The sequence below is a fragment of the Zootoca vivipara genome, chromosome 13 (genome assembly GCF_963506605.1).
Source record: "Zootoca vivipara chromosome 13, rZooViv1.1, whole genome shotgun sequence".
Lineage (NCBI taxonomy): Eukaryota > Metazoa > Chordata > Lepidosauria > Squamata > Lacertidae > Zootoca > Zootoca vivipara.
This window is the reverse complement of record NC_083288.1, coordinates 44,979,330-45,051,418: the sequence shown is the minus strand read 5'-3', so window position 1 is coordinate 45,051,418 and position 72,089 is coordinate 44,979,330. Positions and strand designations below refer to the sequence as shown.

The 72,089-nt window shown below is 42.0% G+C and overlaps 2 protein-coding genes across 2 annotated transcripts; both read left to right on the top strand.

Moving 5' to 3' along the window:
- Positions 1–33,978: 33,978 nt before the first annotated feature.
- LOC118095597 (vomeronasal type-2 receptor 26-like) lies at positions 33,979–46,993 on the top strand. The gene is made up of 9 exons (XM_060281340.1): positions 33,979–34,214; positions 34,903–35,194; positions 36,484–36,819; positions 38,344–38,571; positions 39,767–39,833; positions 40,407–40,539; positions 43,770–43,884; positions 45,325–45,451; positions 46,092–46,993. Exons 1-9 carry the CDS (start codon positions 33,979–33,981, stop codon positions 46,991–46,993), a joined length of 2,436 nt encoding a protein of 811 aa, XP_060137323.1.
- Positions 46,994–49,854: 2,861 nt separating this feature from the next.
- LOC118095596 (vomeronasal type-2 receptor 26-like) lies at positions 49,855–61,043 on the top strand. Its single transcript, XM_060281339.1, has 6 exons — positions 49,855–49,934; positions 50,370–50,661; positions 52,646–52,933; positions 55,098–55,325; positions 59,546–59,600; positions 60,142–61,043. Exons 1-6 carry the CDS (start codon positions 49,855–49,857, stop codon positions 61,041–61,043), a joined length of 1,845 nt encoding a protein of 614 aa, XP_060137322.1.
- Positions 61,044–72,089: the final 11,046 nt, after the last annotated feature.

Sequence of the window (72,089 nt, the reverse complement as noted above, 5' to 3'; positions counted from 1 at the left end):
TTTACATGAAGCAGAAGCACAGGTCAAAGCGATGGAGTGACTTTTGGAAACTTTGGGATAACCGCTTCTCACAGGGCATGATGAGAACAATCAACAGCTGTAGGAATGAAGGATACAATAGCATATATGGACGGGAAAACATCATGAGGGAAACCTGTCACGCAGGAAAGAATAAGGAATACATTAAAGCTCCTCACTTGAAAATTTATATAAATTACCTAATATACCAACACAAATAGAAATCACAAGACTGTAGCTGTTATATAAGGGATTATTTTATTTGCATGGAATGTAATGGAAATTATTAACATAGTGGAAAGCAGAAATAATGTAGAAGAATGAAGGCATCAAATCTAGCATGCAAGGGGGCCAGTTTAATTAAATTATATTATTTGACATTTGAAAAATTGGCATTCATAATTGCATTAATTGGATATAATTGGTATTATAATGAGGCTGCTATTGGAACAATACTGGTAAATCAAGAAAAAAAAATATTTAGAAAATAATAATAGTTATATTTTGGCAGTTCCCCTACTACTGATGTGCCATAGAATCCAAAAACACTGCACAAGTGATTCTCTCCCTATCATTACGAAAATTACAATAATTAATCCGCCTCACAGAACCTCCAGATGTCAGAGTGGGAAAAAAGAATCAACAAGCAAGCCTGAAATGATTATAAGCTCCTCAGTGCTCCATAGAAAACTAGGCTGGGCTCTGTTACTTATCAGTTATCAGTTTCCCTCTTTCATATCAAATCACTGTATCTTGTTAGGCATTCTGTTGTGACAGTGTTCAAGTTAACAATAAGGTGGATACGTGTTCCTTAAAGTTCCAAATTGACAGAGTCAGCTGCCACCCACTTAGATCAGGTAGAGGAGGGTAATAATAGTCTAGAGGGAAGCAGGGGAGTCGATGCAGAAAAGGGAATTTGCCATCAGGATGTTGCTCCTGCTGCTTCTGCTGCTCCCCAATCTGGTGTCCCAAGTACAAAGTGTTAAATGCACAACTAATAATCCTGTCCATGTTCCACACGAGTGGCATGAGCCAGGTGACCTGGTCATTGGTGCAATGGCATCTCATATCTATTACATAGTCGCCGAATTATTTTTCAAGAAACACCCTTCCCAGGACTTCATTGATACTCCACTGTAAGTAACCGGTAATTAATATTTTTTTTAATTATTTCTTATATGCTGTATCTGACTAAAAATATCATTCATTGATGTGAAGGGGGGATAGCTTTAGAACTTTATTTTTTAAATGTGTGGAGAGATTTTATACAGCATATAAGTGCCTACAGGCTATCTGCATACTGTCAATGAACAATAAGCTTTATTTTAGTCTAATTGTGTAAAGAGAGATAGAAAAGGAAGTAGGAGAATGAGAAAGCAGATGGCATAAAAAATAGGAAAAGCATATAGCCAAGTAGTATGATACGCAGCTTTGTTGATGATACCCTAATTTTCAAGCTGGTGAAAACAAACATGTGTTGCTGAAGATATAGAAGAAATGTGCAACATGAGCTTTTTTAATAGACAGTATCATTCTATTGCCCAAATAATTAAATAACTAAAAATAACTTTTATTGATTTGAAGGGGGGATAGCTTTAGAAATTTATTTTTTAAATGTGTGGAGAGCTATTATTCGAAATCTCTGTGCATATAGGCTATGTCCATACTGTCAATAATAATAAAGCTCATTGTTCGAGTCTAATTTTGTAAAGAGAGTTAGAAAAGAGAGTAGGCGAAATAGAAAAGTGACGGCAGAAAAAAATAGGAAAAGCTTATAGCCAAGTATTCTGGTACTCAACTTTGTTGAAGATACCCAAATTTTCAAGCTGGTGAAAACAAACATGGGTTGCTGAAGATATAGAAGAAATGTGCAACAGCTTTTTTAATGAGACAGTATCATTCTATTGCCCAAATAATTAAATAAACTTTGCTGGCTTCATCCTCTCTTTATCAGAAGGCAGGTGAATCTCTCATATCTAGATTCTGTGCACTGTTTAATTTCCCCATCAAACAAAATCTCATTTCATTTCCAGGGTGGTGACAAAGTTCTACCAGCACATCCTTGCTTTGGTGTTTGCTATTGATGAGATCAATGAGAATCCCAGGATGTTGCCCAATGTCTCTCTGGGGTTCCACATCTATGACAGCTATTATGATTCCAAGATGACCTACCGAAACACTCTGGACCTGATCTTTAAATCACATCACTTTGTTCCCAACTACAGATGTGGCATCCAGAAAAATGTAACAGGAGTCATTGGGGGACTTAGCTCTGATACTTCCTGGTGCATGGCAAACGTCTTAGGTCTTTTCAAGATTCCACAGGTAGAATATGGGTATTGAAAAACAGAGATTTCATACTTTCCTTGCAGTAGGAATCTACTGATTCATATATATGGAGTGAAAAAATAGACAAAAGGGGCATAATATGCATCTCCAACAATGTGTGTAATAGATATAACAGAAGATTTCTGTAAAGCTGCCAAGTTTGTAAAGGAGGCATCTAGACTCGTTCATATACATTAGTCCTGACTGCACTGCACTGGCTTGCTGTGAGCTTCTCAATATGTGATTTTGACATTGGCTTCATAGCCAAAAATAACTGAGAACACATTAACTAAAAATGTTCCTCCCCTTAAAAATCAAGATAGTCCTTTCCCAAAGTATTATGTTAATCAACATTGTTCATTTTCAGAGGCTAATTGAAAACACTCTTTTCTTGAAAGAACAATAGCATTTGTCACCTGTCATTTCAGATAGTTATATACATAATGGTGTCACTATTGTGCTGCATTGTTGGATTTTATTTTAGCTGTTTTAATTAGTGCTGGCACAGTATTTTATATTTCACTGATATTTTATATGATTTGGTTTATCGTGCTCAGAGAAGAATAGCATATACTATTTAGTGCAAATCTTCAGGATTTCCCAGGAAATCTTCCCAAGAGAGTTCTTAGTAGATAGAGAATCAACCTCCCCCTACAATGAGCAGAGCAAAAGTACATGATCAACAATTTCTATCACTCCACTTCCATCTTGGAGTTTTGTTTAATCATCCACTTAGTATATTAACATTAGCCATGATAAATCCTCTCCTATTCCTGGATACAATCTGTCAGAGGGTCGTCGTGGCTACTCTAGAGTAACTCCGCTTGAGTCTAGTTTGTCTTTAAAGACTTTTATTGTGCATAGTATTTACAGTGCATGACCTCTCAGTCCGAACCAGAATCCGGAAATTGCGTACGTCTCTTGGGGCACCCCAAAACGCTTCCCCCTTGACCTGCGTCACGGTCCTCTCCTTAACTCTTGCGCTGAAAGGAGCAATACCCTCTCAGCCTCCTCCTGGTCAAAGCGGTGTAATTGCTCTCCAGCATCCTGGAGCCCTTGCCTACATCTCTCCTCCCCTGAGCTTTCCCATCGTTCCGCACGCTTGCTGCTCTCTCCCTCCGAGTCTCTCCCTTCCCCCCTGGCTGCTTCAGACCCACTGCTGTTCCCTGTACTTGGCGAGGTGGACGTTAGGATGATGGGGGCTGGCTCCCTGTGGGGAATCACGCTTACACAATCCATATGTACAAGAATGAAGCTGTGATGATTCCACAATAATAACAATAAATATCTACAGAAACATTCAGGAAGGTTTTCTGTGTTTTCCTATATAACTTGGGGTTGGTGCTGTCCCTAAACTTGGCAAACTTGGGATATAGATTCAATATATATCCAATATTTAAGTGTGTGTCTGCGCGCATGTGTGTTTATATTTAAATAAACAGAAATATCATGAGTTCTTGTTTCCACTTGGAAACATTTGGCTTTTGCATTTTCCAGATTTCATACGGTTTATTTGAACCCGCCATAAATGATGGAACCAAGTTCCCTGCCTTTTACCGCATGGTCCCCAATGAAGACCTTCAGTATCGGGGAATTATCCAGTTACTTCTGCATTTCGGATGGAAATGGGTTGGGCTCATCACTCCATCTAACGAAGCTGGGGAACGTTTCTTTAAGACAATTGAAAAACTGTTTTTCCAGAATGGAATCTGTTCGGCATTCACAGAAAGATTGAAATTCAATATGAATTATAACAGTAACTATCTAGAGATGCTGGAGGAATCAAGGATTTTGTTACCAACTTTCACAAGCAGCAGTGCCAATGCAGTTCTTGTATATGGGGAAAGTAGGTTTATTATATGGTTGTCAGTTGCTTTAAGCATAATGGAGTTAAGTCAGCTACTATTTCATCGAATGAAGTCACATGAAGCAAAAGTATGGATTACAGCTACCCAAATTGATTTCATATTATATAGCCTTCAAAAACAAATTAATGTTAATATACGAATGTTCCAAGGTGCTATATCCTTTGCAATTTACTCCAAAGAGATTCACAACTTTACAGACTTTCTTCAGAGTATACATCCTCATTGGACAGAGACAGATGGTTTTATCAAAGATTTTTGGGAAGATGCATTCAGTTGTTCACTTTCAAATTCCACTCTCTCAACAAACAAGTGCACTGGAGAGGAGATGCTGGAGAGCATTCCTGCACCATATTTTGAAATGAGCATGACTGGCCATAGCTACAGTATCTATAATGCTGTTTATGCTTTGGCACATGCCTTAAAGAGCAAACACTTGGGAAGAACCATCCGCAAAGGAAGAGAGGCTATGGGAAAACACACTCCTCAGTATGTAGATCCATGGCAGGTATTCTTCCCTCTTACAAAGCATTCACTGCATTGATACATTATGTGAGTTGGCATTTAATCATCAGTAAAGAAATAAAGGAATAAAACTTAAGAAATTAAAAATAAACCTTAAGAAGTGTTATCGTATCAAAGATGGGAATTAGATTATTTCCTATAATGATACTAAACAGACTTCAGATGACACAGAGTTTCATAAGCAAAAGTATACCAACAACTACAGGTAACTGCAGCTTTACCAACCACCTTCTCCACACTGCAAACCCCTCCGTTTTCTCCCCATATCCCGCCCCAATTCTCTCTGCTTCTCTTACCAGTCCAGTTACCCAGCGGTGTAAGATTGGAGGCCGCAGTCCATGGCCCCAGGCCCTTAATTCTGAGCGAGCACAACCAGGACCCCAACTCCAGGCACTGCCATTAGCATGGAATCTCTTACCCAAGAGAAAACAGCCCATCAGGGAGCTGCCACTACCTGGGCACATCCCGGAAGGCCCCGTCCCCAAATCCTCATCTTTCCCTGTCTGCTCACCACTAGGGGTTTCTGGGTCCTGAGGCCTCACTGGTAGGTCCCCACAAGAGGCTAGCAACTGTGTGATCACTGTCTCTAGACCCTGCTTTTTTCCTCTTCTGCATCTATGTCTGGATTGCAGTCTGTCACAGCCTCTTCCTTCTCCCTTAACCCTGTTGCCTCTTCTGTTTCTGACATCTCCACCTCCCAGTCTGCTCCCTCTTCTCCCACTGAACACTCCTTGTCCTCCCACCACCAATCCCCTGGCTCTGAGCCTCCTTTCCTTTGGGTGTCCCCTTTGGGGTTCCCCAGCGGCTGGTTCCTACCACTCCTCTGCATCCAACATCCAACCATGCTCAAATCCACTCTATAAACCATGGAAAGGTCCAGTCAGATGTTCTCATGTTGCATTCCTATGCTTTAGGAACGTAAGCTCCCATCTCTTCTCTCATGACTTCTCAAATTCCTTCCCTTTCTTGGATATTGACAAAGGCTGTTCTCAAGCAAGCAGGTCTATGGTCTCATCTCTCCATAATATCATTATGCAAGTCTGTTGATTGTTGAATTGGCACTGATTCATGATTTCCTACTCCTCCTGTATGTGCAACTAAAATATGGATGCTCTCCATTGTGAACTGAAGTGTTTAACTTTGATTCTCTTTCCACTTAGCACCACTCATTCCTGCAGAGAATCTCATTCAACAACAGTGCTGGGGATGAAATTACATTAAATGAATATGGAGAATTAGCAGCTGGCTTTGATATTACCAACCTGGTCACTTTCCCAAATAGATCATACATCAGAGTCAAAGTGGGAAGGCTGGATCCTCAGGCCCCTCCAGGAAAAGAGATCACCATTAATGAAGACGGAATCAGATGGCACAGGCGCTTCACTGAGGTATGGGAAATACCGGTAAAATACACAGTCCCTGAAATGCCATAATTTGATTTCCTAGAGGAGGAGGAGGAGTTTGGATTTGATTTCCCGCTTTATCACTACCCGAAGGAGTCTCAAAGCGGCTAACATTCTCCTTTCCCTTCCTCCCCCACAACAAACACTCTGTGAGGTTAATGGGGCTGAGAGACTTCAAGGAAGTGTGACTCGCCCAAGTTCACCCAGCAGCTGCATGTGGAGGAGCAGAGACGCAAACCCAGATCAATAGATTATGAGTCTACTGCTCTTAACCACAACACCACACTGGCGCTCCTAGTACTAGTTTCTTGTACTGACCCTGCAGGTAGGAGCAGAACCACGATAATGGCTTACCTTTAATTCCTTGAGCCACAACAAAAAAACACCACTTGATTTCCTTGAAGCAAATGCCGTTAGGTGGTGACTCCATCAAAAGTCAAAGCCAGGGGTGAAATTACACCGAATTCTAAGACAGCTGTAAGGTCCAGGTATGAATATTGAAATCTTCATGTGTTTGTATGATGCTTAGAACAGCAGCTTTTTACCACACTGTATGTGCCATTTGTGTACTACATATGGATCATTTCACGCTATTAGTCCTCCTATTTACTGTTAAATTACCTGATATTGGATATTTGATAAATTCCCCAAAAGAAGATCTTAATATTAAACTCTTCCTATCTCTTTGTATAGGTGCCACCACTTTCTATATGTAATTCCAACTGCCTTCCTGGTTACGGGAAGAAAAAGAAGGAGGGGAAGAAGTTTTGCTGCTATGATTGTGATCCATGTCCAGAAGGAATGATTTCAAATGAGAAAGGTTGGAGATGACATCTTAAGATAATGCAAAAGCTCTGGGCTCCTGTCAATATTGTTGACATTAACCTGCTGCAGGAGAGAAGGCTTTAATAATAATAATAATAATAATAATAATAATAATAATAATAATAACTATTGAGAGAAGGCTTAAATCAGGCATCCCCAAACTTTGGCCCTCCAGATGTTTTGGACTACAATTCCCATCATTCCTGACCACTGGTCGTGTTAGCTGGGGATCATGGGAGTTTTAGGCCAAAACATCTGGAGAGCCACAATTTGGGGATGCCTGGCTTAAATTAACAGATGCGTTGTTCTCATTATTTATAGATAACATCAATATATTTTTATCTTTAAAACATCTTGAAGATTTCTTTTTTAAGTGGAAGGTAATATATTTTACCTCCAAATTCTACAAAATTAGGGTGGGCTAGAAGTGGTGCTTTCTACTCTAAGAATTATTTTGTTTGACTACAGGTAGGTAGCCGTGTTGGTCTGGGTCGAAGTAAAATAAAAAAATTCCTTCAGTAGCACCTTAAAGACCAACTAAGTTTTTATTTTGGTATGAGCTTTCGTGTGCATGCACACTTCTTCAGATACAGTGAAATAGAAGTCCCCAGGCACTTATGTAGAGAAGGGGTGGGGAGGGGTGGGGATGGGGAGGGGAGATCACTCAGAAGGGTGGTGGAAGTGGGTGATTGACTGACTGATAGCTGTTGATGACCGAAAATGACTGCAAATGGTTTTGCATGAAAAAACAAGGGTTGAGATGGCTGAAGATCACTTATCATGTATAATGAGATAAGAATCCGATATCATTGTTCAAACCAGGTCCCTCCATGGTTTTGAGCTTGGTGATAAGTTGTAATTCAGCAACTTCTCTTTCCAGTCTATTTCTGAAATTCTTTTGTAGTAAGACAGCTACTTTGAGATCTTGTATAGAATGTCCTGGGAGATTGAAGTGTTCTCCTACTGGTTTTTCTGTCTTCTGGTTCCTGATGTCAGATTTATGTCCATTTATCCTTTGGCGTAGGGTTTGGCCTGTTTGTCCAATATAGAGAGCTGAAGGGCACTGTTGGCATTTGATGGCATACACAATGTTAGAAGATGAGCAATTAAATAGACTAGAGGGTGAAAATCTCATTAAACATGCCATTCTGGGCTCCTAAAATTTCAGCTGTAATTTAATCCTTAATCTGCTGAACAGTTAATTTGGTTCTAAGACACGGGTGTCAAACACAAGGCCCGGGGGCCAAATCCGGCCCGCCAGACCTCGTCATGTGGCCTGCCGAGCGCCCCAGCCAGCGGGACCCAGCAGTGGGACCTTGCTGCTGAAGCGCCGCGCCAACAAAGCGCCGGCAAACAGCTGGGGCCGGGGAAATGCTTTTTGCCCCTGGGTCCCTTCGCGCTCTTTTCTGGCGCTGATCAAGGCGGCGACCCCCCCTTCCCTTTCTTCCTTCCTCTCTCTCGTTCTTATTCTTTCTTTCCCTCTCCTTCCTTCCTTCTTTATCTCTGTCTTCTCTCCCTCTTTCTTTTTCTTTCCTTCTTTATTCATTTCACGCTATTAGTCCTCCTATTTACTGTTAAATCACCCGATATTGGATATTTGATAAATTCCCCCAAAGAAGATCTTAATATTAAACTCTTCCTATCTCTTTGGATAGGTGCCACCACTTTCTATATGTAATGCCAACTGCCTTCCAGGTTACGGGAAGAAAAAGAAGGAGGGGAAGAAGTTTTGCTGCTATGATTGTGATCAATGTCCAGAAGGAATGATTTCAAATGAGAAAGGTTGGAGATGACATCTTAAGATAATGCAAAAGCTCTGGGCTCCTGGCAATATTGTTGACATTAAACTGCTGCAGGAGAGAAGGCTTTAACAACAACAACAACAACAACAACAACAACAACAACAACAACAACAACAATGACTTGAGAGAAGGCTTAAATTAACAGATGTGCTGTTCTCATTGTTTATAGATAGCATCAATATATTTTTATCTTTAAAACATCTTGAAGATTTCTTTTTTAAGTGGAAGCTAATATATTTCACCTCCAAATTCTACAAAATTAGGGTGGGCTAGAAGTGGTGCTTTCTATTCTAAGAATTATTTTGTTTGACAAGAGGGCAAAAGTCTCATTAAACGTGCCATTCTGGGCTCCTAAGATTTCAGCTGTAATTTATTTCTTAATCTGCTGTACAGTTAATTTGGTTCTAAGAAAAAGCAGAGGGACTGTAAGAGCAGATGCCCTCCAAGTACAAAATTCCAGATTTGATTCATGAGGTTTATTTTTGATGCCTCTGGGTTAAAATCATTTGGGTTTGAAGTTCTTAAACCTTTTTAGATAGAAAAAAACTATGCTAGATGGTTACAGGTAGGTAGCCGTGTTGGTCTGAGTCGAAACAAAATAAAAAATTCCTTCAGTAGCACCTTAAAGACCAACTAAGTTTTTACTTTGGTATCAGCTTTCGTGTGCATGCACACTTCATCAGATAGGATTATTAATGCTAGATGGATTATTGATGAGGAAATTCTTAAGAATACTTTTGGTTGCTTCAAATTGCAATGCATTTTTTATTTGTTTTCAGACATAGAAACATGTCTCAGTTGCCCAGCAGATCAGTATCCAAACAATGATCAGGATCTATGCATTCCTAAGATCCCAAACTTCCTAGCCTTGGATGAAACGCTGGCCATTGTTTCAACTTTCTCTGCACTTCTATTCTCTCTGATCACAGTTCTGGTGCTAGGCATATTCATTAAGCATCGCAAAACAGCCATAGTCAAAGCCAACAACCGAAGCCTCACCTATGGTCTCCTTATCTCCCTCCTCTTGTGCTTCCTCTCTTCTTTGTTGTTCATCGGAAAACCTAATAAGGTGACTTGCCTTCTCCGACAAACTGCTTTTAGCATCGTCTTCTCTGTGGCCCTCTCCAGCATCTTAGCCAAAACCATATTGGTGGTTTTGGCATTCATGGCTACCAAACCAGGAACCAATATGAGGAAATGGGTCGGCAAAGAACTGGCTTATTCCATTGTCTTTTCCTGCTCCATTGTTCAAGTAGGGATCTGTGCCCTCTGGCTGGCAACCTCTCCCCCATTCCCAGATGTGGACATGCACTCAATGACGGAAGAAATCATATTTCTATGTAATGAAGGGTCAGACCCCATGTTCTATTATGTTTTGGGCTACATGGGCTTCCTTGCCATTATCAGCTTCATGGTGGCCTTCCTAGCCAGGAAGTTGCCTGACACTTTCAACGAAGCCAAGTTCATCACCTTCAGCATGCTGGTCTTCTGCAGTGTTTGGCTCTCCTTCATTCCAACCTACCTGAGCACCAGAGGAAAATACATGGTGGCTGTGGAGATCTTCTCCATCTTTGCTTCTGGTGCTGGGTTACTGGCTTGCATTTTCACACCGAAATGCTACATTATTGTGGTGAGGCCTGACCTGAACAACAAAGAGCAGCTAACAAAAAGAAAGGTATAAATGACAGTGGAATTTGTGATTCTATTGGGTTTGAGAATACATGGACTTGCTGGCTGGAATCACTTTCCGGGTCCCTGCTCTGAATCTTTGTATACTTTGCTCCTTACCTTTTTTTATGTCCTGAAGGCAAGGGGGTACAAATTTTTCTTCAGGGTCTACTCCCAAAGCCCTTTTCACGAATGAGTACAGGTGTAAAGCAATGGTGGTTTAAGTTCAAACTTTCCTTCTCCTAGATGGGCTCCCTTCCTAGCTTTTCGAGGCCCATATGTCCCTCATTTCCCTCTGCAGCACCTGCAGTAGCCACCTTTTTGAGCATTGGACCTGTTATTGCTCTCACCCACTCAATCAGTCTGAACCTGGTTTTGCATGCAGAGAAAGTTCCGCTTCCGCCTGCAGGAATGGCTGACCCTTGTTCCATCCCTCCGACCTTCATGAGGAATTTGGCAGTTGCTAGGGGAGTAAATGGCAACCCCCCTACCTCTCCGGGGGTTACAGAGAGGGCCCATGGGCCCGCGATGCCCCCAAACCCACCCTGACTGTTCAAGGGGTGGGGCTTGGGCTGAGAGCACTCATGAGGAGTCGGAACTCCCGGACGCTAACCTGCATGGCGGGATCTCCATGATTAAAGAAGATAATTAGGCTTAAATTCATGGACATGCTTCAGAAGGAGGGGCAGAAGCTCTGTTTACTGCCAAGGAATTTACGCTGCTGAGGGTGAGAAGTCGAAGTTGTATTTTATCTGAAAGGAAGATTGATGGGCACGGAACGAGAAGGGAAGCGAGCTTTTTTATTTTCTTCATATACTCTACGACACGGGTGTCAAACACAAGGCCCGGGGGCCAAATCCGGCCCGCCAGACCTCGTCATGTGGTCCGCCGAGCGCCCCAGCCAGCGGGACCCAGCCGACAAAGCGGCGACAAACAGCTGGGGCCTGAGGGGGGGGTAGAAAGGTGGCCGGAGCAGCACTGCGTGGAGCGCCCCGAGCCACAGCAGGAGAAGGAGGAGGCAGCTTGCCAGGTCAGCTCCCAGCAGCGCCGCACGGAGAGTCCCAAGCCTCTGCGACGCAGCAGTGCTCTGTAGCACTTTGAATCCTCCTCCTCCTGCCACGGCTCGGCGCCTAGAAACAGCTGCTGCTGCTGCTGCTGAAGCACAGACAAAGCACCCAGCAGCGCCGCGTGGAGGAGGAGGATTCAAATTGCTACAGAGTACTGCTGCGTCCCAGAGGCTCAGGACTGTCCGTACGGCGCTGCCGGGCACCGACCCGGCAAGCCTCCTCCCCCTCTTGCCTCACCTCCACCTCCTCCTCCTCCTGCCGCGGCTCAGCCTCATGAACGTGCAACTCTGAGGCTTCATGCACGTCTCCTAAAACGGACACCCGCTGCCTCACGCTGCACGGGAAATGCTTTTTGCCCCTGGGTCCCTTCGCGCTCTTTTCTGGCGCTGAATCAAGGTGGCGACCCCCCCTTCCCTTCCTTCCTTCCTCTCTCTCGTTCTTATTCTTTCTTTCCCTCTCTACTTCCTTCCTTCTATCTCCCTTTCCATCTTCTCTCCCTCTTTCTTTTTCTTTCCTTCTTTATTCCCTTCCTTCTTTCCTACTCTTCTTTCTCTCCCCTATTTCCTTCCTCTCTCCCTCCTGCTCCCTCTTTCCTTCCTTCCTTCCTTCCTTCCTTCCTTCCTTCCTTCCTTTCTTCCTTCCGTCCTTCCCATCTTTCTTCCTCTCCCTCATTCTTATTCTTTCTTTCCCTCTCTACTTCCTTCCTTCTTTCTCCCTTTCCGTCTTCTCTCCCTCTTTCTTTTTCTTTCCTTCTTTATTCCCTTCCTTCTTTCCTACTCTTCTTTCTCTCCCCTCTTTCCTTCCTTCCTCTCTCCCTCCCACTCCCTCTTTCCTTCCTTCCTTCCTTCCTTCCTTCCTTCCGTCCTTCCCATCTTCCTCTCCCTCATTCTTATTTTTTCTTTCCCTCTCTACTTCCTTCCTTCTTTCTCCCTCTTTCTTTTTCCTTCCTTCTTTATTCCCTTCCTTCTTTCCTACTCTTCTTTCTCTCCCCTCTTTCCTTCCTTCCTCTCTCCCTCCCACTCCCTCTTTTCTTTCTTTCTTTCTTTCTTCCTTCCTTCCTTCCTTCCTTCCTTCCTTCCTTCCTTCCGTCCTTCCCATCTTTCTTCCTCTCCCTCATTCTTATTCTTTCTTTCCCTCTCTACTTCCTTCCTTCTTTCTCCCTTTCTGTCTTCTCTCCCTCTTTCTTTTTCTTTCCTTCTTTATTCCCTTCCTTCTTTCCTACTCTTCTTTCTCTCCCCACTTTCCTTCCTTCCTTCCTTCCTTCCTTCCTTCCTTCCTTCCTCTCTCCCTCCCACTCCCTCTTTTCTTCCTTCCTCCCTCCCTCCCTCCCCTCCCCTCCCTCTCCCTCTCCTCAGAAACATAGGATGCTGCTTTATACTTCTGGCCCTTAAACCCTGGAACCAGGAGAGCAGCTCCAGTGAGTCAACCTCAGCCAGTCCCTTTGGTGAAGGGTGGTGGCTCACTGGCAGAACATCTGTCCTGCATGCAGAAGGACCCCAGCATCTCCAGGTACCAGTAGCTCTGCAAAGCTCCTGCATGAAACCCTAGCGAGCCTCCACCACCCAGTGCAGTTACCAAAAATCATTTTTCAATAAATTGTACAATAATTGTACATCTGAATATCTACTTGCCATTATTCTGACTATGTTTCTGCTTTCAGAGCTAGTTATTACATTATTACAAAAAAAACAGTAATAATTGAATGCAGTGACAATAATTTATGATAATAAAGAGTGGACACATTGTCCTACAAATACAACCGGCCCTTTGAGGGTGACCAAACTGCTGATGTGGCCCCCGATGAATTTGAGTTTGACACCCCTGCTCTACGAGTTACTTCATACCTTCCCGGACGCAATGTCCTTGTTTGTTTGGAACAAACAAGAAAATTAGGATACCAGAGTGAGTAATGAACTGTATAAACTATTGACATTGAGCATATTTTTTGAAGTTGTAAAATTGCTGAAGAGAGAAGCCCCCCCCCCCTCTAACTGGATAGTCGGAGTGCCTGGAATGCGTTCGGTGGTTTTATGGGGTGTGACGCACTTTGAATTTGAACAGCGATCTGAAGCTAAGTTCAGCTACAGGGCAAGGAGAGCCACAAATTTATCAAGAGTTAATGCATAATGTAACGGCTGTGTCTTTTGCCTGGAAAAGCTGTAAATTTTACAAAGATTGTTAGTTTAAAAAAGTTTTGAGAAGAAGCGAAAGTGATCTAAGCTTTCTAAGATGGCGCTGCTCTGTGTTGAAAGACTCCATGTTGAAAGACTCTGTGTTGAAAGACTGACGCAACAGGGGACACTCCAGACAAGAAGATTTATGGGGGGGGGGGGGGGCGGACTGATTAAAACCCACACAGGAAAAAGAATATATATAATCTTCCTAACAATACTATACTAGCCACTATGGATGTGGAATCTCTATATACCAACATCCCACACAATGATGGTTTACAAGCCATAAGGAACACCATTTCAGATAAAACCACAGCGGACTTTGCTACCAAACTCTGCCACTTTGTCCTTACCCACAACCACTTCAAATTTGGTGATGACCTGTTCCTCCAGATCAGCGGCACAACCATGGGCACCCGCATGGCCCCACAGTATGCCAACATCTTCATGGCAGATTTAGAACAACGTTTCCTAAACTCCTACCCACTCAAACCTCTCTTGTACCTGCGATACATTGACGATATTTTTATTATCTGGACACATGGACAACAGACCCTGGAAACCTTCCACCAGACATTCAATGACTTTCACCCCACCATCAACCTACCAATGAACCAATCTATGCAAGAAATACATTTTTTGGACACTACTATAAAAATACAGGATGGACGTATAGACACCACCTTATACAGAAAACCAACTGACCGACAAACATATCTACATGCTTCTAGTTACCATCCCAAACATACCAAACAATCCATCGTATACAGCCAGGCCCTACGTTACAACCTCATCTGTTCCAACTCTACAGACAGAGAATCTCACCTAAGAGATCTACAGCAAACCTTTTTAGAACTAAAATATCCACCTGATGAAGTTAAACAACAGATCAACAGAGCCAGACTGATACCTAGAGAGAACCTGCTGCAAGACAGACCCAAAAAAAATAATAACAGAACACCACTAGTCATCACATACAGCTCCCAAGTTAAAACAGTACAACGCATCATCAGAGATCTACAGCCTCTCCTGGACAATGACAGCTCCCTTTCTCAAGCTCTGGGAGGAAGACCTTTCATTGCCTACAGACAGCCACCCAATCTTAAACAACTCCTCACCCACAATAATACAACCACCAGACTTAACATGGACACTGATACCAGAGCCTGCAATAAACCCAGATGCCAACTTTGCTGCCACATACACCCAGACAACACCATTACTGGCCCCAACAACATCCAACATACCATCTCAGGACTATTTAATTGCTCATCTTCTAACATTGTGTATGCCATCAAATGCCAACAGTGCCCTTCAGCTCTCTATATTGGACAAACAGGCCAAACCCTACGCCAAAGGATAAATGGACATAAATCTGACATCAGGAACCAGAAGACAGAAAAACCAGTAGGAGAACACTTCAATCTCCCAGGACATTCTATACAAGATCTCAAAGTAGCTGTCTTACTACAAAAGAATTTCAGAAATAGACTGGAAAGAGAAGTTGCTGAATTACAACTTATCACCAAACTCAAAACCATGGAGGGACCTGGTTTGAACAGAGATATCGGATTCTTATCTCATTATACATGATAAGCGATCTTCAGCCATCTCAACCCTTGCTTTTCCATGCAAAACCATTTGCAGTCGTTTTCGGTCATCAACAGCTATCAGTCAGTCAATCACCCACTTCCACCACCCTTCTGAGTGATCCCCCCTCCCCTCCCAATCCCCACCCCCTCCCCACCCCTTCTCTACATAAGTGCCTGGGGACTCCTATTTCACTGTATCTGAAGAAGTGTGCATGCACACGAAAGCTCATACCAAAATTAAAACTTAGTTGGTCTTTAAGGTGCTACTGAAGGATTTTTTTTATTTTACTTCGAAACAGACCAACACGGCTACCTACCTGTAATAAAAATAGATTATTAAAAAAAGAGAGAAAGTTCCCAAGTCATTGAGGATTTGAGGCCCATTGGCTGCCCTCTCCTCGTTTAGGCAGCCAGTTGAATCTGTTTTGTGGAATGGCTGCTGTTGCATCTTGACAGCTTTTAGGATCCACAGGTGAGAGCTGAGTGCAGGGTGGGGATCAGAGGTAGACAAACTACCCTAGAAGGAGCATGACTTGTTCCCCGTTAGAGTTACTACCCTTCCCTAACACTCCATACTCCTCTGTCGTGTATTACTGTGTATTAAAAGCAAATGGAATCTTAATAGCAAAACTGTCAGCCTTTTAATTTAGAAATGGTTCAGTTGATATATGCAGGGCCCGCGCCTCCATTTAGGCGAACTAGGCCACTGCCTACAGCGTGGAAATGGAGACGGCGCTGGCCCGCCACCGCCCACTGCCGCCACCCGCTCGCCCCCACCGCCCGCTGCCCCCGTGAGTGTGGCGAACAGGAGGGACGCGCGAGCCTGGGTCTCCCTCGCCGCGCCTCTCAGCTGTTCAGCGTAGGCGCCCCAGGCTACCGCCCGAAGCCAAAAGCCGGCCGCGCCCACCCAGCAGCTCTCAGCCAATGAAAGGGCTGTTTCTACCGCTCGGCAATCTTTTTCCTGGGAGCCTCACAGAAGTGCCGCCCCTGGCAGAGAGGTCCTGACTGCGGGCAGGTGGCGCAGGAGGGAGTGGGCACTGGGGCGCGCAGCTCCTGCCGGGGAAGGAGAAGGGAGGCGCTGTGGAGGAAGGTGCCTTTCCCTCAGGGAAAGGAAGGGAGGAAACCTCGTTTTGCAGGGTAGGCTGCCTGCAAGTCCCTCCTTCACCTTCCCTCGTCCCGCTCACCGCCTTCCTGGAAGAGGCGCCCAGAGGCGTCCTTCCCAGTGGTGCGGGGCGCTGAGAGGCGCCCCAGCAAAATCGCACACAGGACCATGCTGGGGACTGCACTTGGGACCCTGCCCCTCCATCCCCTCAGCAACCGTCACTTTCCTGCCGTTGCCGGGCAGGGCTTCTCGTCACCCTTTCAGCTGCCCTCTGCCCTGTTTGCCGTGCCCTGTCAGGGCGAGGGAAAGGATGCCCGGCACTTAGTGAGGGAAGGCGAGCGAGCGGGCAAGGGATGTCACCGCCGCTTGGCGCTGGGTCCCTCCGCCACTGCAGCAGCAGCCACCACCCTAGTGGCTCCCACTGCTGTCTCTGCCCTCCTCCGGCCATGGGCGACACCCGGAACCGGAGGAGGGCAGAGGCAGCAGTGGGAGCCCAGCAGTGACTGCTGCCGCTTCTCCTCACAGGGTGACCCCGCGGAAGGAGGAAGGCGAGGGCTTTGCGGCTGCAGCAGGCTTTTCCCCTTTGGCGAGGCGCGCAGAGAAGGAGGAAGGCAAGGGCTTTGCGGCTGCCCTTCCCAAGCAGGCTTTTCCCCCTTCAGCGAGGCGTGCGGAGAAACTGAAGCGTCACTCCCTTCCCTTCGCTCAAGCCCTGATTTCTATGAGAAGGATTATTAGTGGAAGAGCACAGGCTGGATATGCAGAAGGTCCCAGGCTGAACTGCTGACATCACAAGTTAATGCTTCTGAGTTGCCAGCCTGGGAAACAGGGGCGTACCCAGGATCAAAACTGGGGGGGGGGGGCAAGCCATGTTTGTTCAGGCACGGGAGGGGAGGGGGCACAAAGCGGGAACGTGGGCGGGGCTATGGAGCCCAGGTGAAACTGACTCCAGGAAGAAGTTTCATCCTGGGCGCCACCCTGGGGGAGAGCACGCGTGTGCGGCCAGGGGAGTCACAATAGGGGGCGGGGGGGCCCGGCTCCACTTTGTGGGGGGCAGTGCGGCGCATCTGCCCCCCCGCCCCATGCTGGGTACACCCATGCAGGGAAATGACCATTTTCTGCCTGTATCCCTGTGTCGAGAGTGATTTGCAAATTGTATTATTGAACTAGATCTGATCCTATAGTTTGCATTGCCTGCATTGTATAATTGTGAGTGTATGGCTTAGCCCCCCCCCCCCCATATCCCTGGCTTAGCCTCTATGCCAAAGGGTAAGCCTCAGAAGGAGGCATTGCATAGAACAGACAGGAAGACAGAACAGCCTTGTAAAATGAAAACATTCCTCTTATCAAAAGGAATGATGTGTTAGCTGCCGAAGACACGGAACTTACCCAAGGGCACCGGGGCCAGCCAGAGATATGAATTCGACAGTAATTGATTTTTGATTGTTAATAAGTTATTAGTTACTTCATGGAATCTGCAAATTCATTTTGAAGACAACATACAGTAGGGTAGCATAATCAAAATGCATTGTGAAATAGTTGAGGGTTCTACAATCTTTATTTCTCTCACACCAGGTAGTTGGGGAATAAAAGAAGGAGAAGTTTAAAACTTCCTTTCCCCCCTTGTTTTTTTAAATAACTTCAACAAGGAAAAGTAACAGATATATGCAACAATATCTGGACGGAAACACATTGGATATTACTAACCCTAATAGGACAAGCCTTTTAGACTTCTGAAATACACTTCTAATGAGACTGAAAATTAATTTCTCAAGCATGCCAAATTGCTTCAGTGAATACAAATGTGTTGTTTCTGAAGTTGTTTGTAAAGTATATTAATGCTTTTATCCAGGGCCTCCACATCTTGATAGGGCTAGGATGCTCTGCAGAATTGCTGCCAAAATTCAGTTAGGGTGATGGCAACCCATGTCTGATCAGTGTTACATAGGTGGGAGAGTGAAGGATCTCCCAAATTAGGAAGCGGGGAAAGGATGGAACCAGCTCAACTCTAGATATCCTGCCATAGCAAGGAGGGAACTAGAAGACCTTGTAGGTTCATTCCTTACCTATGATTTGTGCTGTGACAGATATACTTATACTGGCAGATCCAGCGTCCAGTCTAACAGCTGCAGGAATAGAAGTGTTTGGATTAACTATCAGCAGTCTGGGTTCAGACCATTCCTCCTAGGCTGGGAAAAATGGTGAACACTGCTTTTTTACTGGAAGCCGTATCACAGGACAAAGCGATGGACTGACTTTTGGAAACTGTGGGATAACCGCTTCTCCCAGGGCATGATGAGAACAATCAACAGCTGTAGGAATGAAGGATACAATAGCATATATGGACGGGAAAACCTGTCATGCAGGAAAGAATAAGGAATACCTTTAGAGCTCCTCACTTGAAACTTTATATAAATTACCTTATATACCAACACAAATAGAAATCACAAGACTGTAGCTGTTATATAAGGGATCATTTTATTTGCATGGAATGTAATGGAAATTATTAACATAGTGGAAAGCAGAAATAATGTAGAAGAATGAAGCCATCAAATCTAGCATGCAAGGGGACCAGTTTAATTAAATTATATCATTTGACATTTGAATTATTGGCATTCATAATTGCATTAATTAGATATAATTGGTATTGTCATAATGAGGCTGCTATTGGAACAATATAGCAAAATCAAGAAAAAATTTTTTAAAAAAGTAATATTTTAGCAGTTTCCCTATTGCTAATGCACAACAGACTCCACAAACAATGCACAAGTGATTGTCTCCCCTATCATTGTGAAAATTACAATAATCAATCCACCTGATGGAACCACCTGATGCCATAGTTGAGAAAAAGAATCAACAAGCAAGCCTGAAATGATTATAAGCTCCTCAGTGCTCCATAGAAAACTAGGCTGGGCTCTGTTACATATCACATATCAGTTTCCCTCTTCCATATCAAATCATTGTATCTTATTTGGCATCCAAGGCATTCTGTTGTGACAGTGTTCAAGTTAACAATAAGGTGGATACGGGTCCCGTAAAATGCTAAATTGACAGAGTCAGCTGCCACCCAATTTGTCTTATTCAGATCAGGTGGAGGAGAGTACCAGGGGAGTCCATGCAGAAAAGGGAATTTGCCATCAAGATGTTGCTCCTTGTGCTCCTGCTGCTCCCCAATCTGGTGTCCCAAGTCCAAAGTGTTAAATGCACAACTAATAATCCTGTCCATGTTCCGCATGAGTGGCATGAGCCAGGTGACCTGGTCATTGGTGCAATGGCATCTCATATCTATTACAAAGTCCCTGAATTATCCTTCAAGAAACACCCTTCCCAGGACTTCATTGATACTCCACTGTAAGTAACCAGTAATTAATATTATTTTAATTATTTCTTATATGCTGTATCTGTCTGAAAATAACTTTGATTGATTTGAAGGAGGGATAGTTTAGAATTTTTTTAGAAAATGTGTAGACAGATTTTTTAAAAATCTCTGCGCATATAGGCTATGTGCATACTTTTAATGAACTAAGGTTTGTTTTTAGTCTAATTGTGTAAAGAGAGATAGAAAAGAGAGTAGCTGAAACAGAAAAGTGACGGCATAAAAAAATAGGGAAAGTATATAGCCAAGTAGTATGGCACTCAACTTTGTTGATGATACCAAATTTTCAAGCTGGTGAAAACAAACATGGGTTGCTGAAGATATAGAAGAAATGTGCAACAGCTTTTTTAATAAGACAGTATCATTCTATTGCCCAAATAATTAAATAAACTTTGCTGGCTTCATCCTCTCTTTATCAGAAGGCAGGTGAATCTCTCATATATAGATTCTGTGCGCTGTTTAATTTCCCCATCAAACAAAATCTCATTTCATTTCCAGGGTGGTGACAAAGTTCTACCAGCACATCCTTGCTGTGGTGTTTGCTATTGATGAGATCAACGAGACTCCCAGGATGTTGCCCAATGTCTCTCTGGGGTTCCACATCTATGACAGCTATTATGATTCCAAGATGACCTACCGAAACACTCTGGACCTGATCTTTAAATCACATCACTTTGTTCCCAACTACAGATGTGGCATCCAGAAAAATGTAATAGGAGTCATTGGGGGACTTAGCTCTGATACTTCCTGGTGCATGGCAAACATCTTAGGTCTTTTCAAGATTCCACAGGTAGAATATGAATTTTGAAAAACAGAGATTTCATACTTTCCTTGCAGTAGGAATCTACTGATTCATATATATGGGGTGGAAAAATGGACAAAAGGGGCATACTATGTATAACAGTGTTTCTGAACCGGTGTTCCGCGGCACACTACTGTGCCGCGAGACGCTGGCTGGTGTGTCGCGACGAGAAGGGCGATTTGCATTGTCACGTCGCTGACCCGCCGGAAAGGAAGCCGGCCGGGTCACGACGCGAGGCGAGCGCCCGCGTCGTGACCTGGCCGGCTTCCCTTCAGGCGGGTGAGTGCTTAATATTGGCGGCCGCCAGGCACGTGATAATGCAAATCGCCCTTCTCTTCGCCACATGTCGCGGCAAATTTTAGAGTCGGCATCCAGCCGGAGGCCAGAGAGGGCGCCACCGCCACCTGGGGAGGAGGAGGCAGGCGGGGAAGGCTGTGCAGGGCTTCCCTTCGCCGGGCCAGAGCGGCGGCGGCTGCCTGGGGCGGCTGGGAGGGAGGCGGCGGCAGCTGCGCGTCCGTGTCTGCCCGCCTGGGGTCTGTGCGTGCCGTCTAACGTGTCCCCGCTCGCTCCGCAGGCTCTGCGCCTGGTGGGTCCGCCTGGCTACCGCGCAGCAGTTCTTCAGTGGCATGCTTTACGTCTCCCCTCCAAACTAAACTAAATATAGGGCGGCACAGAGTTGGTGTGCCGCGGGATTTTTTTTTCATAGAACAAGTGTGCCGTGGCCCAAAAAAGGTTGAGAAACACTGATGTATAATATGCATTTCCAACAATGTTTGTAAGAAGGGAAATTTGTGTTTTTCATTTTAGTTGTTCTAATTAGTGCTGGTACGTTATTTTGTGTTTTACTGATATTTTATATTATGTGGTTTATTGTGCTCTGAGAAGAATAGCATATACAATCTAATGAAGAGCTTCAGGATTTCCCAGGAAATCTTCCCAAAAGTGTTCTTAGCAGATAGAGAATCACGCTCTGCCTACGATCATTATAAAGGTTACAGAGTAGAAGAGCAAGATCAACAATTTCCATCACTCCACTTCCATCTCGGAGTTTTGTTTAATCATCCACTTAGTATGTTAATATGAGCCTTGTTAAATGCTCCCTATTCTTGGATACAATCAATGTGTACAAGTATAAAGCAATGATGATGACAAAATAAAAAGAAATAAATATCTACAGAAAACATTCAGCAAAAATATCTCTGTTTTTCTATGTAAGTCCCTAATCTTGTCCAATTGGGATATATATATTCTGTGTGTGTGTGTGTGTGTGTGTCTGTGTGTACGTGTGGGTGGGTGGGTGTCTGTGTGTGTTTATATTTAAATAAATTGGAATATCTTGAGTTCTTGTTTCCACTTGAAAACATTTGGCTTTGGCTTTTTCCAGATTTCATATGGTTCATTTGAACCAGCCATAAATGATGGAACCAAGTTCCCTTCCTTTTATCGCATGGTCCCCAATGAAGGCCTTCAGTATCGGGGAATTATCCAGTTACTTCTGCATTTCAGGTGGAAATGGGTTGGACTCATCACTCCAGCTAACGAAGCAGGGGAACGTTTCCTACAGACAATTGAAAAACTGTTTTTCCAGAATGGAATCTGTTCGGCATTTACAGAAAGACTTAAATTCAATATAAATAATAACAGTAACAAACTAGAAATGCTGAAGGAATCAAGGATTTTGTTACCAACTTTCACAACCAGCAGTGCCAATGCAGTTCTTGTATACGGAGAAAGTAGATTTATTATATGGTTGTCAAATGCTTTAAAGATAATGGAGGTAACTCAACTACTATTTCTTCATAAGAAGTCGCTTGAAGGAAAAGTTTGGATTACAACTGCCCAAATTGATTTCATATTAGATAGCCTTCAAAGATATTCTATTAATATACGAATGTACCATGGTGCTATATCCTTTGCAATTCACTTCAAGGAGATTCACAACTTTACAGACTTTCTTCAGAGTATACGTCCTCATTGGACAGAGACAGATGGTTTCATCAAAGATTTTTGGGAGGATGCATTTATCTGCTCACTTCCAAATTCCACTCTCTCAAAGAAAATGTGCACTGGAGAGGAGATGCTGGAGAGCCTCCGGGCACCACATTTTGAGATGAGCATGACTGGCCATAGCTACAGTATCTATAATGCTGTCTATGCTTTGGGACATGCCTTAAATAGCAAGCAATTGGCTGGAGCAATCAGCAAAAGAAGAGATGCTAAGGGAAGACTCTCTCCTCAGTATGTAGAACCTTGGCAGGTATTGTTCCCTCTTACAAAGCATTCAGTGCATTGATACATTATGTGAGTTGGCATTTTAACTTAAGAAGTTAAAAATAAACCTTAAATAATTTTATCATATCACAGATGGTAATTAGAATATTTCCTATAGTGATACTAAACAGACTTTAGATGACACAGGCTTTCAGAAGCAAAAGTCTACCAACAACGACACATATGTGAAGCTGTGACAAACACCTCCTTCACACTGCAAACCCCTCCATTTTCTCCCCATATCCCTCCGCAATTGTCTCTGTCTCCTTATCCTGTCCAGTTACCCAGTGGTGTAAGGTTGGGGGCCAGGAATGCATGGCCCCAGGAACATAATTCTGAGGGATCACATACAGGACCCCAAACCCCAGGCACTGGCTTCTGTGGGGATCCCCCTCCTGTCCAAGAGAAAACAGAAGAGAAGTCAATCAGGGAGCTGCCGCTGCTTGGGCACATCCTGGAAGGCCCTTCCGCAACTCCTCATCTTTCCCTGTCTGCCCACTGCCAGGGGTTTCTGGGCCCTTAAGCCAAATCTGACCTCACCAGAAGATGCTAGCAAAATGTTTGATCACTTTCTCTAGACCAGGCATCCCCAAACTGCGGCCCTCCAGATGTTTTGGCGTACAACTCCCATGATCCCTAGCTAACAGGACCAGTGGTCAGGGATGATGGGGATTGTAGTCCAAAACATCTGGAGGGCCAAAGTTTGGGGATTCCTGCTCTAGACCTTCTTTCTCTCCATCCTACTCTTCTACCTCTAAGCCTGGATTGCTGTCTGCCTCTTCCTGCTCCCTTAACCCTGTTGCCTCTTCAGTTTCTGTCACCTCCACCTCCCAATCAGCTCCTCCTTCTCCCACTGACCACTCACTGTCATCCCACCACCAATCCCCTGGCTCTGAGCCTCCTTTGCTCGGGGGGGGGGGGTCCCATTGGGATTCCCCAGCTTCTGCTTCCTACCACTCCTCTGCATCCAACATCCAACCATGCTCAAGTCCACTCTGTAAACTAAGGAAAGGTCCAGTAAGACGTTCTCATGTTGCCTTCCAAAGTTTTGAAAGCATGAGCTCCCATCTCTTCTCTTACATGACTTCTCAAATTCCTTCGCTTTCTTGGGTCTTGACAAAGGCTGATCCCAAGCAAGCAGGTCCATAGGCTTAACTCTCCTCAACATTTATTTATGAAAGTCTCTTGGCTGTTGAATTGAGACTGATTCGAGGTTTCCTACTCTTCCTGTACGTGCAACTGAAATATGGATGCTCTCCATTGTGAACTGAAGTGTTTAACTCCTACAGGAAAAGGAATTGATTCCATCTAGTGATGCGATCCAACAATCTTAACCAGACTATAGACTTTGATTCTCTTTCTACCTAGCTCCACTCATTGCTGCAGAGGATCTCATTCAACAACAGTGCTGGGGATGAAATCACATTAAATGAAAATGGAGAGTTAGCAGCTGGTTTTGATATTACAAACATGGTCACATTCCCAAATAGATCATACATCAGAGTCAAAGTGGGGAGGCTGGATCCTCAGGCCCCTCCTGGCAAAGAGCTCACCATTAATGAGGACGGAATCAAATGGCACAGAGCCTTCACTCAGGTATGGGAAGTAAATACACAGTCCCTGAAATGCCATAATTTGTGGTTATCCACAAAATGTGATGGAACAAAAGAACTTAAGACATTAGTAACTTTGATATTCACTATTGAAAATATTTTCTTAAAATTAGAAGATTTCAATCTACATGAATACTACTTTGATGGAGAGATACTCTATTGGAAAGGGTGACTTTTCCTCTATGTTTGTACCATCAACTTCTAAGGCCCTGCTTGTTCCACTGCATACATGATAATATATTGCACATGAGACTGAAATTCCCATTATTTTTATTTTACGCCTATAAGCCATCTAGGAGAAAACATTGTCCTATAAGAAGTACTGTAAGATCTATCCGTACATTTTTTAAAATAATCAGCCACAATACCAAAAAAATCAACAGGCACAGAAGACATCTCACACTTAGAAGGAAAAATGGCTATCAGAGAGTCCAGCATTGGCCAAATTCCTGTTTGTGGAATCCCTGAGGCAAATCTTCAGTTAGTTGCATTAAAACAGGGGTCAGCAAACTTTTTCAGCAGTGGGCCGGTCCACTGTCCCTCAGACCTTGTGGGGGCCAGACTATATTTTGGAAAAGAAATGAACAAATTCCTATACCCCACAAATAACCCAGAGATGCATTTTAAATAAAAGAACACATTCTACTCATGTAAAAACATGCTGATTCCCGGACCATCCGCGGGCCGGATTTAGAAGGCGATTGGGCCGCATCCGGCCCCCAGGCCTTAGTTTGGGAACCCTGCATTAAAATCTCCTTGAATTTGTATGATGTTAATTTCAGGGTGTGTACATCTAGGAGCAGTTGTAGCTGGTGAATAGGTCTAAGGTGGAAGTCAGCCCTCCTAGCCACAGAAGCCACTTAAGACTCTATTGGTTCATCAGTATGCGGACGATACCCAGCTCTCCCTCTCTTATAAATCAGAACCAGTGAAGGCAGTGAACGTCCTGTGTGAGTGCCTGGAGGCGGTTGGAGGATGGATGGTGGCTAACAGATTGAGGTTGAATCCTGACAAGACAGAAGTACTGTTCGTGGGGGACAGGAGGCGGGCAGGTGTGGAGGATTCCCTGGTTCTGAATGGGGTAACTGTGCCCCTGAAGGACCAGGTGCGCAGCCTGGGAGTCATTTTGGACTCACAGCTGTCCATGGAGGTGCAGGTCAATTCTGTGTCCAGGGCAGCTGTCTATCAGCTCCATCTGGTACGCAGGCTGAGACCCTACCTGCCTGCAGACTGTCTAGCAAGAGTGGTGCATGCTCTAGTTAAGGGGCCCCAAACTAAGGCCCGGGGGCCAGATGCGGCCCAATCACCTTCTAAATCCGGCCCGTGGACAGTCCAGGAATCAGCGTGTTTTTACATGAGCAGAATGTGTCCCTTTATTTAAAATGCATCTCTGGGTTATTTGTGGGGCATAGGAATTCATTCATATTTTTTTCCAAAATATAGTCCGGTCCCCCACAAGGTCTGAGGGACAGTGGACTTGCCCCCTGCTGAAAAAGTTTGCTGACCCCTGCGTTTATCTCCTGCTTGGACTACGGCAATGCGCTCTACGTGGGGCTACCCTTGAAGGTGACTCGGAAACTACAACTAATCCAGAATGCGGCAGCTAGACTGGTGACTGGGAGCGGCCACCAAGACCACATAACACCAGTCTCGAAAGATCTACATTGGCTCCCAGTACGTTTCCGAGCACCATTCAAAGTGTTGGTGCTTACCTTTAAAGTCCTAAATGGCTTCGGTCCAGTATACCTGAAGGAGCGTCTCCTCCTCCATCATTCTGCCCGGACACTGAGATCCAGCACCAAGGGCCTTCTGGCCGTTCCCTCGTTGCAGGGAACTAGGCAGAGGGCCTTCTCGGTGGTGGCGCCTGCCCTGTGGAACGCCCTCCCAACAGGTCAAATAGGAAAACAACTACCAGACTTTTAGAAGACATCTGCCGCCCAGAGTGGCTGGGGAAACCCAGCCAGATGGGTGGGGTATAAATAATGAATTATTATTATTATTATTATTATTATTATTATTGGTGAGTTAGAATCAAGGAGTACTCGCAGACTTAAGTTTTCTTGAGTTTGTATAATGCTTAGAGGAGCAGCTCTTTACCGCACCGTATGTGACATCTGTGCGCATATGGAATATATATTTCACACTATTAGTCCTCGTATTTACTGTTAAATCACCTGATATTGGATATTCAATAAATCCCCCCAAACATTTATCTCTCCCTACCTCTTTGGATAGGTGCCACCCCCTTCCATATGTAATGACATCTGCCATTCTGGATACGGGAAGAAAAAGAAGGAGGGAAAGAAGTTTTGCTGCTATGATTGTGATCCATGTCCAGAAGGAATGATCTCAAATGAGAAAGGTGGACAGAGTCATCTTAAGACAATACCAAACAATGCAATTTATTTTTGTAAGCGCTGGGCTCACTGGCAATTCCGTAGTTATAAAACTGCTGGAGAAGGACAGGTTTAAATCAAACTGATGTGTTGATCTCATTTATGTAAATTCATATTTCAAATGGCTTGAAGAAAATTATTTAAATTGTAGGCAATATGATTCAACTCCAACTTCTTTAGGTTGTTTCATGAGAGGGAAAAAAATAAATCAACCACACCTTTCTGGGCTTCAAATATTTCAGCTATAATGTATTTCTCATTTTGCTGTGCAGTATATGTGGTTCTAAGAAAAAAGGAAGGAAGGCACTAAAAACAGATGTTCTTGGTGTAAAAATTCCAGATTTAATACATGAAATTTAATGTTGATGAGGGAAGGCATTTGGGCTGGAAGATCAGAAACATTTCCAGGAAGAAAACACTATGCTAATGTTTTCATTGGACCAATGAAGAGAAAATTCATTAGGTTAGTTAAGGTTGCTTCAAATTGTCACACATTGTTTGTTTGTTTGTTTGTTTGTTTGTTTGTTTTCAGACATAGAAACATGTGTCAGTTGCCCTGGAGATCAATATCCAAACAAAGACCAGGATCTATGCATTCCTAAGATTCCAAACTTCCTAGCCTTGGATGAAACCCTGGCCATTGTTTCAACTTCCTCTGCACTTCTATTCTCTCTGATCACAATTCTGGTGCTTGGCATCTTCATTAAGCATCGCAATACAGCCATAGTCAAAGCCAACAACCGAAGCCTCACCTATGGTCTCCTTATCTCCCTCCTCTTGTGCTTCCTCTCTTCTTTGTTGTTCATTGGAAAACCTGATAAGGTGACTTGCCTTCTCCGACAAACTGCTTTCGGCATCGTCTTCTCTGTGGCCCTCTCCAGCATCTTAGCCAAAACCATATTGGTGGTTTTGGCATTCATGGCTACCAAACCAGGAACCAATATAAGAAAATGGGTAGGCAAAGAACTGGCTTATTCCATTGTCTTTTCCTGCTCCATTGTTCAAGTAGGGATCTGTGTCCTCTGGCTGGCAACCTCTCCCCCATTCCCAGATGTGGACATGCACTCAATGACGAAAGAAATCATATTTCTATGTAATGAAGGGTCAGTCCTCATGTTCTATTGTGTTTTGGGCTACATGGGCTTCCTGGCCACTGTCAGCTTCACGGTGGCCTTCCTAGCCAGGAAGTTGCCTGACACTTTCAATGAAGCCAAGTTCATCACCTTCAGCATGCTGGTCTTCTGCAGTGTTTGGCTCTCCTTCATTCCAACCTACCTGAGCACCAGAGGAAAATACATGGTGGCTATGGAGATCTTCTCCATCTTTGCCTCTGGTGCTGGGTTACTGGCTTGCATTTTCACACCGAAATGCTACATTATTGTGGTGAGGCCTGACCTGAACAACAAAGAGCAGCTAACACAAAGAAAGGTATAAATGACAGTGGAATTTGTGGTTCTGTTGGGTCTGAGAATACATGGACCTGCTGGCTGGTATCACTTTCCAGGTGCCTACTCCGGATATTTGTAGAGTTTCGTCCTTACCTTTTTCTTCTCCCAAAGATGTCTTGAAGGCAATGGGTACAGATTTTTTTCTCAGGCTCTACTCCCAAAGCCCTTTTCACAAATGAGTAAAGCTGTAAAGCAGTGGTGGTTTAAGTTCAAAGTTTCCTTCTCCTAGATGTGCTCCCTTCCTAGGTTTTTGAGACCCATCTGCCCCTCATTTCCCTCTGCAGCACCTGCAGTAGCCACCTTTTTGAGCATTCAGCCCACTTTCGCTCTCATCCACTCAATCTGCCAGATCCTGTCTTTGCATGCAGAGAAATTCCCCAACTCACTGAGGATTTGAGGCCCATTGGCTGCCCTCTCCTGGTTTAGGCAGCCAGTTGGATCTGTTTCCTGGGGTGTGGCTGCTGCTGCATCTTGACAGCTTCTAGGAGCCACAGGTGAGAGCTGAGTGCAGGTTGGAGATCAGAGGTAGACAAACTACCCCAGAAGGAGCATGACTTGTTCCCCACTAGAGTTACTCTCCATCCCCTAACACTCTATATACCCCTGAATTGTATTACTGTACCTTTGAAACAAATAGATTCTTAATAGCAAAACTGTCAGACTATCAATTAAGAGAGGGTTTAGATGATGGATGTTGTGCATATATGAGCATCTGATTATTAATAAAAAGTCTCTTATCAATTATTTCATGTTATCTGCCAATTCATGTAAATGACAACACAGGGTAACAGAAGCATAATACATTGTGAAATAGTTGATGACTCTACAATCTTTATCTCTCTCACACCAGGAGGCTGGTGAATAGAAGAAGGACAAATTTAAAACAGCCATTTCCCCTTATTTTAAAAAATCTGGAGGGAAACACATTGGATATTACTAACGCTAATAGTACAAAACTTTTAGTCTTCTGAATTGCACTTCTATCCAGTTTGAAAGAGTGGTGGCACAGAATATCTCAAGTAAGCCAAATGGCTTCAGAGTATCCAGATGTGTTGTTTCTAAAGTTGATTCTAAGTCTGTTTATAATCATTTTTGTTAATTTTCAATTTCCGTCCAATAATAACCTCATTAAAGCAATACCAAATTATAATACTAATCATTTATATAATGAATCATATAATTTAGGTGCCCCACCCGACATGCTAGAAGTAATGGTTTGATGATTTCCTTTATTTCTGCATTCCAAAATCTTATTAATTTGTATTATATTCCGGTCAAAATTATAATCCTTTATACAACAACTGCAATATTAATAACGTCTTTTCGTGATGACACATTAAATGATTTATAGAACTACAAATGAGGCACTCAAACTATATCCCTGTACTTCCTGTGTTTGGCAATTATTCTATCCATGGTGTTTCTTCCAGTCCTTGTAAAATGTTGTGTCTCTTGTGGCAGAAAAGTTCGTTCCACAAGTATTTCTTTTTACTTTTTTCTCCTGCCAGCAAATGGTTAAAGAATGGCAGCCTCTGATTGCCTGTGGTTCCAGGAGGGAGAGTTTAAAAGGAGAGGCCTTGGAGGGAGATGGATTTAGAGTGTGGTAAGAGGGGGGTTCAGTTGAGGTGGTTGAGGAGGGAGGTAGGGAGTTAGGTAGGGAGATAGGATAGGAGTCAGGTTGAAATACAAAGAGTGTTGAGAAGGGAGAGTTGGTTCGGGAATAAAACACCCACTCCGAGTGTACAGTGAAGAACTGAGTGTAGTGTCCTGCAGGAGTAAGAGGACCGAATCTTGCTGGGAGACTGGGGGTGGGACAGGAGAAGTAGGAGCTGAAAGAGATCAGTCTACTTAGGTCTCAAACTAATCTGGAGGGGAGATACTCTTCTGAGGAAAGGAGAGACTCCCAAAACCCAGTGAAGGAAGGGTGTGTGTGGTGAGCCCTTAAGTCTATTACTGAAAGTACCTCAGGAGCTGGATTGGTTAAAGGGGTGGATAACTGAAGGAAAGTACCGTCTTAGAAAGGAACCGAACTATAAAGCAGAAACCTCTGAAAGTGAATTGAAGTGAACTAGAATATTATTATTGAAGTAACCTAAGTTTCTCTGAAGCTCAACATAAAAAAAAAAAACTAAGATCATGGCCACTGGTCCCATCACCTCCTACCGGTAGCAAATAGAAGGGGAAGAAATGGAGGCAGTGAGAGATTTTACTTTCTTGGGTTCCATGATTACTGCAGATGGTGACAGCAGTCACAAAATTAAAAGACACCTACTTCTTGGGAGAAAAGCAATGACAAACCTAGACAGCATCTTTAAAAGCATAGACATCACCTTGCCGACAAAGGTCCGTATAGTTCAGGCATCCCCAAACTTCAGCCCTTCAGATGTTTTGGACTACAATTCCCATCATCCCTGACCATTGGTCCTGTTAGCTAGGGATCATGGGAGTTGTAGGCCAAAACATCTGGAGGGCCGCAGTTTGGGGATGCCTGGTATAGTTAAAGCTATGGTTTTCCCAGTAGTGATGTATGGAAGTGAGAGCTGGACCATAAAGAAGGCTGATCGCCGAAGAATTGATGCTTTTGAATTATAGTGCTGGAGGAGACTCTTGAGAGACCCATGGACTGCAAGAAGATCAAACCTATCCATTCTGATGGAAATCAGCCCTGAGTGCTCACTGGAAGGAGAGATCCTGAAGCTGAGGCTCCAATACTTTGGCCACCTCATGAGAAGAGAAGACTCCCTGGAAAAGACCCTGATGTTGGGAAAGATGGAGGGCAGAAGGAGAAGGGGACGACAGAGGACAAGATGATTGGACAGTGTCTTTTCCAAGTTGTTGCTGTTCTCCATCATGCCTTGTGTGGATCTGATATCCCATTGGTCTATTGATGCTTTATTCCAGTGTCCCTACTTCTTGATCAGGCAAGGATAAATTACCTAATATAACAACACAAATAGAAATCACAAGACTGTAGCTGTTATATGTGCATGGAATGTAATGGAAATTATTAACATAGTGGAACGCGGAAACAATGAAGAAGAATGAAGCCATCAAATCTAGCATAAAAAGGGCCTGGTTTTTTGTTTTAAAAATATTTATTAATAAGTTCAAATAAAAAATATATATGCACAATTTGAACATACATATACATGTAAAAGAAACAAATACGTATCACCAGGAAGAAATGAAACAAGAAAAGAAAGAAAAAGAAAAAAGCAAAAGAGAGAATTAAAAGGACAAGAAAAAGGAAAGAAAAAAGAATTTGTTCAAACAATCAAAGAAAAGGGGCAGATAATGAAAAAGAAATAGAATAAAGAATAAAGAACATTGCAAAAGGACCTTATACAACGTTCCTGGCTTCCACCGCTTCTCCGTACAGTGATTAATTCAACACCTGTCTTTCTATTATTGTCATCACTTTAAGTCATTTTCCATCGTAAATATTTAAATTCTCCCATTTTCCACTTCCAGCAAAGTTATTCTAAACACAACCAGATTTTTGCTCCCAGACCTTGTTTTCCTAAATATTCATTTGGACACTCCCATTGTTTTTTAATTTTAGCTTTGGGTTTATGGTGGATTATATCTGTCAGTTTTGCTAGTTCTAAATATTGACATAGTTTATCGATCCATTCTCCCTTTGTTGGAATATTTGTACTTTTCCATTTATTCGCTGTTAACAATCTTGCAGCTGTTGATGCATACATGAAAATATTCACTTTTTCACCGGGTATGTTGTTATGTAAAATGCCTAATAAATACATTTCTGCTTTTTTAACAAAGGATGTTTTTAGTAAATTTTTAATCTCTTCATGAATTAATTCCCCCAAAAAATTAATAATTGGACATGTCCACCATATGTGAATGAAACTACCAATTGTGCTGTTGCACCTCCAACATTTGTTACTAAGCGAATTATTCATTTTTGCCATTTTTTTCGGTACCATGTACCATCTATGGTGCATCTTCATGTAATTTTCTCTTAGCGCGAAACAGGCAGTAAAGTTTATGTCCTTTGTCCAGAATTTCCCCCAATTTTCATATGTTATTTCATACCCCAGGTCTTGTTCCCATTTTAACATCCATCTTCCCTTTATATCTTCCTCTGCATCTGTATTTTCTAATATTCTATACAATTATCTTTTCATTATTTAAAAGTACTTCTTTTTCAAATTTAGTTATTTTAATTCCAATTCCCCTAGTTTTTATATCTTTTTTCATATGTCGCTTTCAATTGAAAAAATTCCAGCCAACTTATCCCTGTTGTTTTGAGTTGTAATATATTATAAAGCTAAAGCATTCGCTGACAATTTGATCATAATTACAGAAAAATCTAAAGAAAGTATTTTAAAAGCATTAATTAAAATGAAAAAAATTCGGCAGAGTATGTGGATTTGTATTAAACAAAGATAAATCTAAAATGTTGGTAAAAATATGAGTGAAAAAGATAAGGAGGATTTAGGCAAGATAACAGGAATAAAAATAGAAAAAAGGTTAATTATTTGAGAATTTGGATTACGAATAAAAATAAAAATTTGCTTAAAGATAATTATATTTAAAAATGGAAAGAAATTAAGGAAAGCATGGGAAAATGGAACAAATTAAAATTGTCAATATGGGGGAGAGTTTCAATGATTAAAATGATGGTGTTACCGAAATTGATATTCCTCTTTCAAAACATCCGAATAATTATAAGAATGAGACATTTCAAGGACTGGCAAAAGGATTTAGCTGATTTCATCTGGCAGGGTGGAAAAGCCAGAATAAAAATGGAAAATTTGATGAAATCAAAAGAATCCGGAGGATTTGCACTTCCAGACCTGAGAAGGTATTATGAGGCAGCTCCTAAAAGATACGGAAATTTGAGTCTAGAGGGTTGGGGAAAAATATTCGGGTGGCATGGCTACCTGATATATGGGAAAGTCCAAATGCATAAAGGGTTCAAGAACCATCTTATAAGGAAAGCCCTACTGGAGGTTTAGGAACGAACCAAAGAGAAAATTATAGATAAAACACACGGATGGGTATCCCCAGTAGAGGCCAACTCTACACTAAAACTTAACAAGAAAAAACCCTGGCCAACCTACAGAGAAGTGACAGAAGACAAGAACGGGAATATCATCTTAAAGGATTATGAAAAGGGGGCAGTTTAATTAAATAATATAATTTGAGATTTAAATAATTGGCATTCATAATTGCATTAATTAGATAAAATTGGAATTGTTAAAATGAGGCTGCTATTGGAACAATTTTGGGAAATCTATAAAAAATATTTTTTAAAATAATAATAGTTATATTTTGGCAAATCCCCTACTGCTGATGCACCATAGAATCCAAAAACACTGCACAAACGATTCTCTCCCCTATCATTATAAAAATTACAATAATCAATCTACCTGACAGAACCTCCTGATGCCACAGTAGAAAAAAAAGAATCAACAAGCAAGCCTGAAATGTTTATAAGCCCCTCAGTGCTCCACAGACTACTAGGCTGGGCTCTGTTACTTATCAGTTATCAGTTTCCCTCTTTCATATCAAATCTCTGTATCTTGTTAGGAATTCTGTTGTGACAGTGTTCAAGTTACCAATAAGGTGGATACGTGTCCCTTAAAGTGCCTAATTGACAGAGTCAGCTGCCACCCAATTTGTCTTGTTCAGATCAGGTGGAGGAGAGTAATAATGCTCTAGAGGGAAGCAGGGGAGTCCATGCAGAAAATGGAATTTGCCATCAGGATGTTGCTCCTGCTGCTTCTGCTGCTCCCCAATCTGGTGTCCCAAGTACAAAGTGTTAAATGCACAACTAATAATCCTGTCCATGTTCCACACGAGTGGCATGAGCCAGGTGACCTGGTCATTGGTGCAATGGCATCTCATATGTATTACATAGTCCCTGAATTATTCTTCAAGAAACACCCTTCCCAGGACTTCATTGATACTCCACTGTAAGTAACCAGTAATTAATATTATTTTAATTATTCCTTATATGCTGTATCTGACTGAAAAAACTTTCATTGATTTGAAGGGGGGATAGCTTTAGAACTTTATTTTTAAAATATGTGGAGAGATGTTTTTAGAAATCTCTGTGCATATAGGCTATGTGCATAATGTCAATGGACAATAAGCTTTTTTGAGTCTAATTGTGTAAAGAGAGTTAGTTACAGGTAGGTAGCCATGTTGGTCTGAGTCGAAGCAAAATAAAAAAATTCCTTCAGTAGCACCTTAAAGACCAACTAAAAAATAAAAAAATAAAAACTTAGTTGGTCTTTAAGGTGCTACTGAAGGAATTTTTTTTATTTTGTGTAAAGAGAGAAAAGAGAGTAGGAGAGAGCAAAAAGAGATGGTATAAAAAAAGGAAAAGCATATATTATGTTACAAGTATTATGTTACTGAACTTTTTTGATGATACCCAAATTTTCAAGGTGGTGAAAACAAACATGGGTTGCTGGAAAAAAAACAGTAGAAATGTGCAACAGGCTTTTTTAATGACACAGTATTCTTAGATTGCCTGAATAAATAAATAAACTTTGCAGGCTTCATTCTCTCTTCAAAGGCAGGCAGGTGAATCTCTCACATCTAGATTCTGTGCACTGTTTAATTTTCACATCAAACAAAATCTCACTTCATTTGCAGGGTGTTGACAAAGTTCTACCAGCACATCCTTGCTTTGGTGTTTGCTGTTGATGAGATCAACGAGAATCCCAGGATGTTGCCCAATGTCTCTCTCGGGTTCCACATCTATGACAGCTATTATGATTCCAAGATGACCTACCGAAACACTCTGGACCTGATCTTTAAATCACATCACTTTGTTCCCAACTACAGGTGTGGCATCCACAAAAACGTAATAGGAGTCATTGGGGGACTTAGCTCTGATACTTCCTGGTGCATGGCAAACGTCTTAGGTCTTTTCAAGATTCCACAGGTAGGATATGGCTTTTGAAAAACAGAGATTTCATGCTTTGCTTGCATTAGGAATCTACTGATTCATATAGATGGAGTAGGAAAAGGGACAATGTAAAAGGGGCATAATATACATAAAAAACAATGTGTGTGTAAGAAGGGCAATTTGTGTTTAATATATTTAATAGAATATTTCAGTAAAGCTGCCAAGTTTGTAAAGGAGGCACCTAGTACTGTAAATTCTGCACTGGCTTCCTGGGAGCTACTCAATATGTGATTTTGACATTGGCTTCATAGGACGCGGGTGGCGTTGTGGGTTAAACCACAGAGCCTAGGGTTTGCCAATCAGAAGGTCGCCGGTTCGAATCCCCAAGACAGGGTGAACTCCTGTTGCTTGGTCCCAGCTCCTGCCAACCTAGCAGTTCGAAAGCACGTCAAAGTGCAAGTAGATAAATAGGTACCGCTCTGGTGGGAAAGTAAACAGCATTTCCGTGTGCCGCTCTGGTTCGCCAGAAGCGGCTTTGTCATGCTGGCCACATGACCCAGGCTCCCCCAGCCAATAATGCGAGATGAGCACCGCAACCCCAGAATGGGTCACGACTGGAACCAATGATCAGGGGTCCTTTTATCTTTACGTTTACCTTCATAGGCAAAAATAACTGAGAACAAATTAACTATAAATGTTCCTCCATTCAAAAATCATTTCCCAAAGTATAATGTTAATCAACACTGTTCATTTTAACAGGCTAATTGAAAACACTGTTTTCTTGGTGAAGTTCATTTGTCACCTGTCATTTCAGAATGTTATATACATAGTGCTGTCACTCTTGTGCTATTCTACTGCATTGCTGGATTTCATTTTAGTTGTTTTAATTAGTGCTGGTACAGTATTTTGAATTTTAATGATATTTTATATGATTTGGTTTATCGTGCTCAGAGAAGAATAGCATATAGTATTTAGTGCAAATCTTCAGGATTTCCCAGAAAATCGTCCCAAGAGAGTTCTTAGTAGATAGAGAATCAACCTCCCCCTACAATCACTATAAAGGTTACAGAGCAAAAGTACATGATCAACAATTTCTATCACTCCACTTCCATCTTGGAGTTTTGTTTAATCATACACTTTGTATATTAACATGAGCCCAAGTTGGGGTTGGTGCTGTCCCTAAACTTGGTAAACTTTGGATAATAGATTCAATATATATTCAATATTTGTGTGTGTGTGTGTGTGTGTGTGTTTATATTTAAATAAATTGGAATATAATGAGATCTTGTTTCCACATGGAAAAAATTGGCTTTTGCTTTTTCCAGATTTCATATGGTTTATTTGAACCCGCCATAAATGATGGAACCAAGTTCCCTTCCTTTTACCGCATGGTTCCCAATGAAGATCTTCAGTATCAGGGAATTATCCAGTTACTTCTGCATTTCAGGTGGAAATGGGTTGGGCTCATCACTCCAGCTAATGAAGCAGGGGAACGTTTCTTACAGACAATCGAGAAAATGATTTTCCAGAATGGAATCTGTTCGGCATTCACAGAAAGACTGAAATTCAATATAAATTATAACAGTAACAAACTAGAAATGCTGGATGACTCATGGTTTTTCTTCCCAACTTTAACAACCAGCAGAGCCAATGCAGTTCTTGTATATGGAGAAAGTAGATTTATTATATGGTTGTCAGTTGCTATAAAGACAATGGAGTTAAGTCAACTACTATTTCATCGAAAGGCGTCACATGAAGCAAAAGTATGGATTACAGCTACCCAAATTGATTTCATATTATATAGCCTTCAAAAACAAATTAATGTTAATATACGAATGTTCCAAGGTGCTGTATCCTTTGCAATTCACTCCAAAGAGATTCAAAACTTTAAAGACTTTCTTCAGAGTATACATCCACATTGGACAGAGACAGATGGTTTTATCAAAGGTTTCTGGGAAGATGCATTCAGTTGTTCACTTTCAAATGCCACTCTCTCAACAAACATGTGCACTGGAGAGGAGATGCTGGAGAGCCTCCCGGCACCGTTTTTTGAAATGAGCATGACCGGCCATAGCTATAGTATCTATAATGCTGTTTATGCTTTGGCACATGCCTTAAATAGCAAGCAATTGGCTGGAGCAATCCGCAAAATAAGAGATTCCGGGGGGAAACTCTCTCCTCAGTATGTAGATCCTTGGCAGGTATTGTTCCCTCTTACAAAGCATTCACTGCATTGATACATTATGTGAGTTGGCATTTAATCATCAGTAAAGAAATAAAGGAATAAAACTTAAGAAATTAAAAATAAACCTTAAGAAATTTTATCCTAACATAAATGGGAATTAGATTATATCCTATAATGATACTAAACAGACTTCAGATGACACAGACTTTCATAAGCAAAAGTATACCAACAACTACAGGTAACTGCAGCTTTGCCAACCATCTTCTCCACGCTGCAAACCCCTCCGTTTTCTCCCCATATCCCTCCCCAAATCTCTCTGTCTCTCTTACCAGTCCAGTTACCCAGCGGTGTAAGATTGGAGGCTGGAATCCATGGCCCCAGGCCCTTAATTCTGAGGGAGCACAACCAGGACCCCAACGCCAGGCACTGCCTTTTGCAGAGATCCTCATACCCAAGAGAAAACAGAAGAGCAGCCCATCAGGGAGCTGCCACTACCTGGGCACATCCTGCAAGGCCAAATCCCAAAATCCTCATCTTTCCCTGTCTGCTCACCACTAGGGGTTTCTGGGCCCTGAGGCCTCACTGGTAGGTCCCCACAAGAGGCTAGCAACTGTGTGATCACTGACTCTGGACCCTGCTTTTCTCCTCTTGTGCCTCTAAGTCTGGATTGCAGTCTGTCACAGCCTCTTCCTTCCCCCTTAACCCTCTTTCCTCTTCTGTTTCTGACACCTCCACCTCCCAGTCTGCTCCCTCTTCTCCCACTGAACACTCCTTGTCATGTTACCACCAATCCCCTGGCTCTGAACTGGGGTGTCCCTTTGGGTTTCCCCAACTTCTGTTTCCTACCACTCCACTGTATCCAGCAAGTCCATGATACCATGCTCAAGTCCACTCTATAAACTAAGAAAAGGTCCAATCAGACATTCTCATGTTGCCTTCCGATTTTTTGAATATTGTTTTGTGAACTGAAGTGTTTAACTTTGATTCTCGTTCCACTTAGCTCCACTCATTCCTGCAGAGAATCTCTTTCAACAACAGTGCTGGGGATGAAATTACATTAAATGAATATGGAGAGTTAGCAGCTGGCCTTGATATTACCAACTTGGTCACTTTCCCAAATAATTCCTACGTCAGGGTCAAAGTGGGAAGGTTGGATCCTCAGGCCCCTCTGGGCAAAGAGCTCACCATTAATGAAGATAGAATCAGATGGCACAGGCGCTTCACTAAGGTATGGGAATTAAATGCACAGTCCCTGAAAACCCATAATTCTGTTGGGTTTCTTGAATAATCAAAGTTGCTTTTGATCTGGTCTAATGTCAATACTGTCTGTTTAAGAAAAACAGGTGCTGGTAATTTCTGTTTAATTGCTCACAGGCATGGGCTCTACTCCATGTATATAAGGCTCTGTTGGAAAGCATTTTGTGTGGTAGTATGGTGGGAGGTTTGAAGGGTTGGAATGTGGGTATGTAAAGTTGTTGGGAGAGAGAGCGTTTATCTTTAGTTTAAAATCTCTTCTGAGTCAGTTTGTTTTTCTGTTAAATTCTTCTGTATACTTTAAACGGTATACTGCTAGTCAGGGGTTTCTTGCTAGGTTGGGAAAAATCTTTAAACTCTTGGTGGTGTATTTTAGCCAAGTCAACTTTGTGTATTTTGTTTTTCTATAAACTCTGCGTGAAGCATACTTTGAAGGGCCACTGGGAAACTGGGTGTGGCGGTTACCTCAACCTGCACAGAACCCCCAGACTTTTCACGGTCCGTTGGTACCTGCACCAACCACGTTTTAATTCCGCTGCCACCAACCAGTATATGTCTGGTAATCTCTCCACTCACTCCAGTCAGGGATGGCGTTGGAATAAACTATGTTTATTTAGATTTAGTACATATACATGTGGTTTCCAAAAGATTAGTTCTTATTTCCTTTCATAACAGTTCCTATACCGGCCTATACCTTTAGCTTATAATCAATAACAGTTCCAAACTCTCTCTCCCTTCCAGTTACCTCTCTACCTCACCCTCCGACTCTCTCAACCACACCTCCTCAAACCTTTAATCCCTTTAACTCCTTCTATGCTGTCCCTAAATTTGGGTGATCGTCACATACCTTCCCCCTTTAGAAATTTTGATTCAGGAGGGTTACTTTGCCAAGTGACCTCCTGATCAAACTGCTTGGTGCAATTCTAAACATATTAAACATTTATTTGTGTGTTTTTTCTTTCTTTCACTCAATCTTAATAACTATCCAACTTACTTTCACGTGTGCAAACACCAAAAAGCATATACTTATACATAACTTTTGTTACAACTTATGAATTCATATATACACATTTCAGGAGTTTATTTACTGTCCATGTTTTCTTCTCCTTCCGGCCGTCTGGATAAGGTATTGACAAGAAATTTCATGGATCCTTTTCCGTTTCTTAAAGTCCTGTAGCAATTTGTCCCATCTCCTCACCTTACGGCAGTTCTTCCTCGATCTCAGCTGCATCAAAGGTGACTGGTTGATACCTGAAGCCAAGGTTCGGCTCCCAGTGTACTGTGTCACCCACTGGAACATCCACACAATCAAAAGCCTTTTGTCACTGTTGGTCGAAAGATGCTTTCCTCTCGCCATTTCTTCTCAAGGACACTTTCCGCTTTTCTGTTCAGCTTCAGACTGTGCGAAACACTTAGAGAGGTGACTCTCAAGGGTTGACTTTTCATTCAGCTGTTTTGCTGTCTGCAACAGGACGTTAGATGGAGTCTCGCTTTCCCCCAATGTTACATTTGTTCTTGAAAGGTGACTTGCCTTTCTATTTTTATGGTTCAGGCCTCGGTCTTGATTACTAGTGGTCTTCCTGAATTAATACTCTGTTTTCTCAACTGGCACTTGATTAAAACTGCCAATATTTTGTACTTGGTTTACATGGTACAGGTCCTTCTGCCACTGCTTAGTATGATCACCCAGACATGTATTTGAGAGATTTGTTGAGTCAGTTACAGAAGTGGTCCAGTTTTCAGGCACTGAACTTGCCCCATTGAGTTTCCTTGGAACATTGTTAACCTGTGTCCCTCTGGGTTTGTCAGCAATACTGGAGCAGCCCTTGTTCACACGTACTGTTATAATGGTAACAGTCACATGGAATGAGAAAATTGTCCTACCCATTCGGTTCCTTGGCAACTGTGGGACATTAGAAAGTTTTTGTGTGGGTCCTACGAGGTAAGGGCCAATCTCTAACCTGGAAATATTTCCTATTACTAATTTGGCCTTTTTATCTTTCTTCACTGCAACTGGACTCAAACTAGTTTTTCCTTCATTCCCACAGACTTGATAACATGCGTTGCTGTTATCGGCATCATTACCACTTGTGCTCCAAAGACTAGTGGCTTCCCACAATAATTCTAAAACTTGCTCTGATGACTTCTGCTCATTCCCATTATCAAATAAAAACACATTCTTCTTTGGCACTTCTAGTTGCTTTAGATAATCTGAGCTGGTTTGCTTAGCCACTTTAAGTCATGAAGTCCTGTATTAGCAGAAACCTTAGATGACTGATAGCTTATATGGTGCCTATCATTTCTGCTGTTCTCAGTCTGTAATATTGGGACATCAGAATGAATTTGGAAAACAGATTTTAATTTATTGGGTTTTGAATTACAAACATCATTCAGGTCACCCTTTGCCTTTTCTATCTTCACATTTTGCTTTTCCACCTCATTGGATGCTGTAACACTGTAATAAGAATTTAAAACTGAATCATTTGTCAGCAGATCAGCGTCTTCATTTTGATTTTTAATCAAACTAGGTGCTTGGTTTTTAATAAAAGGTACTAGAAAAGTCTCTTTTCCCTTTCTGGATGGTGTATCTAGGACTTTCCTCTTTAACAGGCCTTGGCTCAAACAACCCCGTTCTGGGCTCTCAGGGGTTAAAGTTTTATTTGCCTCTGCCGCCTCAAAATACTGTTTTAATTCTAAATCCACCATTTGTTTCTCTGCTAAGCTTGGGGTTTGTCCATAAGTCAGTGGAAATAAAAAGTGTCTTTTGTCTTCTCAGGCAAACTCCCTCTCAGCTGTTCTCCTTTACTACTTACCTCAGTAACTGTATAAATTGGTTCAGGACTGGGCAACTGTAGCTTGCCTTGTGCTCTGCTGACTGTTAAAGCACTCTGAATATTATCTATAATATCCCAACCGATAATGACTGCAGTGGGAATCTCTTCAGATATCGCTACTTGACACTGTCCTGACCTGTCCTTATATTTAATATTAACTTCCGCCATCGGTAATACCTCAGGATGTTTTGAAATTCCCTTTATCTTTAGGGTTTTCCCAGGAATAATGGCCTCCTCTTTCACGATATCAGGGTGAATTATTGTTATCTGTGACCCTGTATCCTTTAACCCACAGTATCTTTTCCCCTCTACCCAAATGTTTCCCCCAGTTTTTCTTAATAAATGTTCTTATTGCTGGATGGTATAACAATGTAGAACCCTGGCCTCAACTACCTCAGCAGGCTCCGGCCTAGTTGTGTGCCTGTCGGTTTCCCTGGCAGCTGGGTCAGTTGGGCCCTGCTCTACAGCCTGGACACAAAATGTTTTCTACAGAGTGGCGTTACTAAATATCTTTTCTTTTCCTTTTTCTTCCCAGCATTGAGCCTGTGACCTCTCTTTCTGCAAGTCCAGCAAACTAGTTCTTGGTATTCTACATTGTTGTTGTTTAGTCGTTTAGTCGTGTCCGACTCTTCGTGACCCCATGGACCATAGCATGCCAGGCACTCCTGTCTTGCATTGCCTCCCACAGTTTGGTCAAACTCATGTTCGTAGCTTCGAGAACACTGTCCAACCATCTTGTCCTCTGACGTCCCCTTCTCCTAGTGCCCTCAATGTTTCCCAACAATCTTTTCCAAGGATTCTTCTATTCTCATGAGGTGGCCAAAGTATTGGAGCCTCAGCTTCACGATCTGTCCTTCCAGTGAGCACTCAGGGCTGATTTCCTTAAGAATGGATAGGTTTGATCTTCTTGCAGTCCATGGGACTCTCAAGAGTCTCCTCCAGCACCATAATTCAAAAGCATCAATTCTTCGGCGATCAGCCTTCTTTATGGTCCAGCTCTCGCTTCCATTCTACATTACTGGGTTTATTAATTCTTCCCTCAGCAATCCCTGATGGTAGGGATGCCTTCTCATGTGAGCCTTGTCTGTGGGATAATTTCTCTTAGTGGGGTCTGAGGTAACTTTCCCTTGATTTGGGGCATTTTTATTTTTATTGTGGTCCCAGTTCTTCCACCCATATCTGGGTCCGTCATACACATGGTCTCTAATTTCATTGATTTCAGCCCCCAGCCGGGCAGCTTCTGTGATGGTCTTGGGCTGTCTTTCTTTTATTAAATATTTTAAATGGTCGTTTATGGTTTCATATAACTGTTCCAGAGCTATTACTTCTTTAATTTTTGACACGGAGTCAGCACCCTCCTGCTCTAACCATTTATTAAGAAAATTTGTAATTTTTGCACCTAATTGCGCAAAAGTCTCCTCATGCACTTTTGTTATGTTTCTGAATTTCCTTCTCAATTTTTCTGAGGTGATTCTGAATCTGGTGTAAACTAGCTGCTTGAATGCCTCAAAATCTTTATATTGTTCCTCGGTCATTTGTGAATAGATCTCCACTAAAGGACCACTAATTCTTGCCCTCAGGATCAACATTTTATCTTCCTCCTTAACTTGGAAGTCCTGACACGCCCTTTCAAACGAAATTATAAAGGCTTCTGGGCTATCTTTATCTTTATATTCAGGGAATCATTTTAAATCTATTTTCACTGATGTTTGCCATTAGTGTTGTTACTATTATTCTGATTTTCCATTGCAGTTAATTCCAATCTCCTCATCTCTAATTGAAACTGCATCTCCTTTCCTCTCATTTCTTGTTCAGCTTTCAATTTTTTCTCCTCCATTTCTTTCTCAGCTTTTAATTTCATTTCTATCTCCCTCATTTTATATTCTTGTACTAGTTTCCAACTTTCAAAATCCTCTGAGCTTTTAGGAATCCCTCCCTCTGGTGGGGTTACAATTATGTTTTCTTCCCTTTGCAGATTCCCATTTTCCTCCTCATAACTTTCAATAGAGGTTTCCCTCACAAGGGGCTTAGTCTTTTTGGGTGGCATTTTTGTAGCGATAGTGGTTCAATAAGTTTATCAAAGAAAAGAACTTTTCTCTCCGACTATTCGCTCAGGCAAGGCTCTCCAAAACTATGATCCAAAAGTCACACCTAAAGTTCTTACTCTAACTTCGCCCAGCATACTTCTTCTGACCACAGCCTAAACCCTTCCGCCAGAACAGTTTTGAGATCACTAGTTCTTAAATTCTCCCTCAGACTCACGGCTACCAGGAGCTTCCACAATTATACCCTAGGGTCGGCTAATCCACTTTCCAGATTTACCCTCTCCCCTTTCCAGGTGTATTGCTACTTCCACTCCAGTCACTGGACTTTCAGATCCCACCGCTGTGCCACCACTTTTGTGGCGGTTACCTCAACCTGCACAGAACCCCCAGACGTTTCACGGTCTGTTGGTACCTGCACTAACCACGTTTTAATTCTGCGGCCACCAACCAGTATATGTCTGGTAATCTCTCCACTCACTCCAGTCAGGGATAATGTTGGAACAAACTATGTTTATTTAGATTTAGTACATATGCATGTGGTTTCCAAGAGATTAGTTCTTATTACCTTTCATAACAGTTCCTATACTGGCCTATACCTATAGCTTATAATCAATAACAGTTCCAAACTCTCTCTCCCTTCCAGTTACCTCTCTACCTCTGCCTCACCCTCCGACTCTCTCAACCACACCTCCTCAAACCTCCTGCAACCAGCTGCTTGAATGCCTCAAAATCTTTATATTGTTCCTCGGTCATGTTCCTCGGGTGGGTTTACACAGTCCTCCTAAACCTGCCCACTAGGGTTCTAACTGGCTAATCCCTTTAACTCCTTCTATGCTGTCCCTAAATTTGGGTGATCGTCACACTGGGGTATATGATTTATGTTAGCACTCTTAATACCCAGTTTCCCCCAATATAATTTCACGATAAATTTGTGGTTATCCACAATATGGGATGCAACAAAAGTACTTCATTCATTATTAATTTTGAAATTCACTAGCACGTGAAACCAGTTCAGATGCTAGTGATGAGTTGGAATAGAGGAGTGCTCCCAGACCTCTTGCTTCAAACAGAATGCAACTCCTCCCAGAACAGGTCAGGCATAGGAACCGCCCACCCAAAGCATTTCTCTCTGAGACAGGATGTGGACAGGAAACCACAACCCAAAATTCATTGAATGATTTTGAAGAAGAAGAAGAGGAGGAGGAGGGGGAGGGGTTTGGATTTGATATCCCACTTTATCACTGCCCGAAGGAGTCTCAAAGTGGCTAACATTCTCCTTTCCCTTCTTCCTCCACAACAAACACTCTGTGAGGTGACTGGGGCTGAGATACCTCAAAGAAGTGTTACTAGCCCAAGGTCACCCAGCAGCTGCATGTGGAGGAGCGGAGACGCAAACCCGGTTCCACAGATTACGAGTCTACCGCTCTTAACCACAACACCACACTGGCTCTCCTAGTTCTAGTTTCTTGTACTGACCCTGCAGGTAGGAGAAGAACCACTATAATGGCTTACCTTTAATTCCTTGAGCCACCACAAAAAAACACCACTTGAACTCCTTGAAGCAAATGCCGTTAGGTGGTGACTCCATCAAAATTCAAAGCCAGGGGTGAAATTACACCGAATTCTAAGACAGCTGTAAGGTCCAGGTATGAATATTGAAATTTTGATGTGTTTGTATGATGCTTAGAACAGCAGCTTTTTACCACACTGTATGTGTCAATTGTGTACATATGAATCATTTCACGCTATTAGTCCTCCTATTTACTGTTAAATCACCTGATATTGGATATTTGATAAATTCCCCAAAACAAGATCTCAATATTAAACTCTTCCTATCTCTTTGTATAGGTGCCACCACGTTCTGTATGTAATTCCAACTGCCTTCCTGGTTACGGGAAGAAAAAGAAGGAGGGGGAGAAGTTTTGCTGCTATGATTGTGATCCATGTCCAGAAGGAATGATTTCAAATGAGAAAGGTTGGAGATGACATCTTAAGATAATGCAAAAGCTCTGGGCTCCTGTCAATATTGTTGACATTAAACTGCTGCAGGAGAGAAGGCTTAAATTATTATTATTAATACTACTACTACTACTACTACTACTATTGAGAGAAGGTTTAAATTAACAGATGTGTTGTTCTCATTGTTCATAGATAGCATCAATATATTTTTATCTTTAAAACATCTTGAAGATTTCTTTTTTAAGTGGAAGCTAATATATTTTATCTCCAAATTCTACAAAATTGGTGTGGGCTAGAAGTGGTGCTTTCTACTCTAAGAATTAGGTTGTTTGACAAGAGGGTGAAAATCTCGTTAAACGTGCCTTTCTGAGCTCCTAAGATTTCAGCTGTAATTTATTTCTTAATCTGCTGTACAGTTAATTTGGTACTAAGAAAAAGCAGGGGGACTATAAGAGCTGATGCCCTCCAAGTAGAAAATTCCAGATTTGATTCATCAGGTTTATTTTTGATGCCTCTAGGTTAAAATCATTTGGGTTTGAAGTTCTTAAACCTTTTTAGGTAGATAAAAAACTATGCTAGATGGATTATTGATGAGGAAATTATTAAGAATACTTTTGGTTGCTTCAAATTGTCATGCATTTTTTCTTTGTTTTCAGACATGGAAACATGTATCAGTTGCCCAGCAGATCAGTATCCAAACAATGACCAGGATCTATGCATTCCTAAGATTCCAAACTTCCTAGCCTTGGATGAAACCCTGGCCATTGTTTCAACTTCCTCTGCACTTTTATTCTCTCTGATCACAATTCTGGTGCTTGGCATCTTCATTAAGCATCGCAATACAGCCATAGTCAAAGCCAACAACCGAAGCCTCACCTATGGTCTCCTTATCTCCCTCCTCTTGTGTTTCCTCTCTTCTTTGTTGTTCATTGGAAAACCTAATAAGGTGACCTGCCGTCTCAGACAAACTGCTTTTGGCATTGTCTTCTCTGTGGCCCTCTCCAGCATATTAGCCAAAACCATATTGGTGGTTTTGGCATTCATGGCTACCAAACCAGGAACCAATATGAGGAAATGGGTAGGAAAAGAACTGGCTTATTCCATTGTCTTTTCCTGCTCCATTGTTCAAGTAGGGATCTGTGTCCTCTGGCTGACAACCTCTTCCCCATTCCCAGATGTGGACATGCACTCAATGACAGAAGAAATCATATTTCTTTGTAATGAAGGGTCAGTCCTCATGTTCTATTGTGTTTTGGGCTACATGGGCTTTTTGGCCACTGTCAGCTTCATGGTGGCCTTCCTAGCCAGGAAGTTGCCTGACACTTTCAACGAAGCCAAGTTCATCACCTTCAGCATGCTGGTCTTCTGCAGTGTTTGGCTCTCCTTCATTCCAACCTACCTGAGCACCAGAGGAAAATACATGGTGGCTGTGGAGATCTTCTCCATCTTTGCCTCTGGTGCTGGGTTATTGGCTTGCATTTTCACACCAAAATGCTACATTATTGTGGTGAGGCCTGACCTGAACAACAGAGAGCAGCTAACACAAAGAAAGCTATAAATGACAGTGGAATTTGTGATTCTGTTGGGTCTGAGAATACATGGACTTGCTGGCTGGAATCACTTTCCGGGTCCCTGCTCTGAATCTTTGTATAGTTTGCTCCTTACCTTTTTTTTATGTCCTGAAGGCAAGGGGTACAAATTTTTCTTCAGGGTCTACTCCCAAAGCCTTTTTCACGAATGAGTACAGGTGTAAAGCAATGGTGGTTTAAGTTCAAACTTTCCTTCTCCGAGATGGGCTCCCTTCCTAGGTTTACGAGACCCATCTGCCCCTCATTTCTCTCTGCAGTACCTGCAGTAGCTACCTTTTTGAGCATTGGACCCACTTTCACTCTCATCCACTCAATCTGTCAGATCCTGTCTTTGCATGAAGAGAAATTTCCTAACTCACCGAGGATTTGAGGCCCATTGGCTGCCCTCACCTGGTTTAGGCAGCCAGTTGAATCTGTTTTTCTGGGGTGTGGATCCTGTTGCATCTTGAGAGCTTCTAGGATCCCACAGGTGATAGCTGAGTGCAGGGTGGGGATCAGAGGTAGACAAACTATCCAGAAGGAGCATGACTTGTTACCCGCTTGAGTTACTCTCCACCCCCTAACACTCTATACACCTCTGATATGTATTACTCTACTTTGAATAAAATAGATTCTTACGGTTATAGCAAAACTGTCAGACAATTAATTAAAATACAGGTTAAAATACAGTTTGTTTATTTTTTAAATAAAAAAAATGCAGCCTTATTTTAAAATAGCCCAAATCAAAACCATAATGGAGGAAAAACATAGGGGCCAGACTGAGTCCAGCCCAAACGGCAGGTGGAACAGCTCCATCTTGCAGGCCCTCTGGAAAGATATCACATCCCGCAGAGAGCGTTCCACCAAGTCGGGGGCAGTACTGAAAAAGCCCTGGCCCTAGTTGAGACCAGTCTAACCACCTTATGGATAGGGATCTCCAAAATGTTGATATTTGTGGACATTAGGGTCCTCCTCAGAACATAGCAGGAGAGGCGCTCCCGTAGGTACGAGGGTCCTAAGCCACATAAAAAGTCTCTTATCAAATATTTCATTTAATCTGCAAATTCATGTTGAAGACAACACAGGATACCAGAAGGAACACACATTGTGAAATAGTTGAGGGCTCTACATTCTTTATCGCTCTCACACCAGGCAGCTGGGGAATAAAAGGAGAACTTTAAAAAAGACATTTTTCCTCTCTCTTTTTCAAATTAGTTTTTAAAAGGAAAAGTAGCAAAAATATGAAACAATATCTGGAGGGAAACACATTGGATATTACTAACCCTAATAGGACAAGACTTTTAGTCTTCTGAATTACACTTCTAACCAGATCGAAAATGTTGTGGCAAAGAATATCTCAAGCATGCCAAATGGCTTCAGAGAATACAGATGTGCTGTTTCTAAAGTCTACTCATGCTATTACCCACAGTCTCCACATCTTGATAAGGCTTGGATGCTCTCCATAATTTCTGCCACAATTCAGTTAGGGTGATGGCACCCATGTCTGATCAGGGTTACATAGGTGGGAGAGTGGAGGATCTCCCAAATTAGGAAGCGGGAAAAGGATGGAGTCAGCTCAACTCTAGATATCCTGCCATAGCAAGGAGTGAATTAGATGACCTTGTAGGTTCATTCCTTACCTATGATTTTGTGCTGTGACAGATATAATTACATTGGCAGATACAGCTTCCGGTCTACCAGCTGCAGGAATAGAATTGTTTGGATTAACTATCTGCAGTCTGGGTTGAGACCATTCCTCCTAGGCTGGGGGGGGGGGAATGGTGAACACTGCTTTTTTACTGGAAGCAGAAGCACAGGTCAAAGTGATGGAGTGACTTTTGGAAACTGTGGGATAACCGCTTCTCCCAGGGCATGATGGGAACCATTAACAGTTGTAGCAATGAAGGACACAATAGCTAATATGGACGGGAAAACATTATGGGGGAAGCCTATCACGCAGGAAAGAATAAGGAATACATTTAGAATTCCTCACTTGAAATTTTATATAAATCATCTAATATGCCAACACAAATTGAAATCACAAGACTGCATTGAATGTAATGGAAATTATTAACATAGTGGAACACAGAAATAATGAAGAAGAATGAAGCCATCAAATCTAGCATAAAAGGGGCTAGTTTAATTAAATCATATAATTTGACATTTGAATTATTGGCATTCATAATTGCATTAATTAGATAAAATTGGTATTGTTATAATGAGGCTTCTATTGGAACAATATTGGGAAATCTATTAAAAATATATTTTAAAAATAATAATATCATATGTTGGCAAATCCCCAACTGCTGATGCGCCTTAGAATACAAAAACACTGCACAAGTTATTCTCTCCCCTATCATTGTGAAAATTACAATAATCAATCCACCTGATGGAACCTCCTGATGCCACAGTTGAGAAAAAGAATCAACAAGCAAGCCTGAAATGATTATAAGCTCCTCAGTGCTCCATAGAAAACTAGGCTGGGCTCTGTTACTTATCAGTTATCAGTTTCCTTCTTTCATATCAAATCACTGTATCTTATTTGGCATCCAAGGCATTCTGTTGTGACAGTGTTCAAGTTACCAATAAGGTGGATACGTGTCCCTTAAAGTGCGAAATTGACAGAGTCAGCTGCCACCCAATTTGTCTTGTTCAGATCAAGTGGAGGAGAGTAGGAATGCTCTAGAGAGAACCAGGGGAGTCCATGCAGACAAGGGAATTTGCCATCAGGATGTTGCTCCTGCTGCTCCCCAATCTGGTGTCCCAAGTACAAAGTGTTAAATGCACAACTAATAATCCTGTCCATGTTCCACACGAGTGGTATGAGCCAGGTGACCTGGTCATTGGTGCAATGGCATCTCATATGTATTATATAGTCCCCAAGGTTTCCTTCAAGAAAAACCCTTCCCGGGACTCCATTGATACTCCACTGTAAGTAACCTGTAATTAATATTATTTTAATTATTCCTAATATGCTATATCAGACTGAAAATAACTTTGATTGATTTGAAGGGGGGATAGGTTTAGAACTTTATTTTTAAACTATGTGGAGAGATTTTTTTAGAAATCTCTGTGCATATAGGCTATGTGCATAATTTCAATGGACAATAAGCTTTTTTGAGTCTAATTGTGTAAAGAGAAATAGAAAAGAGAGTAGGTGAAACAGAAAAGTGACAGCATAAAGAATAGGAAAAGCATATAGCCAAGTATTATGTTACTGAACTTTTTTGATGATACCCAAATTTTCAAGGTGGCGAAAACAAACATGAGTTGCTGAAAAAAACAAGCAGGCAGGTGAATCTCTCATATCTAGATTCTGTGCGCTGTTTAATTTTCCCATCAAATAAAATCTCACTTCATTTGCAGGGTGGTGACAAAGTTCTACCAGCACATCCTTGCTTTGGTGTTTGCTGTTGATGAGATCAACGAGAATCCCAGGATGTTGCCCAATGTCTCTCTCGGGTTCCACATCTATGACAGCTATTATGATTCCAAGATGACCTACCGAAACACTCTGGACCTGATCTTTAAATCACATCACTTTGTTCCCAACTACAGGTGTGGCATCCACAAAAACGTAATAGGAGTCATTGGGGGACTTAGCTCTGATACTTCCTGGTGCATGGCAAATGTTTTAGGTCTTTTCAAGATTCCACAGGTAGGATATGGCCTTTGAAAAACAGAGATTTCATGCTTTGCTTGCATTAGGAATCTACTGATTCATAGATATGGAGTAGGAAAATGGACAATGTAAAAGGGGCATAATATACATATAAAACAATGTGTGTGTAAGAAGGGCAATTTGTGTTTAATATAGTTAATAGAAGATTTCAAGTTTGTAAAGGAGGCACCTTGACTGGTTCATATATATCAGTCCTGAAACTCTGCACTGGCTTCCTGTGAGCTACTCAATATGTGATTTTGACTTTGGCTTCATAGGACGTGGGTGGCAATGTGTGGGTTAAACCACAGAGGCTAGGGCTTGTCAATCAGAAGGTCGGCGGTTCAAATCCCCACAATGGGGTGAACTCCTGTTGCTCGGTCCCAGCTCCTGCCAACCTAGCAGTTCGAAAGCACATCCAACTGCAAGTAGATAAATAGGTACCGCTCTGGCGGGGAGTAAACAGCATTTCCGTGTGCCGCTCTGGTTCGCCAGAAGCGACTTTGTCATGCTGGCCACATGATCTGGAACCTGTATGCCGGCTCCCTCAGCCAATAATGCGAGATGAGCGCCGCAACCCCAGAGTGGGTCCCGATTGGACCCAATGGTCAGGGGTCCTTTCATCTTTACGTTTACCTTCATAGGCAAAAATAACTGAGAACACATTAACTATAAATGTTCTTCCACTTAAAAATCAAGATAGTCCTTTCCCAAAGTATGATGTTAATCAACATCTGAAGAAGTGTGCATGCACACAAAAGCTCATACCAAAATAAAAACTTAGTTGGTCTTTAAGGTGCTACTGAAGGAATTTTTTTATTTTACTTCGACCCAGACCAATACGGCTACCTTCCTGTTAATCAACATTGTTCATTTTAAGAGGCTGATTGAAAACACTGTTTTCTTGCTATTGTTCATTTGTCATCTGTCAATTCAGTGTTATATACATAGTGCTGTCACTCTTGTGCTATTCTGCTGCATTGCTGGAAATCATTTTAGTTGTTTTAATTAATGCTGGTACAGTATTTTGCATTTTAATGATATTTTATATGATTTGGTTGATTGTGCTCAGAGAAGAATAGCATGTACAATCTAATGGAGATCTTCAGGATTTCCCAGGAAATCTTTCCAAGAGAGTTCTTAGTAGATAGAAAATCAACCTCCCCCTACAATCACTATAAAGGTTACAGACCAAAAGTACATGATCAACAATTTCTATTACTCCACTTCCATCTTGGAGTTTTGTTTAATCATCCACTTTGTATATTAACATGAGCCATGATAAATGCTCCCCTATTCCTGGATACAATCAATATGTACAGGAATGAAGCTGTGATGATGCTATAATAATAACAAAACAAATCAGTTTATTTCAGCTTTAAGGTCATATAAATAATAACAATAAATATCTACAGGAAACATTGAGGAAGATTTTCTGTGTTTTACTATATAAGTTGGGGTTGGTGCTGCCCCTAAAATTGGTAAACTTAGGATATAGGTAAAGATAAAGGCAAAGGGGCCCCTGACCATCAGGTCCAGTCGTGTCCGACTCTGAGGTTGCGGCACTCATCTCGCTCTATAGGCCAAGGAAGCCGGCGTTTGTCCGCAGACAGCTTCTGGGTCATTTGGCCAGCATGACAAAGCTGCTTCTGGCGAATCAGAGCAGTGCACGGAAACGCCGTTTACCTTCCCACCGGAGCGGTCCCTATTTATCTACTTGCTTTTTGATGTGCTTCGAACTGCTAGGTGGGCAGGAGCTGGTACTAAGCAATGGGAGCTCACCCCGTTGCAGGGATTCGAACCGCCGACCTTCTGATCAGCAAGCCCTAGACTCTGTGGTTTAACCCACAGCGCCACCTGCTTCCCAAATTCTATATATATTCAATATATTTGTGGGGTGTGTGTGTGTTTATATCTAAATAAATTGGAATATCTTGAGTTCTTGTTTCTACTTTGAAACCTTTGGCTTTTGATTTTCCAGATTTCATATGGTTTATTTGAACCCGCCATAAATGATGGAACCAAGTTCCCTTCCTTTTACCGCATGGTCCCCAATGAAGACCTTCAGTATCGCGGAATTATCCTGTTACTTCTGCATTTCGGATGGAAATGGGTTGGGCTCATCACTCCAGCTAACGAAGCGGGGGAACGTTTCTTACAGACAATTGAAAAAATGTTTTTCCGGAATGGAATCTGTTCGGCATTCACAGAAAGAGTGGAATTCAATATAAATTATAACAGTAACAAACTAGAAATGATAGACAAAAGGGTATTGTTTTCAACTTTAGCAAGCTACAAAGCCAATGCAGTTCTTGTATATGGAGAAAGTAGATTTATTATATGGTTGTCAAATGCTTTAAGTTTAATGGCGGTAACTCAGCTACTATTTCCTCAAGAGAAGTCACTTGAAGGAAAAGTATGGATTACAACTGCCCAAATTAATTTCATATTATATAGCCTTCAAAAAATTATTGATATTAATATACGAATGTTCCATGGTGCTATATCCTTTGCAATTCACTTCAGGGAGATTCACAACTTTAAAGACTTTATTCAGAGTATAAGTCCTCATTGGGAAGAGACAGATGGTTTTATCAAAGATTTTTGGGAAGATGCATTCATCTGTTCACTTTCAAATTCCACTCGCTCAAAAAAGAAGTGCACTGGAGAGGAGATGCTGGAGAGCCTTCCTGCACCATTTTTTGAAATGAGCATGACCAGCCACAGCTACAGTATCTATAATGCTGTCTATGCTTTGGCACATGCCTTAAATAGCAAGCAATTGGCTGGAACAATCAGCAAAAGAAGAGAGGCTATGGGAAAACTCTCTCCTCAATTTGTAGAACCTTGGCAGGTATATTTTCCACTTAAGGCTTTGTATTTACTGCATTGATACATTATGTGAGTAGCCATTTAATCATCAATAAAGCAATAAAACTTAAGAAATTTAAAATAAACCTTAAGTAAATTTAAAAGCTGAGAAATATAATATTTCCTATAATTATACTAAACTGACTTTAGATGGAATAGACTTTCACAAGCAAAGGTCTACCAACAACTAAACATATGTGAATCTGTGACAACCACCTGCTCCACACTGCAAACCCCTCTGTTTTCTCTCCAAATTCCTCCACAATTGTCTCTTTCTCCTTATCCTGTCCAATCTCCCAGTGGTGGAAGGTTGGGGGCCAGGAATGCATGGCCCCGGGCACATAATTCTGAGGGATCACAACCAGGACCCCAAACCCCAGGCACTGGCTTCTGTGGGGATCCTCATCCTGTCCAAGAGAAAACAGAAGAGCAGTCAATCAGGGAGCTGCTGCTGCTTGGGCACATCCTGGAAGGCCCTTCCCCAAATCCTCATATTTCCCTGTCTGCCCACCACAAGGGGTTTCTGGGCCCTTAAGCCAAACCTGGCCTTACCACTTGTCCCCAGAAGATGTTAGCAAAATGTTTGATCAATGTCTCTAGACCAGGGTTCTCCAAACTAAGGCCTGGGGGTCGGATGCAGCCCAAACGCCTTCTCAGTCCAGCTCGCGGATGGTCCGGAAATCAGCATGTTCTTCAATGAGTAGAATGTATCCTCTGCATCTCTGGGTTATTTGTGGGGCCTGCCTGGTATTTTTACATTAGTAGAATGTGTCCTTTTATTTAAAATGCATCTCTGGGTTATTTGTGGGGCATAAGAATTCGTTCAAATTTTTTTTTCAAAATATAGTCCAGCTCCCCACAAGGTCTGAGGGACAGTGGACCGGCCCCCTGCTAAAAAAGTTTGCTGACCCCTGCTCTAGACCCTCTTTCTCTCTATCCTACTCTTCTACCTCTGAGCCTAGATTGCTGTCTGCCTCTTCCTGCTCCCTTAACCCTGTTGCCTCTTCAGTTTCTGACACCTCCTCCTCCCAGTCAGCTCCCTCTTCTCCCACTGAACACTCCTTGTCATCCCGCCACCAATCCCCTGGCTCTGAGCCTCCATTCCTAGGGGTGTCCCTTTGGGTTTCCCCAGCTTCTGCTTCCTACCACTCCTCTGCATCCAACATCCAACCTTGCACAAATGCACTCTGTAAACTAAGGAAAGGTCCAGTAAGACGTTCTCATGTTGCCTTCCAAAGTTTTGAAAGCATGAGCTCCCATCTCTTCTCTTACATGACTTCTCAAATTCCTTCCCTTTCTTGGGTCTTGACATAGGCTGATTCCAAGCAAGCAGGTCTATAGGCTTAACTCTCCTCAACATTTCTTTATGAAAGTCTCTTGGCTGTTCAATTGAGACTGATTCATGGTTTCCTACTCTTCTTGTATGTGCAACTGAAATATAGATGCTCTCCATTGTGAACTGAAGTGTTTAACTCCTAGAGGAAAAGGAATTGATTCCATCTAGGGATGCGATCCAACAATCTTAATCAGACTATAGACTTTTTGATTCTCTTTCCACTTAGCTCCACTCATTCCTGCAGAGAATCTCATTCAACAACAGTGCTGAGGATGAAATTACATTAAATGAAAATGGAGAGTTAGCAGCTGGCTTTGATATTACCAACTTGGTCACTTTCCCAAATAGATCATACATCAGAGTCAAAGTGGGAAGGCTGGATCCTCAGGCCCCTCCTGGCAAAGAGCTCACCATTAATGAAGATGGAATCAAATGGCACAGAGTCTTCACTCAGGTATGGGAAGTAAATGCATAGTCCCTGAAATGCCATAATTTGTGGTTATCCACAATATGGGATGTAACAAAAGAACTTAAGACATTATTAACTTTGATATTCCTACTGAAAATATTTTCTTAAAATAAGAAGATTTCAATCTACATGAATACTACTTTAATTTTTCCTCTATGTTTCCACCATCATCTTCTAAGGCCCTGCGTGTTTGACTGCATACATGATAATATATTGCATGTGAGACTGAAATTCGCCGTATTTTTATTTTACACCTATAAACCATCTAGGAGAAAACATTGTCCTATAAGAAGTACTGTAAGATCTATCAGTACATTTTTTTAAAATCAGCCACAATACCAAAAAAATCAACAGGCACAGAAGACATCTCACACTAAGAAGGAAGAACAACTCATCAGAGACTCCAGCATTGGCCAACATTCCTGTTTGTGGAATCCCTGAGGCAAATCTTCAGTTAGTTGCATTAGATTGAAGACTAAGTTTGGGCTGAGAAGGAACATTAAAATCTGCCTGAGTTTGTGTGATGCTAATTTCAGGGTGCATACATCTAGGAGCAGTTGTAGCTGGTGAACAGGTTTAAGGTGGAAGTCACCCCTCCTAGCCACAGAAGCCACTTAAGACTCTAGTGGTGAGTAGTCCCAGACGTAAGAACTCCTGGCCTCAGAGGGAGTGCAACCTCTCCCACAACAGGTCAGGAGTAGGAACCACATTCCCAAAGCGTTTCCCTCTTAGCAGGATTCAGCCCCCATCCAATCCATCACTCTGTCCAGACACCTGTCCAATACCTTCACCACCTCTTTCTCCAATGGAATGGGGGAATAGAGCCGCAGATCATCAGCAGACAGATGACACTGTGTTCTGGATCCTAGGATATGATTCCGGAGAGTTTCATACAGATGATGAATGGCAACAAAGGACAGAATGGGTCCTAAAGGGAAATCAAAGTTTCCTAGAGTGACCCTGCAAGTAGGAACAGAACCACTGTAACGGGGTACCTTTAATTTCCATCTCTTTGAGTCACAATAAATAACATATTTTATCATAGAATCATAGAGTCATAGAGTTGGAAGAGACCACAAGGGCCATCCAGTCCAACCCCCTGCCAAGCAGGAAACATCATCAAAGCATTCTTGACATATATATGTCAAGCCTCTGCTTAAAGACCAACAAAGAAGGAGACTCCATCACACTCCTTGGTAGCAAATTCCACTGCCAAACAGCTCTTACAGTCAGGGAGTTCTTCCTAATGTTTAGGGGGAATCTTCTTTCTTGTAGTTTGAATCCATTGCTCCGTGTCCACTTCTCTGGAGCAGCAGAAAACAACCTTTCTCCCTCCTCTATATGACATCCTTTTATATATTTGAACATGGCTATCATATCACCCCTTAATCTTCCCTTCTCCAGGCTAAATATACCCAGCTCCCTAAGCTGTTACTCATAAGGCATCGTTTCCAGGCCTTTGACCATTTTGGTTGCCCTCTTCTGGACACTTTCCAGCTTGTCAGTATCCTTCTTGAACTGCGGTGCCCAGAACTGGACACAGTACTCCAGGTGAGGTCTGACCAGAGCAAAATACGGTGGTACTATTACTTCCCTTCATCTAGATCAGGGGTACCCAAACTACGGCCCCCGGGCCGGATGCGGCCCAATCGGCCTCCCAATCCGGCCCGCAACGACCCCCGCCGCCCGCTGCCGCCGCCCGCTCTTACAGTGCGCGGCGCGGCGACGATCTTAAAAATCGGCAAAAAATCGCCGAAAATCCTTTGTGCGCATGCGCATGGGCCTCTCCCGACCCAGAAGAGGTCATTTCCGATGCACTTCCGGGTCAGGGGAGGCCCATACGCATGCGCACAAGCGATTTTCGGTGATTTTCCCCCCCGACCGTGTGCGTGTGCGCATGCGAACGGGCGCGCACTCCCCCGCCCTCCGGCCCACTGCACGCGCACTCCCCTGCCCTCCGGCCCGCCGCGCGGTCGGCGCTGCGGGCACCGGCCCGCTGCGCGGTAAGTCTGGGGACCCCTGATCTAGATGCTATACTCCTATTGATGCAGCCCAGAATTGCATTGGCTTTTTTAGCTGCTGCACCACACTGTTGACTCGTGTCAAGTTTGTGGTCTACCAAGACTCCTAGATCCTTTTCACATGTACTGCTCTCAAGCGAGGTGTCTCCCATCCTGTATTTGTGCCTTTCTTTTTCTTTCTTTCTTTTTTTGCCCAAGTGTAGTACTTTATATTTCTCCTTGTTAAAATTCATCTTGTTTGCTTTGGCCCAGTTGTCTAATCGGTTAAGGTCATTTTGAAATGTGATCCTGTCCTCTGGGGTATTAGCCACCCCTCCCAATTCGGTGTCATCTGCAAACTTGATCAGGATGCCCTCAAGCCCATCATCCAAGTCATTGATAAAGATGTTGAACAAGACTGGGCCCAAGACAGAACCCTGTGGCACCCCACTAGTCACTACTCCCCAGGATGAGGAGGAGCCATTGATGAGCACCCTTTGGGTTTGGTCAGTCAGCCAGTTACAAATCCACTGAATGGTAGCACTGTCTATCCATAGCTGCCACGTTTTCCCTTTTCTCGCGAGGAAGCCTATTCACCATAAGGGAATTTCCCTTTAAAAAAGGGAGAACTTGGCAGCTATGTGTCTATCCCGCATTTTACCAGCTTCTTTACAAGAATGTCATGGGGCACCTTGTCTTTTTTTTTTTTTTTTTTTTTTTTTTTTAAATTTTAAACAAACCTTTATTTCGTATTTTATAATTACAAACGAGAACATAAAACATATACCATAAATCATAAATTATATATCAAAGTTACATAACAAAATCATAAAGCATAAATCAATGAGGTAGAAAAAGAAGTAGAAGAGAAAAAAGAGAAAAAAAAAAAAAAGAAAAAAAAAGAAAAAAAAGAAGAAGAAAAAGAAGAAAAAAAGGAGTATAGCATATATATATACTCCCGTGCATATGTAATATGTGTGCATACACACATACATATACATACCAGGTAAAAAACAACACTTACATAAACATAGAAATATAATACAGATTAAAAAAGAAAAAGAAAAAAGGGAAAAAAAACAAAAACATATTTCCTATTGTTTGAACATTGCTTCCCTTTATCAGTTCTACCTTGTCCTGCTTTATCTCTATCCCCGCATTATCTACCAATTTAACATTTCCTCCATTAATTACCCATTTGTTATTCATCCTATATGTATTTTACTCAAAGCATATCACCAAACTTGTGTTTATTTTCTCTTTTTTAAGATACTCTTCAACATATTTCCATTCTGCTTTACTTTTCTGTATCGGGATATCTCTAATTGCTGCTGTCATCTTTGCTAAGTTCATGAATTCCACTAATTTTACTTGCCATTCACCAATTGTTGGTACTTTCTCTCCTTTCCAGTTCTTTGCTATGAGAAGGCGAGCTGCAGCACATGCATATAATAATATATTTTTCCTATCGTTAGGGAAATTATCTGGCACCATACTCAATAACATTATCTCTGGTTTTTTCTCAAATGTAAACTTAAGCATCTTTTTTAATTTTTCATACACATTGTTCCAGAATTCATGTATTTTATCACACAGCCACCAGCAATGGTAATAATTTCCTAATTTCTTTTTGCATTTCCAACATTCTTTCGAGTTAGTTTTATAAAGGCCTTGCTGAAATCAAGATAGGCTACATCCACAGCGTTCCCTTCATCTACCAGGCTTGTGATTCTGTCAAAAAATGAGATCAAATTAGTCTGACATGACTTATTTTTCAGAAACACATGCTGACTTATAGTGATCTTTCTAGGTGCTCACAGACCATTTGCTTAATGATCTGCTTTAGAATCTTTCCTGGTATTGATGGTATTCTCTAGAATATTTCCTGGTATTTTATATCCTTGAAGAAAATGCAGTTGGGTGGTGAGGTGAGGTTAGACTGAATTCTGGTGCAGCTGAAAGGGTGGATGGTCTACGTATGAATATTCCAGGTTTCTTGAGTTTGTATAATGCTTAGAGGAGCAGCTTTTTACTCCACCGTATGTGCCAAATCGTATGTACTGTTACATCACCTGATACTGGATATTCGATAAATCCCGCAAAGCATTTATCTCTACCTACCTCTTTGGATAGGTGCCACCCCCTTCTATATGTAATGACATCTGCCATTCTGGATACGGGAAGAAAAAGAAGGAGGGGAAGAAGTTTTGCTGCTATGATTGTGATCCATGTCCAGAAGGAATGATCTCAAATGAGAAAGGTGGGAGATGTCATCTTAAGACAATACCAAAAAACGCAATTTATTTTAGTAAGGTCTGGGCTCGCTGGCAATTCCGTGGTTATAAAACTGCTGGAGAAGGACAGGTTTAAATCAAATTGATGTGTTGATCTCATTTATGTAACTTTATATTTCGAATGGCTTGAAGAAAATTATTTAAATTGTAGGCAATATGATTCACCTTCAACTTCTTTAGGTTGTTTCATGAGAGGCGGAAAATAAAATCAACCACACCTTTCTGGGCTTCAAAGATTTCAGCTGTAATGTATTTCTCATTTTGCTGTGCAGTATATGTGGTTCTAAGAAAAAGGAAGGAGGGCACTAAAAACAGATGTTCTTGGTGTAAAAATTCCAAATTTAATACATGAAATTTAATGTTGATGCATTAAGAGGGAAGGCATTTAGCCTAGGTCAGAAACATTTTCAGGTAGAATACACTATGCTAGATGGACCAGTGATGAGAAAATTCTTAAGATTAGTTATGTTTGCTTCAAATTGTCACACATTGTTTGTTTGTTTTCAGACATGGAAACATGTGTCAGTTGCCCAGCAGATCAATATTCCAACAGCGGCCAGTATCTATGCATTCCTAAGATACCAAACTTCCTATCCTTTGATGAAACCCTGGCCATTGTTTCAACTTCCTCTGCACTTCTATTCTCTCTGATCACAATTCTGGTGCTTGGCATCTTCATTAAGCATTGTGATACAGCCATAGTCAAAGCCAACAACCGAAGCCTCACCTACGGTCTCCTTATCTCCCTCCTCTTGTCCTTCCTCTCTTCTGTGTTGTTCATCGGAAAACCTAATAAGGTGACCTGCCTTCTCCGGCAAACTGCTTTCGGCATCGTCTTCTCTGTGGCCCTCTCCAGCATCTTAGCCAAAACTGTACTGGTGGTTTTGGCATTCATGGCTACTAAACCAGGAACCAATATGAGGAAATGGGTAGGCAAAGAACTGGCTTATTCCATTGTCTTTTCCTGCTCCATTGTTCAAGTTGGGATCTGTGTTCTCTGGCTGGCAACCTCTCCCCCATTCCCAGATGTGGACATGCACTCAATGACAGAAGAAATCATATTTCTTTGTAATGAAGGGTCAGTCCTCATGTTCTATTGTGTTTTGGGCTACATGGGCTTCCTGGCCACTGTCAGCTTCACGGTGGCCTTCCTAGCCAGGAAGTTGCCTGACACTTTCAACGAAGCCAAGTTCATCACCTTCAGCATGCTGGTCTTCTGCAGCGTTTGGCTCTCCTTCATTCCAACCTACCTGAGCACCAGAGGAAAATACATGGTGGCTGTGGAGATCTTCTCCATCTTTGCTTCTGGTGCTGGGTTACTGGCTTGCATTTTCACACCGAAATGCTACATTATTGTGGTGAGGCCTGACCTGAACAACAAAGAGCAGTTAACACAAAGAAAGGTATAAATGACAGTGGAATTTGTGGTTCTGTTGGGTCTGAGAATACATGGACCTGCTCGCTGGTATCACTTTCCAGGTGCCTACTCCGGATATTTGTAGAGTTTGGTCCTTACCTTTTTCATCTCCCACAGGTGTCTTGAAGGCAATGGGTACAAATTTTGCCTCAGGCTCTACACCCAAAGGAGTAAAGCTGTAAAACAATGGTGGTTTAAGCTCAAAGTTCCCTTCTCCTAGATGGGCTCCCTTCCCAGCTTTACGAGACCCATCTGCCCCTCACTTACCTCTACAGCACCAGCAGTAGCCACCTTTTTGAGCATTCGACCCACTTTCACTCTCATCCACTCAATCTGCCAGATCCTGTCTTTGCATGCAGAGAAATTCCCCAACTCACTGAGGATTTGAGGCCCATTGTCTCCCCTCTCCTGGTATAGGCAGCCAGTTGTATATGTTTCCTGGGGTGTGGCTGCTGTTGCATCTTGACAGCTTCTAGGAGCCACAGGTGAGAGCTGAGTGCAGGGTGGGGATCAGAGGTAGACAAACTACCCCAGAAGGAGCATGACTTGTTCCCCACTAGAGTTACTTACAATCCCCCTGATATGTATTACTGTAATTTTGAATCAAATAGATTCTTAATAGCAAAACTGTCAGACTATCAATTAAGAAAGGGTTAAGTTTATGGATGTTGTACATATATGAGTGCTTGATTATTAATAAAAAGTCTTTTATCAATTATTTCATGTAATCTGCAAATTCATGTTGAAGACAACACAGGGTACAGAGATGTGCAACACTCTATACACCCCTGATATGTACTGCGGTACCTTTGAATCAAATAGATTCTCACGGTAATAGCAAAACTGTCAGACTATCAATAAGAAAGGGTTAAGTTGATGGATGTTGTACATATATGAGTGCTTGATTATTAATAAAAAGTCTTTTATCAATTATTTCATGTAATCTGCAAATTCATGTTGAAGACAACACAGGGTACAGAGATGTGCAACACTCTATACACCCCTGATATGTACTGCGGTACCTTTGAATCAAATAGATTCTCACGGTAATAGCAAAACTGTCAGACTATCAATAAGAAAGGGTTAAGTTGATGGATGTTGTATATATATGAGTGCTTGATTAAGAATAAAAGTAAGAATAAGAATAAACTTTTATTTATACCCCGCCCTCCCCATTCAAAACCGGGCTCCGGGCGGCCAACAGCAGTAAAATTACAATATAAAAGAAAGAAAAACAATTAATTAAAATGCAGGTTAAAATACAGTTCATTTTTTATTTTTTAAATGTAGCCTTATTTTAAAATGGCCCAAATCAAAACCATAATGAAGGAAAAACATAGGTGTTAGACTGAGTCCATCCCAACGGGCAGGGGGAACAGCTCCATCTTGGAGGCGCTGCGGAAAGATATCAAATCCCGCAGGGCCCTGGTCTCCTGTGAGAGAGCGTTCCACCAAGTCGGGGGCAGTACTGAAAAAGCCCTGGCCCTAGTTGAGACCAGTCTAACCACCTTATGGATAGGGATCTCCAAAATGTTGATATTTGTGGACAGTAGGGTCCTCTGCCGGACATACCAGGAGAGGCGGTCCCGTAGGTACGAGGGTCCTAAGCCACATAAAAAGTCTCTTATCAAATATTTCATTTAATCTGCAAATTCATGTTGAAGACAACACAGGATACCAGAAGGAACACACATCGTGAAATAGTTGAGGGCTCTACATTCTTTATCTCTCTCACACCAGGCAGCTGGGGAATAGAAGAAGGAGAACTTTAAAACAGACATTTTTCTTTGTTTTTTAAAATAGTTTTATTCAGAGAATACAGATGTGCTGTTTCTAAAGTCTACTCATGCTATTACCCACAGTCTCCACATCTTGATAAGGCTTGGATGCTCTCCATAATTTCTGCCAGCTGTGAGAATGGTGTTTGGATTAATTATCTGCAGTCTGGGTTCAGACCGTTCCTCCTAGGCAGTAAAAAATGGTTAACACTGCTTTTTTACTGGAAGCCGAATTACAGGACAAAGCGATGGAGTGACTTTTGGAAACTGTGGGATAACTGCTTCTCCCAGGGCATGATGGGAACATCAATGGCTGTAGGAATGAAGGACACAATAGCATGTATGGACGGGAAAACATTATGGGGGAAACCTATCACGCAGGAAAGAATAAAGAATACATTTAGAGTTCCTCACTTGAAACTTTATATAAATTACATAATAAAGGTAAAGGGACCCCTGACCATTAGGTCCAGTCGTGACCGACTCTGGGGCTGCGCGCTCATCTCGCATTATTGGCCGAGGGAGCCGGCGTATAGCTTCCAGGTCATGTGGCCAGCATGACAAAGCCGCTTCTGGCAAACCAGAGCAGCACATGGAAACGCCGTTTACCTTCCTGCTGTAGCGGTTCCTATTTATCTACTTGCAATTGGATGTGCTTTCGAACTGCTAGGTTGGCAGGAGCTGGGACCAAGCAACGGGAGCTCACCCTGTCACAGGGATTCGAACCGCCAACCTTCTGATCAGCAAGTCCTAGGCTCAGTGGTCTAACCACAGCGCCACCTGGGTCCCTAAATTAAATAACATACCAACACAAATAGAAATCACAAGACTGTAGCTGTTATATAAGGGATTATTTTATTTGAATGGAATGTAATGGAAATTAGTAACATAGTGGAACACAAAAATATGTAGAAGAATGAAGCAATCAGGTCTGCCAAGCAAGGGGGGGCAGTTTAATTAAATTATATAATAGGACACTTGAATAATTTGCATTCATAATTGCATGAATTAGATATAATTGGTATTGTTATAAGGATGCTTAAATTAGAACAATATAGGGAAATCAAGAAAAAAAATATTTTTAACAAATAATGGTAATATTTTGGCAGTTGCCCTACTACTGATGCGCCATAGAATCCAAAAACACTGCGGAAGCGATTCTCTCCCCTATCATTATGAAAAATACAATAATCAATCCATCTGACTGAGCCTGAATCAACAAGCAAGCCTGAAGTGATTATAAGCTCCTCAGTGCTCCATAGACAATTAGGCTGGGCTCTGTTACTTATCAGTTATCAGTTTCCCTCTTTCATATCAAATCACTGTATCTTGTTAGGCATTCTGTTGTGACAGTGTTCAAGTTAACAATAAGGTGGATACGTGTTCCTTAAAGTTCCAAATTGACAGAGTCAGCTGCCACCCACTTTGCTTTATTTAGATCAGGTAGAGGAGGGTAATAATAGTCTAGAGGGAAGCAGGGGAGTCGATGCAGAAAAGGGAATTTGCCATCAGGATGTTGCTCCTGCTGCTTCTGCTGCTCCCCAATCTGGTGTCCCAAGTACAAAGTGTTGAATGCACAACTAATAATCCTGTCCATGTTCCACACGAGTGGCATGAGCCAGGTGACCTGGTCATTGGTGCAATGGCATCTCATATCTATTACATAGTCGCTGAATTATTCTTCAAGAAACACCCTTCCCAGGACTTCATTGATACTCCAGTGTAAGTAACCGGTAATTAATAGTATTTTAATTATTCCTTATATGCTGTATCTGTCTGAAAATAATTTTTATTGATTTGAAGGGGGCATAGCTTTAGAACTTTATTTTTTAAATGTGTGGAGAGCTATTATTCGAAATCTCTGTGCATATAGGCTATGTCCATACTGTCAATAATAATAATAATAAAGCTCATTGTTCGAGTCTAATTTTGTAAAGAGAGGTAGAAAAGAGAGTAGGCGAAATAGAAAAGTGACAGCAGAAAAAAATATGAAAAGCATATAGCCAAGTATTCTGGTACTCAACTTTGTTGATGATACCCAAATTTTCAAGCTGTGAAAACAAACATGTGCAACACCTTTTTTAATGAGACAGTATCGTTCTATTGCCCAAATAAATAAATAAATAAACTTTGCTGGCTTCATCCTCTCTTTATAGGCAGGCAGGTGAATCTCTCATATCTAGATTCAGTGCACTGTTTAATTTCCCCATCAAACAAAATCTCATTTCATTTCCAGGGTGGTGACAAAGTTCTACCAGCACATCCTTGCTTTGGTGTTTGCTATTGATGAGATCAATGAGAATCCCAGGATGTTGCCCAATGTCTCTCTCGGTTTCCACATCTATGACAGCTATTATGATTCCAAGATGACCTACCGAAACACTCTGGACCTGATCTTTAAATCACATCACTTTGTTCCCAACTACAGATGTGGCATCCAGAAAAATGTAATAGGAGTCATTGGGGGACTTAGCTCTGATACTTCCTGGTGCATGGCAAACGTCTTAGGTCTTTTCAAGATTCCACAGGTAGAATATGGGTATTGAAAAACAGAGATTTCATACTTTCCTTGCAGTAGGAATCTACTGATTCATATATATGGGGTGGAAAAATGAACAAAAGGGGCATATTATGCATACTCCAACAATGTTTGTAAGAAGGGCAATTTGTGTTTTTAGTTGTTCTAATTAGTGCTGGTACATTATTTTGCATTTTACTGATATTTTATATTATGTGGTTTATTGTGCTCTGAGAAGAATAGCATATACAATCTAATGAAGAGCTTCAGGATTTCCCAGGAAATCTTCCTGAAAGTGTTCTTAGCAGATAGAGAATCACGCTCTGCATACTATCATTATAAAAGTTACAGAGTAGAAGAGCAAGATCAACAATTTCTATCACTCCACTTCCATCTTGGAGTTTTGTTTAATCATCCACTTAGTATATTAATATGAGCCTTGTTAAATGCTCCCTATTCTTGGATACAATCCATGTGTACAAGTATAAAGCAATAATGATGACAAAATAAAATGATATAAATATCTACAGAAAAAGTTGAGCAAAATAATCTCTGTTTTTCTATGTAAGCTGTGGTTCGTGCTGTCCCTAAACTTGTCCATTTGGGATATAGATATATATTCTCTCTCTGTGTGTGTGTGTGTGTGTGTGTGTGTGCGTGCATGCGTTTATATTTAAATAAATCGGAATATATTGAGTTCTTGTTTCCACTTGAAAACATTTGGCTTTTGCTTTTTCCAGATTTCATATGGTTCATTTGAACCCGCCATAAATGATGGAACTAAGTTCCCTTCCTTTTACCGCATGGTCCCCAATGAAGACCTTCAGTATCGCGGAATTATCCTGTTACTTCTGCATTTCAGATGGAAATGGGTTGGGCTCATCACTCCAGCTAACGAAGCTGGGGAACGTTTCTTACAGACAATTGAAAAACTGTTTTTCCAGAATGGAATCTGTTCGGCATTCACAGAAAGACTTAAATTCAATATAAATTATAACAGTAACGAACTTGAAATGCTGGAGGACTCAAGGATTTTGTTACCAACTTTCAGAACCAGCAGAGCCAATGCAGTTCTTGTATACGGAGAAAGTAGATTTATTATATGGTTGTCATTTGCTTTAAAGATAATGGAGGTAACTCAATTACTATTTCATCGAAAGACATCACATGAAGGAAAAGTATGGATTACAGCTACCCAAATTGATTTCATATTATATAAACTTCAAAGAAATTCTATTAATATACGAATGTACCATGGTGCTATATCCTTTGCTATTCACTTCAAGGAGATTCACAACTTTAAAGACTTTCTTCAGAGTATACGTCCTCATTGGACAGAGACAGATGGTTTCATCAAAGATTTTTGGGAAGATGCATTCAGTTGTTCACTTTCAAATGCCACTCTCTCAACAAATAAGTGCACTGGAGAGGAGATGCTGGAGAGCCTCCCGGCACCGTTTTTTGAAATGAGTATGACCGGCCATAGCTACAGTATCTATAATGCTGTTTATGCTTTGGCACATGCCTTAAATAGCAAGCAATTGGCTGGAGCAATCAGCAAAGGAAGAGATGCTAAGGGAAAACTCTCTCCTCAATATGTAGAACCTTGGCAGGTATTGTTCCCTCTTACAAAGCATTCAGTGCATTGATGCATTATGTGAGTTGGGTTTAATCATCAGTAAAGAAATAGAAGACTAAAACTTAAGAAGTTAAAAATGAATAAAAAATAATTTTATCATATCACAGATGGGAATTAGAATATTTCCTATAATGATACTAAACAGACTTTAGATGACACAGACTTTCAGAAGCAAAAGTCTACCAACAACTACACATATGTGAAGCTGTGACAACCACCTCCTTTACACTGCAAACCCCTCCATTTTCTCCCCATAAAGGTAGAGGTAAAGGGACCCCTGAACATTAGGTCCAGTCGTGACCGACTCTGGAGCTCACCCCATCACAGGGATTCGAACCGCCGACCTGATCGGCAAGCCCTAGGCTCAGTGGTTTAACCACAGTGCCACCTGGGTCCCCTTTTCTCCCCATATCCCTCCGCAATTGTCTCCGTCTCCTTATCCTGTCCAGTTACCCAGTGGTGTAAGGTTGGGGGCCAGGAATGCATGGCCCCAGGCACATAATTTTGAGGGATCACAACCAGGACCCCAAACCCCAGGCACTGGCTTCTGTGGGATCCTCATCCTGTCCAAGAGAAAACAGAAGAGCAGTCAATCAGGGAGCTGCCGCTGCTTGGGCACATCCTGGAATGCCCTTCCCCAACTCCTCATCTTTCCCTTTCTGCCCACTGCCAGGGGTTTCTGGGCCCTTAAGCCAAATCTGACCTCACCAGAAGATGCTAGCAAAATGTTTGATTACTTTCTCTAGACCAGGCATCCCCAAACTGCGGCCCTCCAGATGTTTTGGCCTACAACTCCCATGATCCCTAGCTAACAGGACCAGTGGTCAGGGATGATGGAAATTGTAGTCCAAAACATCTGGAGGGCCGAAGTTTGGGGATGCCTGCTCTAGACCCTCTTTCTCTCCATCCTTCTCTTCTACCTCTGAGCTTGGATTGCTGTCTGCCTCTTCCTGCTCCCTTAACCCTGTTGCCTCTTCAGTTTCTGACACCTCCACCTCCCAATCAGCTCCTTCTTCTCCCACTGACCACTCACTGTCATCCCACCACCAATCCCCTGGCTCTGGGCCTCCTTTCCTTGGGGGGGTCCCATTGGGTTTCCCCAGCTTCTGCTTCCTACAACTCCTCTGTACCCAGCAAGTCCATGACACCATGCTCAAGTCCACTCTATAAACTAAGGAAAGGTCCTGTCAGACGCTCTCATGTTGCCTTCCAATGTTTTGAGAGTATGAGCTCCCATCTCTTCTCTTACATGACTTCTCAAATTCCTTCCCCTTCTTGGGTCTTGACAAAGGCTGATCCCAAGCAAGCAGGTCTAGAGGCTTAACTCTCCTCAACATTTATTTATGAAAGTCTCTTGGCTGTTGAATTGAGACTGATTCATGGTTTCCTAATCTCCCTATACGTGCAACTGAAATATGGATGCTCTCCATTGTGAACTGAAGTGTTTAACTCCTAGAGGAAAAGAAATTGATTCCATCTAGGGATGCGATCTAACAATCTTAATCAGACTATAGGCTTTTTGATTCTCCTTCCACTTAGCTGCACTCATTCCTGCAGAGAATCTCATTCAACAACAGTGCTGGGGATGAAATTGCATTAAATGAAAATGGAGAGTTAGCAGCTGGCTTTGATATTACAAACATGGTCACATTCCCAAATAGATCATACATCAGAGTCAAAGTGGGGAGGCTGGATCCTCAGGCCCCTCCTGGCAAAGAGCTCACCATTAATGAGGACGGAATCAAATGGCACAGAGTCTTCACTCAGGTATGGGAAATAAATACACAGTGCCTGAAATGCCATAATTTATGGTTATCCACAATATGGAATGTAACAAAAGAAATTAAGACATTATTAACTTTGATATTCGCTATTGAAAATATTGGCTTAAAATAAGATTTCGATCTATTTGAATACTCCTTTGATGGAGAGATACTCTATTGGAAAGGGTGACTTTTCCTCTATGTTTGCATCATCATCTTCTAAGGCCCTGCCTGTTCGACTGTATACATGATAATATATTGCACATGAGACTGAAATTCCCATTATTTTTGTTTTACGCCTATAAGTACTGTAAGATCTATCCGTACATTTTTTTTAAAAAAAATCAGCCACAATACCAAAAAATCAACAGGCACAGAAGACATCTCACACTTAGAAGGAAGAATGACTTACCAGAGACTCTAGCATTGGCCAAATTCCTGTTTGTGGAACCCCTGAGGCAAATCTTCAGTTAGTTGCATTAAAATCTCCTTGAGTTTGTATGATGCTAATTTCAGGGTGTGTACATCTAGGAGCAGTTGTAGCTGGTGAATAGGTCTAAGGTGGAAGTCAGCCCTCCTAGCCACAGAAGCCACTTAAGACTGCAGTGGTGAGTTAGAATCAATGAGTACTCGCAGACTTAAGAACCTCTGGCCTCAGAGGGAGTGCAACCTCTCCCACAACAGGTCAGGAGTAGGAACCACATTCCCAAAGCATTTCCCTCTAATCAGAATTCAGCCCCCATCCAATCCATCACTGTCTCAAGACTCCTGTCCAGTACCTTCACTACCTCCTCTCATTCCAATGGAATGGAGGGATAGAGCTGCAGATCATCAGCATACAGATAACACTGTGTTCCGAATCCTAGGATATGATTCCGAAGAGTTTCATACAGATGATAAATGGCAACAAAGGACAGAATGGGTCCTAAAGGAACACCAAAGCCCAAAAGCCATATAGTGGTTCCCTAGTACTAGTTTCTCAGAGTGAGCCTGCAGGTAGGAACAGAACCACTGTAACAGGGTACCTTTAATTCCAATCTCCTTCTGTCACAATAAATAACATCCTTGAAGAAAATGCAGTTAGGTTGTGAGGTGAGACAAGACTGAATTCTGGTGCAGCTGTAAGGGTGGATGGTCTAGGTATGAATGTTGCAGTTTTCTTGAGTTTGTATAATGCTTAGAGGAGCAGCTCTTTACCGCACCGTATGTGACATCTGTGCGCATATGGAAGATATATTTCACACTATTAGTCCTCATATTTACTGTTAAATCACCTGATATTGGATATTCACTAAATCCCCCTAAACATTTATCTCTACCCACCTCTTTGGATAGGTGCCACCCCCTTCCATATGTAATGACATCTGCCGTTCTGGATACGGGAAGAAAAAGGAGGGGAAGAAGTTTTGCTGCTATGATTGTGATCCATGTCCAGAAGGAATGATCTCAAATGAGAAAGGTGGACAGTGTCATCTTAAGACAATACCAAAAAATGCAATTTATTTTAGTAAGCGCTGGACTCGCTGGCAATTCCGTGGTTATAAAACTGCTGGAGAAGGGCAGGTTTAAATCAAATTGATGTGTTGATCTCATTTATGTAAATTTATATTTCAAATGGCTTGAAGAAAAATTTTTAAATTGTAGGCCAGGGGTCAGCAAAATTTTTCAGCAGGGGGCCGGTTCACTGTCCCTCAGACTTTGTGGGGGGCCGGACTATATTTTGAAAAAAAAAATGAATGAATTTCTATGCCCCACAAATAACCCAGAGATGCATTTTTTTTTAAAAAAAAGGATACATTCATGTAAAACACCAGGCAGGCCCCAGAAATAACCCAGAGATCCATTTTAAATAAAAGGACACATTCTACTAATGGAAAAACATGCTGATTCCCGGACCTTCCGTGGGCCGGATTTAGAAGGTGATTGGGCCACATCCGGCCCCCGGGCCTTAGTTTGGGGCCCCTGTTGTAGGCAATATGATTCAACTCCAATTTCTTTAGGTTGTTTCATGAGAGGGGGAAAAATAAATCAACCACACCTTTCTGGGCTTCAAAGATTTCAGCTGTAATGTATTTCTCATGTTGCTGCGCAGTATATGTGGTTCTAAGAAAAATGAAGGAGGGCACTAAAAACAGATGTTCTTGGTGTAAAAATTACAGATTTAATACATGAAAATTAATGTTGATGCATTAAGAGGAAAGGCATTTGGGCTGGAACATCAGAAACATTTTCAGGTAGAAAACACTATGCTAGTGTTTTCATTGGACCAATGAAGAGAAAATTTATAAGGTTAGTTAAGGTTACTTCAAATTGTCACACATTGTTTGTTTGTTTGTTTGTTTTCAGACATAGAAACATGTGTCAGTTGCCCAGCAGATCAATATCCAAACAAAGACCAGGATCTATGCATTCCTAAGATTCCAAACTTCCTATCCTTTGATGAAACCCTGGCCATTGTTTCAACTTCCTCTGCGCTTCTATTCTCTCTGATCACAATTCTGGTGCTTGGCATCTTCATCAATCATCGCAATACAGCCATAGTCAAAGCCAACAATAGAAGCCTCACCTATGGTCTCCTTATCTCCCTCCTCTTGTGTTTCCTCTCTTCTTTGTTGTTCATTGGAAAACCTAATAAGGTGACTTGCCTTCTCCGACAAACTGCTTTTGGCATTGTCTTCTCTGTGGCCCTCTCCAGCATCTTAGCCAAAACCATATTGGTGGTTTTGGCATTCATGGCTACCAAACCAGGAACCAATATACGGAAATGGGTAGGCAAAGAACTGGCTTATTCCATTGTCTTTTCCTGCTCCATTGTTCAAGTAGGGATGTGTGTCCACTGGCTGGGAACCTCTCCCCCATTCCCAGATGTGGACATGCACTCAATGACAGAAGAAATCATATTTCTTTGTAATGAAGGGTCAGACTCCATGTTCTATTGTGTTTTGGGCTACATGGGCTTCCTGGCCACTGTCAGCTTCACGGTGGCCTTCCTAGCCAGGAAGTTGCCTGACACTTTCAACGAAGCCAAGTTCATCACCTTCAGCATGCTGGTCTTCTGCAGTGTTTGGCTCTCCTTCATTCCAACCTACCTGAGCACCAGAGGAAAATACATGGTGGCTGTGGAGATCTTCTCCATCTTTGCTTCTGGTGCTGGGTTACTGGCTTGCATTTTCACCCCTAAATGCTACATTATTGTGGTGAGGCCTGACCTGAACAACAAAGAGCAGTTAACGCAAAGAAAGGTATAAATCACTGTGGAATTTACATGGACCTGCTGGCTGGTATCAATTTCCAGGTGCCTACTCCGGATATTTGTAGAGTTTGGTCCTTACCTTTTTAT

Bases quoted from the DNA above. Each gene is read 5' to 3' on its own strand.
- LOC118095597 (XM_060281340.1), top strand. From the start codon at position 33,979: ATGCAGAAAATGGAATTTGCCATCAGGATGTTGCTCCTGCTGCTTCTG. The intron at 34,215-34,902 runs GTAAGTAACCAG...CTTCATTTGCAG, and splicing joins GACTTCATTGATACTCCACT to GGTGTTGACAAAGTTCTACC. The intron at 36,820-38,343 runs GTATATGGAGAA...CGTTCCACTTAG, and splicing joins GCAGAGCCAATGCAGTTCTT to CTCCACTCATTCCTGCAGAG.
- LOC118095596 (XM_060281339.1), top strand. From the start codon at position 49,855: ATGGCATCTCATATGTATTATATAGTCCCCAAGGTTTCCTTCAAGAAA. The intron at 52,934-55,097 runs GTATTGTTTTCA...CTTTCCACTTAG, and splicing joins TAGAAATGATAGACAAAAGG to CTCCACTCATTCCTGCAGAG. The intron at 59,601-60,141 runs GTGGGAGATGTC...GTTTGTTTTCAG, and splicing joins AATGATCTCAAATGAGAAAG to ACATGGAAACATGTGTCAGT.